This window comes from Cyclopterus lumpus, chromosome 14 (genome assembly GCF_009769545.1).
Source record: "Cyclopterus lumpus isolate fCycLum1 chromosome 14, fCycLum1.pri, whole genome shotgun sequence".
NCBI classification, from domain to species: Eukaryota; Metazoa; Chordata; class Actinopteri; order Perciformes; family Cyclopteridae; genus Cyclopterus; species Cyclopterus lumpus.
This window is the reverse complement of record NC_046979.1, coordinates 3,119,140-3,191,228: the sequence shown is the minus strand read 5'-3', so window position 1 is coordinate 3,191,228 and position 72,089 is coordinate 3,119,140. Positions and strand designations below refer to the sequence as shown.

Below are 72,089 nucleotides of genomic sequence, written 5' to 3'. Positions count from 1 at the left end.
TGAGCTTGTTCTCTGACCCCCCCCCCCCCCCCCCAACGGGTCCCCTGTGGAGTCTTGTCACCACGTTGTCACGACCGGCCGGCGAACACAACACGGCGTCACGCCACCGATCAATAACAGAAGACGGGACGAACGAGGTCAGCGTGAGACAGAGAGAGAGAGAGAGAGAAGATGGATGGAGAGCGGTCGCCTCTCGTTTGTTCTCCTGTTCACTCTCTGGTCTGCATTACCTGGATCACAGAGCACACACTCCCCGAGGGGAACACACACACACACACACACACACACACACACACTCTCAAACACACATCCGTGCACTAACACACACATTTACATACGCGACGCTGCAGCGGGGCAAACAATCAATTTACACCACTTAGTTGGTCGTTTGGAGTTCATCTTTTGTTTTTTCATCTCCGTATTGATTCAGAGACGGAGAGTGATTATATGGACTCGGTGGGGTCGTGTCCATATTCACGTTAATTTAAAATAAATCTGTTCTTAAAGTCCCGTTCGCACACACTTTGGCCGTCACGCATGATGATCACAGTGTTTGATCCCGTGCTTTTAAAATAAAAGGGTTATTTTAAGGGCCGCATGCACACGTGAAGACGTTGTGTGATATCTATTTTCACGAATTCTTGATTTTGCAACGTGAAAGCTTTGAGCGGAGAACACGAACGGCCTGTTGCTCACTGCATTTGTTCTTCAGAGGCCGTCAGCTGACGCCCCTTTCAAGCGTTGTCGAAATATATTACATCGAACATCGAAATCGTAAAGGCTCGCAGAGGATCCCAAATATAATTATCAAGGGCTATGTGGACCTGTGCACCAAGACGTAGGAATTAATTAAAAAATTGAATAAAAAGTGGTTTAAGGGGACTAAAAAGTCCTTTCACGTCAACGTTCTTTGTCTAAAATATGTTTTGCGTGGATATTTAATAAAAAAAGATTTAATTTCCGGTTGCTTCCTGAAACCTCCGCCTCAATACAGGAGTGGATCGATACAGTAAACCACACTTATGTCACGGAGATGAATTACTTTTGTTTTTCTCTGTCTTTAGAAACATTTGTTCATTAAACATCTGGAACAAGTGGAGTCAAAATATGTAAAAGAGAAATCGAACTTTCATTTCATTGTCTTTTATTTATTTTGTCTCACCCCACGACAAAATCTCAGAACACGCAGGGAGTTAAATATTCTGACGGACCTTGATGACGTTTGACCAATGAAATATTGTCTTCCATAAAGAAACATTGCTGTCTTTCTGCATCATAATGAGCTTCTGCTTCTTGGGCAATGGGCCTTCGGTGAAATGGGAGTTTCTTTGGGGTCCAATGGGATCAATGGGCAGTCCCTTTCTTAATTCTCTCACAGTGATGACTGCTACAACCCCATGAAGTTCAATATATGGTTTGAGATGAGCCCCAGCAGCTGGGTTACTAACATGCTAATGTTATATATCGGTCAAAGGACCGCGGCTAGCGGCGACAGCTAACAGTAACATTAGCAACCTGGCTTAAAGTTAATAGATACAGGGCTCCTCTTTTATGTTGTGCATCAGAGGGTGGAGCAGGTGGGTGGTGTTGGTCCTGGGGCCGTTGCCTGATAAACATTATGAATGAACCCCTTTGTTTCCTGCCCTTCGTGCCCCGGCAGCAGGTGAATAATGAGTGGAGTCAAAGCCCCGGGGCCGTGAGTCGGGAGGGCCGTCTGGGTGATCAGGGCTGTAGTCATCTTCTCAAGCCTCGTCTTCTGTGAAGATGAGCCCAGTAATTCAAAGGGTCGGGTATAAAATCCTTCATGGTCAGAAACCACAGTGAGCGTTGAGGACATGTGGCCAGACATTGTTTTAGCCTCTTTTGATTTCACATCTTGCCTTGAAACTCTAATAGGTACAAAACAAAACCCAAAGGACACTTTTGTACTCTTTTCTTTACCAAGGTATACCTTTTCCATTCGACATGCACTGATGCTCCCCTCTAGCCATTCATATATTTGTTTTCTTGATCCATCTCTCAGACATTTTTAGACCTGCCTGCGAAGCACTTATTGACTTTATGGATTGTTGTTCCAACCGGGGAAATGTTGGCGTTGTACGTCGGCATCCGCACGACACAGAACACATTGAATGTTGAAGTTTCATGAGAAAAAATATATTACATGAATACGTTTCATATCAGCCCGATATTACTCACACAATGCTAAGTGGTTAAAGTTGTAAAAGTGTTGCTTAGGTTTAGGCAAGAAAGGGCTTGAAAACAGATGATGGTTTTGTTGAAAATAATATCGTAACAACTCGATTTAATGACTTAATGTATCAGCAGAAGATAACGTAACATAATAACGTAAAGTAACAATGTAAAGTAACAACGTAAAGTAACAATGTAACGTAAAAACGTAGCATATCGGTATATTGTAAGGTAACGGCGTGACGCAATGCCGTGACGTAACACTGTAACATAACATAACGTTAAGTAACAATGTAACGCAACGACAGCGTTACATTGTAAAAACATAGCATATCGGCATATTGTGACCTAACGGGCCCATGACGTAACAGCGTAACGCAACAGCGTAAAGTAACAGCGTAACGTAACAGCGTAACGTAACAGCGTAAAGTAACAGCGTAAAGTAACAGCGTAACGTAACAGCGTAACGTAACAGCGTAACGTAACAGCGTAACGTAACAGCGTAAAGTAACAGCGTAAAGTAACAGCGTAAAGTAACAGCGTAACGTAACAGCGTAACGTAACAGCGTAACGTAACAGCGTAACGTAACAGCGTAAAGTAACAGCGTAACGTAACAGCGTAACGTAACAGCGTAAAGTAACAGCGTAACGTAACAGCGTAACGTAACAGCGTAACGTAACAGCGTAACGTAACAGCGTAAAGTAACAGCGTAACGTAACAGCGTAACAGCGTAAAGTAACAATGTAACGTAACGGCGTGACGTAACAGGCCCGTGACGTAACAGCGTAACGTAACAATGTAACATAACAATGTAACATAACAACGTAACGTAACAACGTAACGTAACAACGTAACGTAACAACGTAACGTAACAACGTAACGTAACAACGTAACGTAACAATGTAACATAACGGCCCATGACATAACAGCCCGTAATGTAACAATGTAACATAAGAACGTAAAGTAACCACGTAAAGTAACACATAACGTAACAACGCATTGTAATATAACGACACGTCGTAACGTAATGTAACTTTAAAGTAAAGTAACAAGGTAGCGTAACAGTTTAGTGCCACCAAACTAGCTCAAATGCATAACTCAGCAGACTGTTTAATACGTAACGTTACGACCCTGTCACCTAGCTGCCGTCCTCGCTTGTTAAAGAAGTAATAAATTGGCGTCCGAGCTGCCTGTCAATGGTCTTTCTTTCTCTCCGCTGCAGACAGACTGCGTTACAGAAGCCACGACGTCGCCCCGCACCGTACACGTGTTTGTGAGTGTTTCTGTGTGACAGCACAATACATCATTCATGGCCGTCATCTTTCTTTCATGGCGGTGGGGAGCGCGTGCGGCTGGCCCCGCGTCCGCTCGGATGTTTGTTCACACGTGTACATTGAGAGCCGGGTGTCGTCGCGTCATCGTCCTGACAACCTGACAACCCCGACACCGGAGAATCCCAGCAGGCCGCGGCTCAGATGACCTCCCTTAATCTCCTGGGAGTGACGCACGACGTCTCGCCGCCCGGCGACGACTGACGGCTGAAACTCCGAGCGCACTTCACTTGTCTGCAGCAAGTGGGGTACGGGACGGGCAAGTCCCCTGGCTCTTCCTCATCTTCTGTGCTCCCGACCTCTGACCTTTTAAAGGCATGACCCTTTGTGGATCAGTTTGCCCAATACGCCGGGTCGGTCAGAGGAGTACAACTTTAATATTTAATCTTTTTTTCTTTACTTTGTGTAATCCACTCGCAGACCTACCTGTTCTATTGCCCCAAGGCAATGAGTGACAGATACATAGCACCGTATGGACATTTTAAGTGAACCAACACACACAGGCTGATGCTGATTGACTGCTTGACATTGTGGGAGGCTTGATGTAGATCAGCCTCCAGACTATGAAATAATGATGCTGTGATCTCTCTACACTCCCCCCACTTCTGTCTGTCCAGTCCTGTATTTCTCCTCTTCATCATTCCTCCCTTTTTCTCCCCCTTTTTTTCCATTTCAAGCTCCTCTTGCTGCCTCTCTCCTTCTCCTTCTCCTTCTTCTTCTTCTTCTTCTTCTTCTTCTTCTTCTTCTTCTTCTTCTTCTTCTTCTTCTTTGTTACACGCCTGCCTCCTCAACATCATCCTCTTAAACCTGGTTTATTCTTTACTTAATGTCTAATAAATCATTTTAAATCCTTTATGACGGAAAGCCCGACGATTTGAAAGCTGCTAATGAAACAAATTAATAAAAAGATGGATGAGCCTCCACAATGTCCTCCACTGAGTGCATGAACATGCTTACACCATGATCATCTACAACGGGCGGAAATAGAAGCGTTATCCATTTTTAAAGTGTAAGGCGAGCGCGTGGAGAAAACTGTACACTGGTACAGAGGCTACCAGCCTGGTCTGCATTGTCAATTATCCTTAAAAATAACTTTTTACGTTACATTTGCTTTTTTTGCTTTTTTCGTATCACAAATTTATTTCAAGGAGGATTGAAGGTTCAGACGGATTGGCTCAAACACACACAGGAATGAACCTTTTGTAACGTAACGCACTTCAACGTGAACATAAGAACATATCGTTTGCAGTAATGATCCGTGATGTGAAAATGTCCCACGATTGATATCTAGATTTATTTATTTATTATTATTTCCTTAATAAAGCATCTTGGTTGGAAAAAGCGTGAAAGTCGAGGCTGAGATGGCAACGAGCGCATCGAACGCTCTTTTTTATTTTAAAAAAGAGACAGTTGGTGAAAAGAGAATATAGCAGAACATGTCCGTTTGCAAGCCTGTGCACACGTGTGTGTGTGTGTGTGTGTGTGTGTTGCGCTTTGCCTATAAGTGTGCGAGTGTCTCGGAGGTGTAGTAAAGGCGGGGGAGTGGTGGTCTGGGGGGGGGGGGAGGCCGAGGCAGACTAATGGATGCGATGCTAATGGGTGGCAGCGCATATACGACTATTAGAACAGGAAAGAGAAGGATTGGTGATGATGGACCCGGAGTGACTGCTCCACCGTTCAGACCCCTGGACCAATGGATGCAGACCGTCATCCACGCTGGACGTGGAGTGAACGGGAGATTCCACTGGCCCTGGATCAGTGGACGCAAACGAAAAAGAAACCAGGAAAAAACAGTTCCGTGGTGATTTTTTTATAAGAAATACAAATTTCTTCTTTTCAGTGTCGCCGACCTATAAAAGGTATTTACTTGGGCCGCTCCTAATAGTTCGAAGCTTCATTCATAACATTGACCATTTTTTGAAAAAACAGTCAAGTCAACAGGAATTGAAAAAATTCAAAAATTCATGTTTTTTATAAAACAAAATACTCTGGATGCCATAAATTACATTTTTGTAACCACAATAACATTTGTTTTGAACCTCAATGAAAGCTTTGATTGTATAAATAACAGACAGTATATCACCTTCACAGCGCTTTATTGTCTTGAGTTAGCTAATGTTTTCCTCCATAGGGATTTTATTAAAGATCTCACAAGAAAGATGGCGACTGGATTATTTTAGTAGCTCATTCCCCATAACGACCATATTTTGAGAACGTAAGTAAATAAAGCAAAAATCACCCCGAAGGAGTGATATCTTAAAGGGCCACTCCACTTGTACATCCAAGCCCGTTTACAGGTGTTATTTGTGCTTTTTAAAAAAGAAAATTATTAATACAATAAAATCTTAATAAAAACTGGAAAAAGCAATGAAGGAAACACCAAAAAAAAACCTACAATGATTGTTTTGTGTTTTTCTTCCCGAGGCGACACTTTGCTGTACGGCGATGCATTCAAAGACAGCTTTCAAGCTCCACGACGCATCTGCAGAAGCCGCGGAAAAACAATATTAATGAATTCTTCCGACCCGCGCGGCGCGTACGGGTCCTCCCCGCGGCGAGCGGCGCCGGCTTTGGTTAACGGGAGAGGTTTTGACACCCAACACTAACTTTCATTACAGCTGGATGCAATTTTAATGAAGCCTTTTCACAAACCTTTATGTTAATGAACCACAGAGTGAGTTAGGGCAGAAACACCGAGGAAGAGTTTGGAAAACATTATATATATCGCAGATATTATTATTATTATTAGCGGCGGCGGCGGGTTCGCTCACACTTCTGTGGTGGAACCATCGGGTTGGATCGGGGGAGGAGGTCCAGATTGAATTCCTCCAGGGTGCCTTTCATAGAGCGCTTTACTCGGGCTTGATTTATCGTGCAGCCGTATCAATATCAAAATGTCGGTCTGCAACGTGTCCTCGTGCATGTGATATCTCACCAAAAGTTTACGTTTTTTTGTGCGTTTTCCTACGAAAGTCCAGCAACACGTGGACGTTCCCGCTCGTTTATTGCACGCGGTCTTTAAAAACGTGACAAACGTACTTTTTTTTTTTTTTTTATCTGTAAACTATTTTCTGGATAAAGCGGAATTATTCGCAGGTGCCCATTTAATTTAAAATCAATTAAAAATAGAATAATTAATATAATATTCATTAAAACTTTTTGTTTTTTGTACAAATAACCACTATAGATGACAATAATTTTTACAAATGTTTTATTTTACACTGACTTTGGGGCGGTTGAAATGATCTCGTATTCCTATAATTAATAATAATAATTATTATTATTATTATTAATATTATTGTCTTAAGAAAAAACAGAAGTCCCTGCAATATTATTGTATGCCATTTAAGCAATAACAAATGTGATTTTCAAAAAGAGAAACCAATTAGTTTGGTTAGTCTTATATACATTTTTTTAAATATTTACCATTACTTCTGGATAAAGTAAAAGTACTCTCTGTCCGATTAATAATTTAATTGATGGGAAAGACCCAAAGCACTTTGAATGAACTGTGCGTTACCTTTGAAGTGAACTTTACCTGGAAAGAAGATGTGGCCGCGTGCCAAGTCAACGTCACCGAGGAAGAAGAAGAAAATAAAATAATCATTTCCCTGTGACAGATTCTCCTCTTAATTTGCTTGATGATGTTTTGATTAGAACAGGTTGTTGAGCTCATTAGTGGGCCCATGTGTGTGTGTGTGTGTGTGCGTGTGTGTGTTTCTGTGTAAACGCTTGCGTCTTAATTACCGGCGAGGTGGTGTCACTCTCTCCGGGCTCCTGCTGTCTGGCTCCGTCTTCGTTAAGTGAACCACAGGTGCCAATTAGCTCAGAATACCTCGTCCCATAATATGAAGAAGAAGGAGAAGAAGAAGAAGGAAATGGCTCTCTGCCAGGTCTGTTGTTGACTGACTGGCAACCAGCGGAGACGGGTGAGGAGCTCTGCCCTCTGCTGCCCCCTGCTGGCCGGTCGGGCCTCTTACACGGGCCCGAGCGCCTCTGCTCTCTGCTGGCAGGTGATCCACATTGAAGCCGACGGTGTAGCCTCAGGTGATGCTGCTCCGCGGCCGGAGGGGAGGCTTGTGAAGGAGTCAGAAAACATCAAGCCAGTTGGTTTCTTTTTCAATACTTTTCCGGCGTGTAACGGGAGAGACGGGCGTACACGTGTAGCGTTCACCTGTCGTCAGGTTCACCTGGTTGCAGAAGACACAGACGTCTTCTTAAAAATCACCATCTCGCCCTTTTTCATCTGAACACTTTCGGGATTTATTTAAACGTTTTGACGGAGATTTAGATCTTTAGTGTTTTCCTTATGAAGTACCGCAATGCGATGAGGTTTTTTTTGTGTCTGTAATATTAATTAAGGTGAAGGTCGTGTGTGTGTTGTTGTCTCGCTACACGCGGTGTTCCATCTACGCAACGACAGTTTGAGAATGCTGCTGGTTTGCATCAGGATTTACCAAATTATGATTGTTATCTTTTGATAATGGATTGATCATTTGAGTCATTTATGGGTCAAAATGTATTTATATGTCACGTAACTTGCGCACTTCAGTGACCCCTAACTAATGTGTTTCCTGTGAAGAAAGAAGCTGAACTTTTTGTATATAAAAAAAAATTAATGATGTTTATTATAGAATAAACATATAGAAGTATATGCTTCATGTCTTAAACCTGCATTCTCTCCACTGACCACCAGGGTGCGACTCCTCTGGTTGTATAGAAGTTTATTCCGTTCAGTGGTTGCAAAAAAAAACAACATGGCGACGGCGAAGTTGACAAAGTCAAAAGCTTCATGACAACAGTCCACAAACCAACAGGTGGCGTCACAATGACTTCAAACAGGCTTTTGAAGGTTTGTCACAAAATAAAGAACAGCCTAAAGAAGTGTCCTCCCTCTGAAGGTCTAAAAAGGTAATTGGTCCTCACAAAGACATATGTACAAGTATGCGCACACACACACACACACACATATTATCCTTTATTGGTAGCCGTGATCTCTATTTAAAGTACTGTTCTAGCTTAATAAGATATATTTAATGTGTACTTCAATAATTCAGCATATAGTTACTTACATGCGCACACACACACACACACACACAGAAAATGCATGTTACGTTGCCTCAAAATATATGTTTTTTTTCTTCTTTTATGCACGTTCGTTGCTATAGCAACTGTTTATGTTATGTATTTTTAATATTTTGAGTCTATTCATATGTTCACCAGATTGCGCTTGCAACATGTGGAACATCCCAATGAGGAACTTGTAGACCTTGTTTCATGTTAAAGTCACATGATAATCAGGCGTCAAGCAGGGATAAATGTGGTGCATTCAAGGACACTCAGAAAAGCAGGAACTTTCATCTGTTAACTTACTGCAGAGGCAAACAAGAGGATATCACGGACAAGGGTCATTTGTAATTGGTTGCGTCTTTCCTTAAATAAATGTAAGCTCTCAAATATCAGATGTCCGTGGGTACTTGAATGCACCACATGAAGGCAATAGAAATATCCACTTCTTTGCTATCAATCGAAGTTTCAGAAAGTATATATTTTTTTTTTCTTCCCAAAAGACCGTCATGAACTGAATTCGCCTTGAAAGGTTAGAAATCAATTAAAAAGCGCACACTTTGAAAAAAAGATCCTCAGAGACGCACACCCCTCGACCCTCATCTCCTCTGAAGCCCCTTTGACCTGCACCATAAACCCCACCCGCCCAGCCCTCACCAGGCCCGAACCAAACGCACCCCCATGAGAGCTCCCTGGAAGTGTGTGTTTGTGTGTGTGTGTGAGTGTGTGTGTGTGTGTGTGTGTGTGTGTGTGTGTGTGTATGAGTCCCAGAGGTGCAGGGGATTAGCTGAGGTCTCTCTGGAGGGGTCATTAGACAGCTCTGATTATCTCAAACACACGCACACACACACACACACACACACACACACACACACACACACACACACACACACATGCATTGATCTATCTCGGTCCACACACATCTGTTTACGGGGAGGAAATCTGACACCTCGTCTCCTCAACCTGTGAGAAGTGTGTACGTGTGAGGGGGCGTGTGTGTGTGTGTGTGTGTGTGTGTGTGTGTGTGTGTGTGTGTGTGTGTGCTGAGATCATCAATATGCATTATAATGGCTTAACAACAATGACAGAATAGAACAAACAGACCAACCCATGGCTGGCGTCATTAAACCACGTCAGCGATGATGATGGTGAGGATGATGATGATGATGATGATGATGATGATGATGATGATGATGATGATGATGATGATGATGATGATTGAGCTTTCCGTAGTGGAGACTTTTACCGTGCAACACGAGGTGCATGATTCAGTTGTTTTTTTATTGCCTTTTAAAAGGTGTCTCTCTCCGTCTATATAAAGTGCTCCAGCAGAGGGCGCTGTGACTCGCTGTTGAGGAGATGAGCGACATGCGTCTCACTGTTTGTGTGTGATGGACCATTTTAAAAGTGACTGAACTCTGATCTCTCGGCTCACGTGTGTGCACAGGCCGTCTGATGGAGGCGATGAGCTCAGGAACCCCGTGAATAATATGCAACGAGACGTCCAAAAAGACTTTTTACTGCGTTGCTCCTTTCATCCTTGACGAAGGCCGCGCAGACCAGATCCACTCTTCTCCCCTTTCACAATAAAAGCCCCGGACAAGTCACTCCACCCAAAGAAAACTCAATCAAATATCTTGCAGCGGGTTTAGGTCACGCAACATTTGACCTCTGGGTCGATAGGATCTCTTCTCATGTTGTCCTCTGCCTGTACATTTTATTTTTTTTAAAGTGTTGCAACTGTCGCATGTCCACATGGTTTGAATCCCCTTTACGGTTTAATCAAGGTGGGTTTTAAATACGGTTGATGTGAGCATTTAAGGCACAAATACCAGTGAAATGTGCTCACGAGTAACAAAAACAAGTCTTGTGTGTGTGTGTGTGTGTGTGTGTGTGTGTGTGTGTGTTTGGACAGTCAGTCCATCCGTCACAGTGTCATACAGTAACTGTCAGAACGGTCAAAGGTCGCTTCATAGCGGAGCTTTTGTTGCTATAATCTCAAGGAAAACACACTAAACTGTGCACACACACATCTCTCTCTCTCTCTCTCTCTCTCTCTCTCCCCCATCTCTCTCTCTCTCTCTCTCTCGCTCTCTCTCTCGCTCTCTCTCTCTCTTCTGTATCAATAAAAAATAATGTTAAAAAATAAAGAAACAAGCTCATCTTTTAGCTGTTTTTGGAGAAGAAGTGCACATTCCTCGATTTAAAAGGTCATCCAAGAGGTCGGCGACTCTTGAGCCCCCCCCCCCCCCCACCCCATGCCATCACAGAGACCTGGATCCATCGTGGTCCAGGATCCAGCTGCACTAGAGCATGATGATGTATGATGTATCTTACATATACGTTTCATGCATATTTATGCATGTTTAAAACACATTTAAAAACTCTACATTCTCTCTTTCTCTCTCTCTCTCTCTCTCCCTCTCTCTCTATATCTCTCCCTCCATCTCTTTCTCTCTCTCATTTCTTCCACATGCGTAACCGCTCCAGATCTGTATAAAGTGCATTGTTTGGAGGCGCGTGTGAGCACGTTTCTGAGTCAGCGAAGTTTTAAAGGCCGCCTCACATCAGAGATGAAGTCAGGCGGACGCCCACGCACGGAGAGGAGAGTGAGAACAAGAGTGAGTGGAAAACTCCTCTCTCTCCTCAAAGGGTGACGCTCCAACTGGTGCTCGACAGACGTTTCCAAACTATACAAACTCAATTTATTTATTTATGTATATATATATATTATATATATATATATATATATATATATATATATATATATATATATATATATATAAATATATATATAAATAAATATATTTATTTATTTATTTATGTATATATTATATATACTTATATATATATATAAATAAATAAATAAATATGTATATATATATTTATTTATATATATAAATAAATAAATAAAATATATTTATTTATTTATATATATATAAATAAATATATATATATATAAATAATTAAATATATTTATTTATTTATTTATTTATACATATATATATATATATATATATATATTTTTTTTATTTTTTTTTAATAAAAACATCGACAGTTTCAGGGTTCTTCCTCAATGCTCTGAACTTTGTTGCGTGCCGAGTTCGGTTTCTGGTTTGCCAGAATGTGTCCCAACATGCAGCTGGGCTGTCGGGCTCTTCCCTCGGGCAGCTGCTACCTTTACATGCAAATGATAATTGAATGAATTACATTAACGTGCAATACGGAGATGTTTGTTTTTACTGTTCTTTTCATTGTCTCCGTTCTGTCAAACAGGATCGGCCGGATGAGAAAGCCACTTTCCCTCCAGTGTTCAACCTCAACTGAACTCTGCGTCCGGATGAAACTGTACAGACGGTCCGTGTCCCTCAATTCCATGACATTGTTCAATGGCTGCCCATTCAATGGCAAACATCATCATTGCAATCCAGGTTTTGTATTTATTTTATTTATTTCCTCTGTGGAGAAGAAGAAGCCCACCACCGTTACCACCAGCAGCGACGCCGGTTTCAGCCAATTGGGAAAAAAAGATTCTGCTTCGCGTCTCGTGGGTCAACGACTGAAACGTGAAAAAAGTTGTTACGCAAACAAAGTAGAACGCGTCTTCTTTGTAAACACGCGGCCCGAGGAGCACCTGAACGCACCGCCGACTGGGGCCCTCCGAAGGTCGCGATACAGTTTTTCTCACAAATTGCTTCCGAATCGTTTCCGCGTCCGAGTGTTTCGAGGCTCAGATTGTTACGCTTCTCTATACTTTCAAATTGTGATGGTTTTGTCGAGGTTTAAACTGGATTTGCAGCTGGGATCTCATCACAACAGGGTCTCTAGTTATTAGTTATCCATCTGCTCCTTAGTTGAAGATCTTCCCTATATATATGAACCTTTTTGGCATTAATTCTGCAATCGGATCCACCATTGTACAAATATTGAAAGGCAGTCTTCCACCTGAAACAGACATACGGTCCAGCATATTCATCTGTTGGGAGTTCAACAGGTTTCCTTACATTCGCCGGTAGATAATCTCGTAAATTAAAGTTTTAAAAAAATGCGTCTCTGCTCTGGGTTTTTCGGGGTAGTCTGGTGTCCGTTTCTCAGCTTCGACGAGGCAGAACGGATTACCTCACCCATTATTAATGGCTGTGAATTCAGCGTGGAGCCAATCGGCTTCCCCACAGATGTGCGTGTCGTGTCTCAAAAGGGAAGCCGACATCGGGACTCGACTGGAGGTCAGAAAAACGTGCTCGTTGGCGGAAACGTCCGGGAATCAACCCCATGACCTTTTTAGCTTCTCCAACCACTGGGTCCAACCACTAGGTCAAAGCACTGGGTCAAACCACTGGGTCCACCCACTGGGTCCAACCATTGGGTCAAACCACTGGTTCCACCCACTGGGTCCAACCACTGGGTCCAACCATTGGGTCAAACCACTGGGTCCACCCACTGGGTCCAACCACTGGGTCCACCCACTGGGTCCAACCATTGGGTCAAACCACTGGGTCCACCCACTGGGTCCAACCACTGGGTCCACCCACTGGGTCCAACCATTGGGTCAAACCACTGGGTCCACCCACTGGGTCAAACCACTGGGTCAAACCACTGGGTCCAACCATTGGGTCAAACCACTGGGTCCACCCACTGGGTCAAACCACTGGGTCAAACCACTGGGTCAAACCACTGGGTCCACCCACTGGGTCAAACCACTGGGTCCACCCACTGGGTCCAACCACTGGGTCCACTTGGTTCATCCACAGAACCACAAAGGAAGTAATTCCACACAGCAATAAAACCAACTCTGTTTCTCATATGGGAGTACTTTGAGGTCCTCTGAGTACTATGAGTACTTTGAGTATTTTGAGGTACTCCGGTCACCTTTGTCTCTTTCTAACACACACACACACACACACACACACACACACACAGGGATTGTCTCGGGTCTCCTGGGATTTGCCTGCCAGCAAGTGAAGCGCTACTTGGCTGTCACCCCCCCCCCCCCCCCCCCCCCCATTCAACAGGCGCATCTGTTTACTGCGGCATTGTGGTCCGCGGTGCTCCTGTCGACACGCCGAGAGTGTCGTGACGGGGGTGAAGTTACGCTGGCGTGACACCCTGAACCAGAGAACCCGATCCGGTGCTCTGTACGGTGTGTGTGTGTGTGTGTGTGTGTGTGTCTGTCTGTCTGTCTGTCTGTGTGCGTGTGTGCGTGTGCGTGTGCGTGTGTGTATGTGTGTGTGTGTGTGTGCTTGCTGCCGTTTGGCTTTGACATTTCATCCATAAAAAAAAAAAAAGTATTTATGGTGTTTGGTTGAAAGTGAATGATTCACGTGCAGCGATGACTCAAATCACTCCACTGCTTCACCTTTATTTACTTTGAGGACCACGGTCGTCCAACATCTTCCCAAACATCCCGCAAAACACGTGGAAAATGAGTAGGGAAAAAAAGATCAAATGAAAGACTCCACTTCCCCAAAAACGCCACGTGGCCGGACGGCGTTCATTCAGGACGTTTAACGCTCTGGACCGGAGGCGTGTCCGTGGACATCCTGCACGTCATCACGTCACGCGGCGTCACGTGCAGGCTGGCAGCTCGAGTGGCCGTCACTCAGAACAATGTAAGATACATAATTATTAAGAGTAATAATAATAATAAGAGATGATTTTTAGCCACAGACTGCACGTCTTTCCAATCGGAGAGAGAAGAGCTCCGCTTGTGTTCACTTACACAACCTTAGTTTTATGAGTTTTATGTGTTTTATGTGTTTTGTCAGTGTAAAAAATCACACAAATCACACAAATCACACGCACACACACACACACACACACACACACACAGTTGTCACAGTTGACATTGTTGCCACAACATGAAAAACAGGTTACGAAAGAGGAGGACAAATTGCACTAAATGAATAGCCCCCCCCCCCCCCCCTCGGTTCGACAGAATTGCGCAATGCGCTGCTTTGGCATCTGTAAAGCGTTCAAAGCGCATGCAAGTATAACTGAAAAAACGGGACTTGGTGGTTAATATTTTACACCCGCAGCAATGCACCCACCTCCGTGCAGGCCACCGCTTTCCCGATGCAGAGTTCACCCTCCGCCCCATTAATCTGGCTTTTCATCACGGCCTCAGGTGAAGTTAATTGTGCAACTTGTGTAGGAGGTGTTGTGACATTAAAAAAGGGCAACTTGTGTAGGAGGTGTTGTGACATTAAAAAAGGGTGACGTGCACACTCACGCTGCCCGGACTCGAGGCCCCCCAAACGCCCACGAAAGAGCAACGTCCCATTAAAATTCAGGTTTAACTTGGAGGTTCCGTGAAAGTGGAAAGATTTAATTCTATGGTTCTTGTCTGTGTTTCATGCACACTCAGATCATTTACAGTGTGTGCAGCTCCCTCCCTTGTTGTTTAAATACCTGGGAGGAGGAGCCTTCCTTGGAATTAAGAGATCTGCACACACCTGAGAGGCAAAGAGTTTACATCGCTGTTGTTTCTATGGATTAGTTGATAGCAGATAACTACTTTCCCTGTGCTCCATATCAAGAGATATTTACACTCTGACTGCACATGCGTGTGCATAACACGCAGCCGAGTGGTCTCCTGATAATAAAGAGCCCATACAGGAAAAAGGGGAATGTATTGTGTATCGCGGGGGCAATGGAGGAGCCAAACAAGCAGGACTTTAACATTACAACGAGCCGGCGGCATCTTATCAGGTCATCTGAGATCACTCACAAGATACGTTTACAACAAAATCACTACACAGGTGAAACATGTTATTAGAGTTAATCAACCAAATAAAGCTGCATTCTCTCTCCTGACCACCAGGGGGCGACTCCTCTGGTTGTATAGAAGTCTATATAAATGACTCTACTCCTCTTGATTTATTCCCTCAGTAAACATTGTAAACATGAGTTTTTGGTCTCAATCTCTAGTTTCAAGTCTTCTTCAATACAGCGTGATGTTCATTTAGTACATTATAGTCCATTTAGAGTGAAACAGACCATAAAGCAGGGTACGCTTTAGGGCGGGGCTACTTTGATTGACAGGTCGCTGCCACTACCAGAGCAGTATACGCCGTCTCTACGTCACTCCTCCGCATTAACTTCCGTGCGTTGGCCATGTTGAAAAAAACAACATGGCCACGGCCGCATTACAAGATGGCGACGCCGAAATCGTGGAAAACAAGTGACGTCGCGATGACTTCGTCCACTTCTTATATACAGTCTACGGTGGTGGTACATTCAACATTAGTGTATTCACTTTAATTATGAAGGTTTTATAAAGGTTGTCAGATTTGTAGCGTGACACTAACCGTGTCACGGTACCCCACACCTGTAAAACCTGTAAATCCCACCTGTACCTAATATGGAATTGGGGCAGACAGCCAGCGTTTACTCAACCCGTCGCACACACTCGTGGTGGTTGAGTGAACCAGGTGGCTGATGGGAAGACGCGGCTGCAAGCGGGACAAAGACGGAGACAAAAGCAGCACATTTTGGAGTCTGTGGGGAGTTTTTTTACACACAAACAATGAAGAGTTAATAATAGTTCAGCCCACCTCCCTGTGAGCCTGGTCGTCTCCCTCACCCCCCCCCCCCCCCCCCTGTTGGTTTCTCCCTCTCAGAGGTGGAGGGGTAACTTGATACGGTGGGACCTTTCTGTCTTCAGGGGTTAAAATACCAAGCGACAATCTGCTGTTTTCTGGAGCAGTACGTCTACGGCTTGGACCCAGAGTAGAAAAAAAAGGATTCCCCGTATTAGAGAAGTTTAAAAGCTGCACTGATATTCTGCTTTATGGATCCAATAATGTCTGTGGAATCAGTGGATCTGTGTCAGTGCATTATTACAGGGCGTCACGGATTCGCAGCTTTTAGTGTCGCACAATGAGGCGGGGATGGTGTGGGTTTCCTTGGCCCTGTTATCGGCAACAGGAAACGAAATAACTCACTGCCCCCCTGATGATGTCACCAACCTCGCTCGTATCTCTCACCTGAAGGAATTCCAGGACTTCCTGGTGCCCAATTATGGTCACACATCCTGCAGAGTTATCGGCAACTTGGGGGGCGGGGGGGGGGTTGCGAAACACATATCTCGCTTTTCTATCTTCCTGCTTCAAGCCATTTAGCCAAAGGGATATGATGATATGCAAATACATAATAAAAACTTTTACTTACAATATTGACGGACCTTCTGTTTGTGGAGTGTTTACTATTCAAACTCCCTTTTGATAGTTATAGTAATATGTGGCCTCAAACTGCCTTAGTTCCCTTCAGTCAAATGTAAAATCACAACACTTTTACAGCGTGTTTAGGCCCTGGAGAAAATGTTGGCGTGGTATGTTTCTGCATACCTTTCCAGCCGTTGACAAAGTACTAAAAAGTGAGAAAGTATGTCAAGCTGGTATTGAAAGGAGTAGAACGCGTGAGAAAGTCCACTGAGGGTGGTTGGAAGGGCCGACAGACGGGTCCAACAATCGCAAGACTTTCACCCAGGAGACCGCTGTTCATGTCGCAAGTGAAACCACAAGAAGACATTGGCTTTACGCTTGCTACGCGACGATACATGAGGAAGTCCGCTGTGGCCGGTTCTACTTATTTACGGGTGTCACATTATTATTTCAACACAAACAATGATCTTTTTTCTAACCTTTACCGAGTATTGTTGTTGGTATTATTGAAACGTTTTTTTGGGTTCAGACATTTAGCTTTTTTTGCGGTTTGCAGAAACGTATAATGGCAAAAAAGATTCTGGCAACTGGGTTGCTATATCGCAATGCCGGCAATATAGTTCAATGTATTGCTGACAAATATGAGTCTCATAGTTACCATATATATGGTCATAAACTTCCTAATAAGACATGTCAGCACATCTGTCTCAAGTCTGCACGTTTACAGTATAACCTTAAAAAGCATAACTCTTTAGTAGTTAAGGGATTAGAGACTTTCTACCCCAAACTATAAACTGTTCCTAAGGAAATCTCCAGGTTGTCATTATAGTAAGATCACCACTTTTCTAAATAATTCACATTTCAGTGTTATAGTTTGTCCTTTTTAGGGTTGTAAATGTTGCTAATTAATCCATATCATAGGCACTGTTTGTGTTTTTTACAGCTGGTGTGTTGAGTTATCAAGCCATAAACTTATATATTTACCTTTCATTTAATTACATTCTCTCGGTATGTATCATTTGTTTGCTCATGTTCATTTCTTGATAGTCCATTTACAGTTGTACCTGTATACGACGATAGCTATGCTAAAGGCTATAAACTGTCTGACATTTTCCTGTTAACACAATCAATAAAAGTATTGCAGCAGTGATAAGTGGGCTGTCGTGTCTGGACGGTAAAGGGCTCTAAAATTAATCATTGTGCGTTGCCGTCACAGGAAGTGAGGCGTCATCAGCATATATGATTACCCGGCAGTGTTTCCTCGTGATACTAATATAATATTGTGATTCACGTTATGTGTTGTAAAATTGTTCAAAGAAATGTACTTTATTTAAACTTCTGGTCCCTCTTTGCTGCTTATAATGCCAATTAAAAAAGGTCTCATTATCAATCTCCTAATCCTGTAACGTTTCAATCTTATGTTTTTTATTGAATATGTTACAGGCCCAGGGGTCAAGCAGCTTCGGGGGCCTGAGGTCAGGAACTCTCTTTAAAGTTAATGTGAACATGACTTTTAGGGAAGTCACACAGAGATAAAAAAAAAAAAACGAATACTACCATAAGGAGATGCAAAACTACCAAAAAGGAGAAACTTTAAATACATGCAAAACGACCAAATAGAGATGCAAAACTTTTTTTTTTAAAAGATGCTAAAACTAACCAAAAAGTGATGCAAAACACAGAACAACTACAAAGAGATGAAAAAAAACATAAGAAGACGCAAAGCAAAAATACTACAAAGAGGTGCTAAACGTTTACAAAGAAATGCAATAAAAGCCCCAAAATGTCTCTTTGAATCTGTGGCTCTTGAATCCAAGGGCCCATTGTTTCCTAATCCATCCCTGTATTAAGGTAGATTTGTGTCTTTATTACGCAAACAAAAAAAACATGTTTTGAGAGCAAATTTCTCATTTGTAAGTAAATTAATTGTTAGTTTTGCTTCTGAAACTAGAATGTGTTGCTGCAAATCAAAAATATTTGCTCTCAAAATAAAAACCTTTGCTACGAATCGAGTTTGGACGTAGTGGGCGGGGCATACGCTGCTGAATGAGCGAGGAGTTTCTATTGGTGGGTTTGACTGGACATGGAGGTAAGTTGACATCATATTGCTCTCTGAGAGCGAAGGTTTTGGATTTACAGTAACACATTCTAGTTTCAGAAGCAAAACTAACAATTAATTTACTTACAAACTAATACACTTAATTTGCTCTCAAAAACATCTTTTTTTTTGTTTGCGTAATAAAGACGCATATCTACCGTCACATATTTGACCTATTTTTAAAAAAAAGTATTGTATGTTCATTTGCTTGTGATTCACATCTTTGCTCTTCTTTTACCTGTGAGAGAAAAAAAGAAAGCCCTCCTCCATCGTCTCACCTCTGAACGTTCTCCTTATACCCGACGTGAGGAAGCAGAGCGGTTCTGAGTTTACTCGGATCAATGCGTAAGCTCTTGAAGAAAGGTAAATCGTATCGGAGGCGTCATTCCTGAGAACAATCAGAGGCTGTTCACGGGTTCCTCCCTTAGTCAATAAGAGGCCTCGGAGTCCAAACTGAAGTTTTTGTTTCATCACACCCACTATTCACTAGAACAGCACAACCACAATGGAGAGAAACCATTCATCCCATTACGATAATCACACAATCATCTTCACCGGCCATTCACTATCACCGTGATTCAGCTTGTGAGTCCGACTCCTCATTTGGGGATCATTTGTATTGTAACATGCTCACAGGTCCTTTTTTAACATGCTCACAGGTCCTTTTTTAACATGCTCACAGGTCCTTTTTTTTGCAAGTCAAGTTTTGTGTGTTTGGTCACGAGTCCAAGTCAAGCCTCAAGTCTTTGAGTTAGGATAAGATAAAATAGAACTTTAGTAATCCTGAAGGAAATTCTTGGTCACAAGTCCAAGTCTAGTCTCAAGTCTGTAGTTACAAGTCCAAGTATCGTCTCAAGTCTTTGGTCACAAGTCTCAAGTCTCAGGTTTCTGAGCTATAGTCCAAGTCAAGTATCACGTCTTTGGTCTCAAGTTCCAGTCAAGTATCAAGTATTTGGTCACAAGTCTAAGTCCAATCTTTAAGCTAGAGTTCAAGTCAAGTCTCAAGTCTTTAAGCTAGAGTCCAAGTCTAGTCTCAAGTCATAGGTCACAAGCCCAAGTCAAACCTAAAGTCTTTAAGCTAGAGTCCAAGTCTAGTCTCAAGTCATAGGTCACGAGCCCAAGTCAAACCTAAAGTCTTTAAGCTAGAGTCCAAGTCTAGTCTCAAGTCTTTGGTCACGAGTCCAAGTCAAACCTAAAGTCTTTAAGCTAGAGTCCAAGTCTAGTCTCAAGTCTTTGGTCACGAGTCCAATTCAAACCTAAAGTCTTTAAGCTAGAGTCCAAGTCTAGTCACAAGTCTTTGGTCACAAGTCCAAGGCAAACCTAAAGTCTTTAAGCTAGAGTCCAAGTCTAGTCACAAGTCTTTGGTCAGGAGTCCCAGTCAAACCTAAAGTCTTTAAGCTAGATTCCAAGTCTAGTCTCAAGTCTTTGGTCACGAGTCCCAGTCAAACCTAAAGTCTTTAAGATAGAGTCCAAGTCTAGTCACAAGTCTTTGGTCACGAGTCCAAGTCAAACCTAAAGTCTTTAAGCTAGAGTCCAAGTCTAGTCACAAGTCTTTGGTCACGAGTCCAAGTCAAACCTAAAGTCTTTAAGCTAGAGTCCAAGTCTAGTCTCAAGTCTTTGGTCACAAGTCCAAGTCAAACCTAAAGTCTTTAAGCTAGAGTCCAAGTCTAGTCTCAAGTCTTTGGTCACGAGTCCAAGTCAAACCTAAAGTCTTTAAGCTAGAGTCCAAGTCTAGTCACAAGTCTTTGGTTACGAGTCCAAGTCAAACCTAAAGTCTTTAAGCTAGAGTCCAAGTCTAGTCACAAGTCTATGGTCACGAGTCCAAGTCAAACCTAAAGTCTTTAAGCTAGAGTCCAAGTCTAGTCTCAAGTCGTTGGTCACGAGTCCCAGTCAAACCTAAAGTCTTTAAGCTGGAGTCCAAGTCTAGTCACAAGTCTTTGGTCACAAGTCCAAGTCAAACCTAAAGTCTTTAAGCTAGATACCAAGTCTAGTCTCAAGTCTTTGGTCACGAGTCCAAGTCAAACCTAAAGTCTTTAAGCTAGAGTCCAAGTCTAGTCTCAAGTCTTTGGTCACGAGTCCAAGTCAAACCTAAAGTCTTTAAGCTAGAGTCCAAGTCTAGTCACAAGTCTTTGGTCACGAGTCCAAATCAAACCTAAAGTCTTTAAGCTAGAGTCCAAGTCTAGTCACAAGTCTATGGTCACGAGTCCAAGTCAAACCTAAAGTCTTTAAGCTAGAGTCCAAGTCTAGTCTCAAGTCGTTGGTCACGAGTCCCAGTCAAACCTAAAGTCTTTAAGCTGGAGTCCAAGTCTAGTCTCAAGTCGTTGGTCACAAGTCCCAGTCAAACCTAAAGTCTTTAAGCTGGAGTCCAAGTCTAGTCACAAGTCTTTGGTCACGAGTCCAAGTCAAACCTAAAGTCTTTAAGCTAGAGTCCAAGTCTAGTCTCAAGTCTTTGGTCACGAGTCCAAGTCAAACCTAAAGTCTTTAAGCTAGAGTCCAAGTCTAGTCACAAGTCTTTGGTCACGAGTCCAAGTCAAACCTAAAGTCTTTAAGCTAGAGTCCAAGTCTAGTCTCAAGTCGTTGGTCACGAGTCCCAGTCAAACCTAAAGTCTTTAAGCTGGAGTCCAAGTCTAGTCTCAAGTCGTTGGTCACAAGTCCCAGTCAAACCTAAAGTCTTTAAGCTGGAGTCCAAGTCTAGTCACAAGTCTTTGGTCACGAGTCCAAGTCAAACCTAAAGTCTTTAAGCTAGAGTCCAAGTCTAGTCTCAAGTCTTTGGTCACGAGTCCAAGGCAAACCTAAAGTCTTTAAGCTAGAGTCCAAGTCTAGTCACAAGTCTTTGGTCACGAGTCCAAGTCAAACCTAAAGTCTTTAAGCTAGAGTCCAAGTCTAGTCTCAAGTCTTTGGTCACGAGTCCAAGTCAAACCTAAAGTCTTTAAGCTAGAGTCCAAGTCTAGTCTCAAGTCTTTGGTCACGAGTCCAAGTCAAACCTAAAGTCTTTAAGCTAGAGTCCAAGTCTAGTCACAAGTCTTTGGTCACGAGTCCAAGTCAAACCTAAAGTCTTTAAGCTAGAGTCCAAGTCTAGTCTCAAGTCGTTGGTCACGAGTCCCAGTCAAACCTAAAGTCTTTAAGCTGGAGTCCAAGTCTAGTCTCAAGTCGTTGGTCACGAGTCCCAGTCAAACCTAAAGTCTTTAAGCTGGAGTCCAAGTCTAGTCACAAGTCTTTGGTCACGAGTCCAAGTCAAACCTAAAGTCTTTAAGCTAGAGTCCAAGTCTAGTCTCAAGTCTTTGGTCACGAGTCCAAGGCAAACCTAAAGTCTTTAAGCTAGAGTCCAAGTCTAGTCTCAAGTCTTTGGTCACGAGTCCAAGTCAAACCTAAAGTCTTTAAGCTAGAGTCCAAGTCTAGTCACAAGTCTTTGGTCACGAGTCCAAGTCAAACCTAAAGTCTTTAAGCTAGAGTCCAAGTCTAGTCTCAAGTCTTTGGTCACGAGTCCAAGTCAAACCTAAAGTCTTTAAGCTAGAGTCCAAGTCTAGTCTCAAGTCTTTGGTCAGGAGTCCAAGTCAAACCTAAAGAAGTAAGAAAGAGGTTGCGGTGGTAATTCAAACCCGTGGGACTTTCACCCAGCGCTTCTTTTTCTTTTCTTTTTTTTTAAGTAAACCTACGCGAGACTCGTGCCACACGGTGTGTCACGGCGACTCACCGGCTGATCAGTAGAGATCACATCATGTCATATTGGAGTCACAATGGTTACGCTGTTGAGGTACAATGAAGCTGCTTTAACGGATTAAACTCTCCAAAGCACCACACCTCAGTTAATTCCTTTAATAACGTCCCCGACACGCCGACCGAATTCCATGACCACAAAAGAAATTCTGACGTTGTCTTGTCACACACTGACGGCTCACAACCGTCATGTGGAAGCCCACAACCCGGCTTTGAGGCTACACCACCATGCACGGTAGCTAATATAACACAATATATAATATCGGCACATTTTGAGATAGTTTCCATCTAACGAGCTGCAACATCGGGATGGCTCGAATACATTTAGCATCAGAAATCTAGTCGAATAAAGTTACGTAACATATACAGGGGCCACTCTGGGTACCCTCTCCAAACATATTGTGCATTCAGGACAAAACCAACTCATTAAGCACATCTCCAGGCACTTAGAGAGTAGTTGTATAACACTTACTGCTGATATCTGAGGTGTTAATCATGTGTTCGACATGTGAGGTCACTGAGTTTGTATTTCCTCGTGCAGTTCATGGTGTCGGCCCTATTGCATGGGCTCCCGTGGCTGTTTTTAATGTGTTCAAAACATGTCATAATAAAATATTGCCTAATGAAATGCAGGTCGGTGTCCAGCATCCAAATGTGGCCTCACCAGAATATGTGAAATGAACTCTTTACGGCGCAATGCGTTGCGGTTGCATGCTCACATTAATTGAAGGTTATTTGTAGTTTTTTAATTAAAAACGACCCTGTTGGGACACGGACACTGGTCTCCGGGTGAAAGTCGTGTGTTCGTCCCCTTCCGTCCAACCACGAGTACTCTTTTTTTTTTTTTATGCTCTTCGTAATTCACGCACATTTTTTCAAGGACATTTTCGTGGTCGTTTTACATTTTTCTGTGAGATTACGGGCGCGGCATCCGTCGGCGAAGCCGAGAACAATGCGCTCCCGCTCGATCCTGCAGAGCCCTGAAGCTCCGTCCACTTTTGTTGCACATAATTCCAGTTCACTTGTTTATTTAAAAGATCATTAATATGAAATATGTCACCTGTCAACACCGCATTAGACAAAGCACTCGACGATTAAGTTTTACATTACATTACATGTCATTTCATTTAGCTGACGCTTTTATCCAAAGCGACTTACAACCATACACTGTAGAACAGCTACAGGGAGCAATTCAGGGTTAAGTGTCTTGCTCAAGGACACAACGACTAGTGCGGGGATTGAACTGCCAACCCCCTGATTGAAAGACGGACCTGCTAACCACTGACCCACAGTTATGGTTTGATGTGTTCATACTTCCATCTGAATTTAAGTGTATTTTTAGATGTTATTGCTGTCGTGCTGTTGCAACAGCACAAAAAAATAACAATCTGCATGCGGTTGACATGGAAACACGAGGCCTCCATCCTTATATCGGCAAGTCCTCCATCTTTCTCCTGTTTGTCCTCCGATTGTGGCCCAGAAAGGGAGATCTGAAACCCCCTTTTCCCCCTCCCCCACCCCCCCCAAAAAAATAAATCTCAGTGTAGATGTCCTATTTGGAGTAGTGGGCGGGGCTAACGCTAAACGTGTTTCCTCTGAACGCAGCAGAGACGAGGGCGTTAGCCGCGTTAGCCGCGTCCTCGCGTGGCCTCGGTCGAAATACAGAAGAATGCAGCGTGTCCAGTCCCTCCATTGAAGTGCTCCTCCCACCTTTCTGTCGTTTTTTTATTTCTATTTTTATTTGTTTGTGGGGGCATATCCTCATATATTACAACAAAAAGTTACACTGTATTTGACTGTAAATTGGACCATAATTTCTGTGCAGGTTTTTTATCGTGCGTGCACATTTAATGCGTTACACTTCTACCATGTTAAGTGAAATATGACTCTTGTGTGTCTGCATCTTATTTGCATTTCACGTACATTCAAATACAAACTGACTAGATGGCTCAATATATTTGATATCTCCGGAAAAACTCTGGAAAGTCCTGGGAATTTAAACACCCTCAGTCATCAGCCCCCCGTCGTCTCTTCAATGGGAACCAAATGTTCGAATGTTGACGCGTGAAGGCCGCCCCAAAAAAATATAAAACCTGTTTCAAAGATCTTTAAATCAATACAAGTAATTACATAGAAAACACCTGTAATCTTTTGTAATACGCCAAACTGCCACAATAGTTTGACTTTAGTCAATTATAAACCTCGATGTTGGAAGTACCAATTAAAACCCGTGTCAGCCCGGAGTCATAGTACACGCTGTTCACGTTTGAGCTGATGATAATGATGATGATGATGATGATGATGATGATGACTGGACTTGAGCCAAGTGGGGAGTCGACTTGTGTGCAGCAGCAGAACGCACATCGGCCCATAAAAAAGGGAAAAAGACACAAGTCAGCTCGAGGCTGTTTTTCATCTATTATTGAAAACTGAAACTGTGTCGAGCAATATTCAACAAAAAACCAGGAAACAATTGGAATGGACGGAGCTTAAATTATTGCGCTTGAGTTTTTATTAACGAGCAAACCCCCAAAACTCCACATGTGAAGCCTTTTTTTGAGGGGAGTGGGTGGAGAATCATTTTTAAAGTCTTCTTTTTTTTCCCGTGGTATGATCGTTTGCTTAATTGAAGCGCGAATAAAATGCCGTGGGCCCATTTTTGGAAGACGTGTAATTAAAACTCAATCGTTTGAAACTTCTGTGGCGCCAGTCTGTCGAACAAACGGACCAAATTATTGCGTAAATCTAACAGCAACAAAAAAAAACTTCTTGGTGGACAAAATAATAGAGTTACTACAGAGCCTATAAAATACAAAATGTTGCTTTTTAAAAAAAAAGAGATTTTACTGTTTATTCCTGTTGTTCCTCGGCTGTTTTAGCCTTTTTAGCTCTGCAGGTAGCATCTTCTTTAAGATTGCAACGCCAGTCGGTCCATTGTTCCACAACGTTGGTCTATTGGATGGATGGCCATGCATTGGGGGTGCAGGTCTGGGTCTTGGTGCCCAGATGATGAACCCTTAATGACTTTTCCTTTGGCGCCAACAGGAAGTTGGAAATGTAACCAAATACCTGCAAAACCGATGGCGTTGCCCTCATACGGTGACCATATTGCCTAACCGCCATCAGATGCCTAAGTGTATCGCGTGTGCGCGTGTTTGGCCCTCGTGCGCACACACATTAGGTGTTTTTATTAGATCGGGGGATGACGTACATGTGACCTTCGCTGTGTTTTCATTGCAGGACGCTTTAAGAAGGAAGTTAGCTTTTCTTTTCTACGAGATAAATCAGTGTTGACTTCAGATGGGTTCGGTAACAATGAGTGGACAGGATGGACTAAGACGTTTTCATTGGATTTGTGAATTAAAAAAAACCCTGAGCTGAGCTGAACTTCCTGCTATCTTATTGCGCAACTGGTCTCCCGTTGACAGTCGTTGGAGCCGCACAGGGAATCGTACCAGCGTCTTTTATCACAGCGCGCATGTTACGCCGTGGCGTAAATATGCAGGTCGACCGGTGAGAAGCACTAGACCGGATTGTTTTGTTATTATATTCATTATCATCAGAATCCACAACCGTCCTGTATTTTCTCACGGTTTATAATCTTGGGTTTGACGGCAGTAAACTGAGGCCGTCAGACGATAACGCCCCACTGGTATGTTTCTGCTGAGGTGGTGACACATGTCCCAATCAGGTTTGACAAGTGCACCTGTCAAGGCAATGTTCCCCGTTATGTGGAGACACGATGTGCTGACGAAACGGTTGGCAAGGTAAACAAAGCAAAGATTCACTTAAACTTCGAGAAGAGGCAAAAATAACTCAAAGAGACCCAAAATGACCACATATATACACAAAGCAGCTACAAAGCAACCACAAAGACACGCAAAACGGCTTCAAAGAGACACAAAGTGACCACAAATATACACAAAGTCACTAAAAAGAGAAAACGCGACTACAAAAAGAGGCAACAATACCTCAAAGAGACACAAATATACAGAAAGCAGCTACAAAGACACTCAAAACGGCTTCAAAGAGACACAAAGTGACCACAAATATACTCAAAGCAGCTACAAAGCAACCACAAAGACACGCAAAACGGCTTCAAAGAGACACAAAATGACTTCCAAGAGGTAGAAAAACAAAACAACTATATAGTGTCTCTGATATGTGTTGGTGGGGGCCTCGTGCATGTCTGTGACCAGGGGGGGGGGGGGGGGGGGGGCTGCTGTCTGCTTCCAGACTGCATTCACACACGTCCGCCCTCGTCGGTGCGCGTTGGCGTGTCATCCGTCAGCGCTGACTGACAGGGGGGGGGGGGGCGTTGCGTCACCAGGTGTATCTGTCGCTCGCGGCTGCTTTAATAAACGGCGTCATCGCCGCGAGGATCCCTCAGCTATGCCGAGCACGTGGTTCAACCTTTAAGTGGATAATAGAAGTTATGTGCGTTTTGAGATGAATGGGCCACGTTCGTTGTTTCTGGAGGACAATGAAAAGGCCGAACACGGAGGCATTAGTCAGGTCGCCGTGTTACCACGACGACCGCTCCTCGCCCCCGCTCGACCTGCCGCGACCTGCAATGAAACGCACCAACGTCGTGAAGACCGATTTACACCAATTCATGTAAAAGTAAAAATTAAAAACAAAATTAGCTGCTTATGATTATTTATTGCGTGTGTAGGCGTGTGTGTGTGTGTGTCACTTGTGTGTGTGTGTGTGTGTGTGTGTGTGTGTGTGTGTCACTTGTGTGTGTGTCACTTTAATTTTCTTCATCAAAGTTAAACTACTTTTCTAAATCATTATAGTACTTTTCTTTTCCTTTAGACCGGAGTATCACAAAGTTCTCTCTGTGTGTGTACATGTGTGTGTACGTGTGTGCGTGTGTGTGTGTACGTGTGTGTGTACGTGTGTATGTACGTGTGTGTCTGTGTGTATCTGTGTACGTGTGTGTCTGTGTGTGTGTGTGTGTACATGTGTGTGTATGTGTGTGTGTGTGTACGTGTGTGTACGTGTGTGTGCGTGTATGTGTGTATGTGTGTGTGTGTGTACGTGTGTGTACGTGTGTGTGTGTACGTGTGTGTGTGTGTTTGTGTGTATATGTGTGTGTGCATGTACGTGTGTGTGTGTGTACTGTGTACGTGTGTATGTACGCGTGTGTCTGTGTGTACCTGTGTGCGTGTGTGTCTGTGTGTGTGTACATGTGTGTGTACGTGTGTGCGTGTACGTGTGTGTATGTGTGTACAGTGTACGTGTGTATGTACGTGTGTGTGTGTACGCGTGTACGTGTGTGTGCGTATACGTGTGTATGTGTGTGTGTACGTGTGTGTGCGTGTATGTGTACGCGTGTACGTGTGTACGTGTGTCTGTGTGTACGTGTGTGTGTACGTGTGTGTGTGTACATGTGTGTGTACGTGTGTGTGCGTGTATGTGTGTATGTGTGTGTGTGTGTACGTGTGTGTACGTGTGTGAGTGTGTACGTGTGTGTGTGTGTTTGTGTGTTTACGTGTGTGCGTGTACGTGTATGTGTGTGTACAGTGTACGTGTGTGTGTACGTGTGTGTGTGTGCGTGCGTACATGTGTGTGTACGTGTGTATGTACGTGTGTGTGTACGCGTGTACGTGTGTGTATGTGTGTGTGTACATGTGTGTGTGTGTTTATGTGTGTGTGCGTGTACGTGTGTGTGTGTGTACAGTGTACGTGTGTGCGTACATGTGTGTGTACGTGTGTATGTATGTGTGTGTGTGTGTGTACGCGTGTACGTGTGTGTACGTGTGTGTGTACGTGTGTGTATGTGTTTGTGTACATGTGTATGTATGTGTGTACGTGTGTATGTACGTGTGTGTGTATACGTGTGTATGTGTGTGTTTACGTGTGTGTGCGTGTACGTGTGTGTACGCATGTACGTGTGTGTGTGTGTGTGTGTGTGTGTGTGTGTGTGTGTGTGTGGAGACAATACTCTGCCTGACTTCCTCCAGTTGGTTTTTCCTCCTTTCTCTCAGGTCTCTCAGGTGAGTCCCGCCTCCCTGCACGCAGCCGATTGGACCCCGAGACTCGCGCCGCGCCCCCATTGGCTGCCCGTCGCCGCGGGGTCCATACTTGAGCTCAGGTAAAACCCACCTGCGGCTCCAGAGCAGAAGGGGAGGGCCGTGGAGTAACGACGTAGCTTCTGTTTCAGCCGTCCTTAAGGCGCATTTTAAACCAGCGACGCGCACCTTTAATGTGCTTCATCGTCGCCGACATTCCCCGAGAAGAGAAGCGAACCGTCCCGATGGCAGCGAGGGTTGGACTGGCCATGAATCCGCCGCACACCACCGACGAGAGGGCGGTGTTCACGCAGCTGAAGCCCGTGAGGATGCCCGGAGCCGACGGCGCCGAGGACGCGTCCGTGTTCGAGGACGTCAAACCCGGGGTGAGAGTCGACTGAGCTTTGTGTCGCTGGGGGTGGAGGGTGGTGTGTGTGTGTGTGTGTGTGTGTGTGTGTGTGGGGGGGGGGGGTCTGTTTCTGTATGTCAGAACAGGCCATTTAAAAAAAGGTCGTTTTGATGACAGCGGCGCTTCTCATGACCGTTTAATGAGCCGCGGAGCCGCGTGCGGCTGTTACCTGTGAGAGGAGGCAGCTCACCTGGATCAGCCCAGAGGGTTAAAGTCCTCCACAGACACCTGAAGGAGCAGGTAAAGGTCACCTGGAAGCTGCGGAGCAACACTTGTGTTCCTGTGGTGCAGGTTGGACTGTAGGAGGGAGATTTAAGACTTACACATCTTTTTATTCTAAATATTTAGTGTAATCAGGCCGACTGTTGTGCATACAGCACGTGTATGGGAAAGCAGGCTTATTGTGCACCTGTTGTTATAACCGCTTTAAATTAGGGATTTTTCTTCATATTTTCCTTTTTATTACACACATTTAAGCTTCTTCAGAGGTTTATTCATAGCGCCGACACCTCAAAGGGCTTCAGGTGAAAACATCACAAGCATGGAGAGTGCAAAGTGCAAAAGAAACTCATTATACAGAAGGACTTGCAATTACAGTTAAAATCAGCAATGCAGACGCCGCGAGGTCATCGGACGCGATCACGTGGCGCGGCAGCAGGTTGAGTTTTAGACAACGTCTGCACGGTGGCCTCTTCTCCCGCACGCCGTCTCGGCATATCTGCAGAAGACGATCGGCGAAACGCTCCGATGCCAGACGCGTATGTGGCCGAGCAACTCGGGGTCGCAGAGACAATAGAAGAAAAAGTGACACGACGGTCACAAAAAGAGACGGAAGAAGACTTGAGACTAGAGATTGAGACCATAAACTCATGTTTACAATGTTTACTGAGGGAATACATCAAGAGAAGTAGAGTCATTTATATAGACTTCTATACAACCAGAGGAGTCGCCCCCTGGTGGTCAGGAGAGAGAACGCAGCTTTAACGCATGAAGCATAGACTTCTATACAACCAGAGGAGTCGCCCCCTGGTGGTCAGGAGAGAGAACGCAGCTTTAACGCATGAAGCATAGACTTCTATACAACCAGAGGAGTCGCCCCCTGGTGGTCAGGAGAGAGAACGCAGCTTTAACGCGTGAAGCATAGACTTCTATACAACCAGAGGAGTCGCCCCCTGGTGGTCAGGAGAGAGAACGCAGCTTTAACGCATGAAGCATAGACTTCTATACAACCAGAGGAGTCGCCCCCTGGTGGTCAGGAGAGAGAATGCAGCTTTAACGCATGAAGCATAGACTTCTATACAACCAGAGGAGTCGCCCCCTGGTGGTCAGGAGAGAGAATGCAGCTTTAACGCATGAAGCATAGACTTTTATACAACCAGAGGAGTCGCCCCCTGGTGGTCAGGAGAGAGAATGCAGCTTTAACGCATGAAGCATAGACTTCTATACAACCAGAGGAGTCGCCCCCTGGTGGTCAGGAGAGAGAACGCAGGTCACATGGACAGGTGTGATCATTAGAATCTAACCGCAGCAGTCGAACCTCATTGCGTGTTATTACTCAGTTATTACAATACTTTTCACGTGCACAGGAGCTCGCGTTTTGCATTCATCCTGATTTGTGAAACGCACAACGACACTGATTTGTATAAAATCTTTATTTTTCGGTTGTTGGTTCAAGACTCTCTTTGTTTTCTTTCCTTCGTGCTCCATGAATTAAAACACAAATAAAAAAGGGTCGAGGCCGAAGCTGCAGCTTCTTTTTTTTTTACGGCCCGGAATGACACGTCGTAAAACGGAGAGAGGTACTTTACAGCCGAGATGAACTGCATTGTGGGACTCAACGGAAAAAAAACCTGAACGCAGCTTCTTTTTTTTTTGTCGTCAATCATTCACTCGAGCGTCGTGAGGCGGTCCTCTGATTTTATTCCTGCGACCGCTCACGAGGACACGTTCTAACACGAAAGCATCGACGGCGACGACAACAAACAAACAAACAAAAGACGACATTTCGGCCGTGTTCTCTTCCCCTCTCCGAGTCGCTCGGCGCTTTATGCAAAGCGCGACTCTGTCGGGAACAAAGGAGTCGGCTTAAGTTGAATAGTCGCCCCCCTCAGGCAAATTTAAAGCCGGAGAGGGTTCACCTTACGCTCTCCGTTCGCCGCGAATGTGCAGAGGAAGAACGCATTCCTCACGAGGTCCTCGGGGTCGCTCTCAGTTTGACTCGTTTCTCTCGTCAAGCAGAGTTCTGCCTAAACGCTTTCTCTCTTTTTCTTGTTTTTGTCTTCGTGTCATTGTGTGTGTTTTTCTTTCTTTTCGACCCAGCCGGTGCCGTGACAGCAGTATGTTGCCCGACCTGTCTGAGCACGGCCCGCATATCCGCAGGCCGCCTCCGGGCTGAAAGCCGGGGTGATAAAAGGCCGACCTCGTGAGAAAAGTGAGCGGCTGCCGAGGCCTCGCCGAACAAGCCGGTCTCTGGCTCGCTGGAGTCCGTCTTTTATCCCCCGTTTGTGTGTCAAAAGGTTTTCTCTTTTCTTTTTTTTTTTTCCTGACGAGTGAGTTGTCGGAGAGAGAACTCAATGTTCTATTTTTTTGTGTGTGTGTTGTTGACGTCTGCTGCACACGGGAAAACGTTTTCCAACACTTGTTTATACGTGAGGAGCGTAACAGTGAAGTTGCTTTCGCATTTTTTCCATTAAAGTGGTTTTCTTTAAAAGAGAAAAACCTGCGAGTGTCGATGTTTTGGGTAAACTCGCCTTCTTTTAGCTCCGGTTTTGGTCTCCACCAGCAAATATCTGACACTTAAATGTCCCGGTGAGACCACCGTGATGATTTAAAAGAGGTCAACGTTGAGGGTTTATGTTTCTACATTCACCTGCACTGGATTTTGATGATAACATTATTCACCAGCCTCCATTTCATGAAGGGACGTTGAGTATTTTAGTGTATGAAGAAAACAGTAACACGGTGCACTTTACATCTTCCCAGTGAGACGTCTTAAAAGTCAAAAGCTTAAGATGTTCCTATTTCCTATAGTAAAAATAAATAGTGGCATTGCTTTATGTAGACAATACAGCAATAATAACACAATTATCAACGTTCTGTCAGACTGAAGCGCGTCTGCTCATCAAAACAAGCGTCTCGAGTCTTTTCGACTTTTTTCTTCTCAAGCAGTCGGCGTGTTTTTATTCTGGAATCAATCCTCGGCAGCGATGTCGGAATGAGTAACTGATATGAAACCGACTTCCAGATTCTTTTGTTGTGAACTCACCGACGGGCTTCCTGCGAGACCGAGCGCAGACGGGGGAAGTTACAGAGTAACTTTGCAGGACGTACAGATCCAGAGTGTGTGTGTGTGTGTGTGTGTGTGTGTGTGTGTGTGTGTTGGCGGTCACGCCTAATGATTCCTGAAGATCAATACCACCGATATGGTTTTCAGATTGCATGTTATTTTAACGTCCTGGGATTGTACAGGAGGGGGGGATGGGGCTGGGGGGGGGGGGCTCGGACCAGACCGACCCTGTTCCTCGTCCCGTCTCTGAAACCCTCGGAGGTCTTTTTTTTTCTTTCTTTTTTTTTTTTAAAGGACCTCGTTGACGACGGACATTTTTCATGCCCGCCGAAGGCCGGAATGTTTTTTTTTTTGTTGGTTTGACTAATGATTTGACTTCCCCCGGAGCGCCGCACGCAGCTGCTTTACATGCGAGCGAGCGGCTGCCGGCGGCGAGTCTCAGCTCGCACGCCGATCCTTCACGTGAGGAAGCGTGATTCATTTTGTTTGGCCTCTTCTTTTCGGGGGCTAAACATTTAGAATGAGTGTCTTTTTACTTTTTGGACATCTCTTTTTCTGCTAGTTTGGCATCAATAAACGGGACAAAAAGTATTGCTTCATGATGACTCGAGACATTAAAATGCACATTCCCTCATATCCTTCCTTTCGGGAACGTGGATATTTTAAAGGTCGTAAAATCTCTCTCTTTTTTTTTTTATTGCCTTTTTTGCACAGATGCATCTTAAATGCAGAAAAATGAAAAATAAATTGCATTTCTGGCTCATAAAGAAGCATTTCACATCATCACATATAAACCAGATTCTCCTGCAAGAGCGTCAGTTCCTGAGCAGATCTATCAGAAACCCTCATGACCATCATGACCATCATGACCATCATGCCCACCATGCCCATCATGATCATCATGACCATCATGACCATCATGCCCATCATGCCCATCATGCCCATCATGACCATCATGACCATCATGCCCACCATGCCCATCATGATCATCATGACCATCATGACCATCATGCCCATCATGCCCATCATGCCCATCATGACCATCATGACCATCATGACCACCATGACCATCATGACCATCATGCCCACCATGACCATCATGACCATCATGCCCATTATAACCATCATGCCCATCATGCCCACCATGACCACCATGACCATCATGCCCACCATGACCATCATGCCCACCATGACCATCATGCCCACCATGACCATCATGCCCACCATGCCCACCATGACCATCATGCCCACCATGACCATCATGACCACCATGACCATCATGACCATCATGACCATCATGCCCATTATAACCATCATGCCCATCATGACCACCATGACCATCATGCCCATCATGACCATCCGTCTGGTTAGAAAAACGACTAAAAAAAAAAAGTGAAATCATTTTGCGGTGATCCAAGAAGAAGATAACAATAAAAGAACAAAGAGCGAAGAAATGTGACGACGCCACGAGAGTCGTTACTGACCTCGATAGGAGGAAGTCTGAAAGATGATCTGTGTTGTAGGATTTATGGAGAACAAGAGTTTTAAAGTGACTTTTTTTTTTTGGGTCATGGAGAACTGTTCCCACACATTCATCACATACAGTACGCGTACATATACGTGGGATTTATGAGCACGCAGTATGTTGGGATATATATATCTATATAGATAGATCTATATAGATATCTACGTTTATGGACACTTGTGCGTAAATCATACATTTTGCATAGAAGCATAAAACTCGTATGTTCCAACGACGGTGACTTCAAAGACAAATGCCTCATTTATGTAAAGTGTTTGACTTCTGCACTCACGCGTAATACCAGCATATGTGTTATATATATATATATATATATATATATATATATATATATATATCAATACTCTGTGGATTTTGTCCAGTTAGTGCTCGTCTTTACTCCGTATCTCTCCCTCTATCAGCGGCCATAAAACGTCTCAAAGGTTTTGTTTTCAGTCCGATGACCCCGTCCTGAAGGGGGGGGGGGGGGGGGGGGGGTGGCACGCTGCTATCAGCTATCAGCTCTTGTCTTTTATTTTATGGAGATCCAAAGGCGACTGGACGCCGTTCCTCTGCATTCCTCTGAGCCGTAAAGACAAACTGGCAGACGCCGCCATTTGTTTAGCAATTATCAGGGAGGAGGGGGGAGGGGCCTAATGAAGATGGCCGACCTGGTATCTCGGAGGCCTTTGAAGAAGAGGAGAGGGGTGTTGATATTTATTATTATTTCTATCTATTATTATAAGATGTGTTCGGGCTTCAGTGTGAGTCCTGGCGTACGTGGACGACTTCACAGACGTCCCAATAAGCCGCATTTTGAGATGAAGAGACATTTTGTGTTTCATACTTGGGGGGGAACCCCAACACGTTAAAACACCGATAACGTTTACGGGGGTCGGAGGTTCTCCGTGCAATAAACAAGAAAAAGGGTTCTGTTGGAATGGATGTCAGATTGACTCCATCCCATAAACCAATGAACCTGAAACTGATAAGAGGCTGTTTTGTTACCGGGCAGAAAAAGGGATTCATAGTTGTTCACCGACTATTAACCCGAGTCGCAGCCCGGAGACGTTCGACTTGAAAATCCGACAGACGTTTTTATATATTTATATATTTATATTTAAATATATTTATATGTTCGCCGACTCGCTTCCTGTTGAGGTCGTGAACGTGACTCCCCGGGACGCTTTGTGAAGTTCTTGTAGGACAAACTCTGAATAAACACCCACGTCTTGTTGGCAGGGTTTCACTTTAGCTGTCAGAAATTAAACATAATAATAATAATAATATAATAAATAGGTTTATTTGATTTGAAATGGGGGAGTCATACTGTTCTTTATTGCCCTTTTGTCGCTCTGAAAAGGGAGGAAGAGGAGAGATTTATGGTCTAATTTAGTTTTTAAAACTATTTTTTTATTATTAATTAAAACATTTTTGGGGAAAAAATTACTTGGTGCATTTTCTCTTATTTTGAGAACCTCACAGACAAATGTTTGTGGCAAAGCTGTGAGGGATCGACCTCTCTCTCTCTCTCTCTCTCTCTCTCTCTCTCTCTCTCTCTCTTGAGGTTGAGGGCGAGCGGGATGGACAGCGGGTGACCGAGGGCACCCGAGGGTGACGAGGGCACCCGAGGGTGACGGGGGCACCCGAGGGTGACGGGGGCCGCTCTGTGTCCACGGTGGGGCTCTCGGGAGGGAAGAGGGGAGGAGACAGAGAGCCTGTTGTTTGTTTTCCTCGGTAAATAACCCGGACCTTAATTTACAACCTGACGCACACAAACACACAAACACACACACACAAACACACACACACACACAAACACACACACACACACACACACTCATTCTCTCCTCATCCTCCTCTCCTCCTCCTCCTCTGCTCTCCTCACACTCTCCTCCTCCTCCTCCTCCTCTGCTCTCCTCACACTCTCCTCCTCCTCCTCTGCTCTCCTCCTCCTCCTCTGCTCTCCTCACACTCTCCTCCTCCTCTGCTCTCCTCATCCTCTCCTCCTCCTCTCCTCCTCTTCTCCTCACACTCTTCTCCTCCTCTCCTCACACTCCTCTCCTCCTCTCCTCCTCCTCTCCTCACACTCCTCCTCCTCTTCTCCTCACACTCCTCACACTCCTCTCCTCACTCTTCTCCTCCTCTCCTCCTCCTCTCCTCCTCCTCCTATCTGTCGTCACTGTGACCATCAGATTGTTTTTGTCTGCCACGTCTATTTTTAAGTTTCCTTCAGACTTTGTTTTGGTTTTGTTCGCTTTTATTTTCGAACTGCTTCCATCGGCCACACCCTGTGTGTGTGTGTGTGTGTGTGTGTGTGTGTGTGTGTGTGTGTGTGTGTGTGTGTGTGTGTGTGTGTGTGTGTGTGTGTGTGTGTGTGTGTGTGTGTGTGTGTGTGTGTGTGTGTGTGTGTGTGTGTGTGTGTGTGTTGTGTGTGTGTGTGTGTGTGTGTGTGTGTGTGTGTGTGTGTGTGTTTGTGTGTGGTGTGTGTGTGTGTGTGTGTGTGTGTGTGTGTGTGTGTGTGTGTGTTGTGTGTGTGTGTGTCTCTAAAAGGAGCGACTCTCTGCATCACAGACTCTGAATGACACACACACACCTGTTTTTGTGCAGAATCACCGACTCATCATTTATAATCTAAAGATAAAATAAATAATAAATGCTTCTGTCTGTATAAACAATCGTCGTCAGTGTAAATACTCTCACCTGTTTGATTGTTGACCTCTGATGAATCACATCTGCTGTGACTTCAAATCTGTGTGTGTGTTTATTTTAACACTTCTGTCTTGTGGCTTGACTGCATCTTCATATCTTTTTCCCAAAATAAATAGAAAATGGAGCTCACTTCTTGTGTCCCGAGTGGATTTTTAATCCGGTGGGACGGTGTCGGGCTGGCGATTTATTTATATTTATTTATTTTGTGATTTTTAAAATACTTTTGGCTGCTTGTCGGGGGCAGCGAGCTCCACTGGGAAGCAGGAATGTGAGGTATGAAGGAGGAGGAGGAGGAGGAGGAGGAGGTCCTGGTACCAACTTCTCTAAAACCCCTTTTTCTTTTATCCTCTTCTCCATCGTCGTCCCCGACATGCGGTGCCTATCTCTCTATCAGCTGGTGGCACGCGGCCACGTCACCTCCGCCTTATCGCCGCCTGCAGCCGCACGTTAATCTCACTAAATAATAATTCCAGCGGTTAAACAAATATTCAATCTGCGTCGAACAAATACGGAAACAGTCGCCGGGCCGCCGAGGATGTTTTCAGTGTTTTACCGAAAAAGCTTAAAAAATACGAGTCACGGGATTTTTTTTTTTTTAAGATGCACAGCTGAGATTTTTTTGCTCCGAAAAACAGGAAGAGCTCATTTCTGTCGTTTTGCAACAAAAAAAAGACCCGACATTAAATAATTCACGTCTGTGGAACAAGAAATATTAATTTACTTATTTATTCCCTCACGTATGTAAACATGAGTTTATGGCCTCAAGTCTTCTTCAACACAGCGTGATGTTCATTTAGTAAATTATGGTCCATTTAAGAGAATAAATAGAGCATAAAGCAGGGGACGCTTTAGGGCGGGGCTTACTGTGATTGACAGTTCAGTCCAAATATGGTCACCTCTATTCGACGACCGTAATTAAAATGCACGTAATTATTAGATTTTTGTTTTGGCTCTCCTCCTCCTCCTCCTCCTCCTCTCTTCTTCCTCCAGTCTATGATTGAATAAAAACTATTTTCACTCTTTTACAACAATGGCGGGTCGTCGTGAATGGCTTCCTCTAACTCCGCCCCTCCTCTGTTCCTCTGCAGGTCCGATTGGAGTTGGACAAATACCTCCCGCCGGTCAACAGCCCTCTCCTGAGCAACCTGATCGATTCCGTGGACAGGAAGTACCGACGGGACAGCGCCTCCGTGGTCGACGACTTCTTCTCCGAGGACAAGGGCGCCGCGCCCTACAGCCTCAACATCAACTTCATCCTGCCCAACACCACCCACCTGCGCACGGGCCTCTACCGGTCCAACGCCAGGACTCTCACGCCGCAGCAGATCAAGACGGAGCCCGGGCTGGAGGTGCCCTGCTCCGGCACCCAGGCCCTGCCGGACTTCACCTCCGTCTTCAGCGTGCCGCCCGTCGTCAACAACGTGTTCATCAAGCCGGACATGAGCTCCGGCGCGGCGTCCGGTGTCCCCGCGGCATCCCATAATCAGCAGCATCAGCAGCAGCAGCAGCAGCAGCAGTCAAATCTGGACACGGAGCTCCACATCGGACCCCCGGCCCCCCAGTCGCAGGTCTACCACATGCCCGTCACCGGCTGCGCCGACCTCACCATGACTCTGTCGCACGCCAGCCCGTCGGCGCACGCCTCCACGAGCGGCAGGACCATGCTGAACCTGTGCAACGTTGCGTCGCCACCGGCGACCAACGCCAACTACATGATGGCGGAGCACCAGCTGGCGCAGCAGCACCACCACCACCACGGTTACTACCAGGCCTCGCCGGCCAACTCGTCCCAGCACGCGGCGCCCCACAGCCTGCCGCCCTCGCCGCCAAACTCCCAGCCGGGGAGCCCGGACGGCCAGGCGGAGCTGCTCAGGTTGGCGCCGCCGCAGCTCCCGCCGCCGTACCAGCACCGCCTGGACGGGATAAAGGTCACGGGCTTGTCTCCGCACGCCATGCTGATGACGCACGGACAGGGAGTCCTGACGGGTCCCAAGTACAACAGGCGGAACAACCCGGAGCTGGAGAAGAGGAGGATCCACTTCTGCGATTACCCAGGTCTGTGTTTCACAGTAAAGCCAGACGGGGCCCCGGGGGTTCGATTCCCGCGCTAGGCGGGCCTTCCTGTGTGGTTCTGTGCATGTTCTCCCCTCGCGGGTTCTCTCCGGCTTCCGGACATGCAGCTTAGTGTTAGTTTACGGCCCCGCAGGTGTAGATGTGAGCGTAGACGTTGGGTCTACTGCGATGGTCCGGCAACCAGTCCAGGGTTAGGGGGGGGGGGGGGGGGGGGGGGGGGGGGGGGGGGGGGGGGGGGGGGGGGGGGGGGGGGGGGGGGGGGGGGGGGGGGGGGGGGGCTCCACAACTGACCCACTGGTTCAGGTTGGAACCGGTTTGCTGATGACATCGCCTGAAATGGAGGAAAAGGAGGCGTTTCCGTGCACACAAACTGTCGGGTTCTTACCTCTTACCGGGGGAACTTGTGCTAAACTTTAATACTTCACAATCTCAAAATGGATCCCTTTTATTAACAGTCTCTCTCTCTCTCTCTCTCTCTCTCTCTCTCTCTCAGGCTGCTGCAAAGTGTACACCAAGAGCTCTCATCTGAAGGCGCACCAGCGGACGCACACAGGTAGGAGAACAGGTCTCCGGGGGCTTTCATTTGAAGTGGCGTTCATCTCTCTGCTATCGGCCTTCTGGAGCCCCAGGTAGTCCCAGGTGGGAGGTAGTACTTCCCTAAAGGGATGTAGTTCCTTGGACTAAAAAGGTTTAATATTGCATTTAAAAGACTGACTTTGAGCACATGTTGTATGATTTGATGCTCTGGGCTCCGATCAGTTAATGCAAGCTGGCTGATTTTAATTATTTATTATATTGCAACAGGTGGCTGGATTGTGTGATTGGAGGTTCAGTCCCTAACTGATAGCTATGGGATTGAAAATGGTAAATAAAAACCTTTTTATATGCTGTAATGTGTAAAACTCGTCTCTCTCAGGCGCCATCTTTTACTCTGAGGTGATGGTACTTTTACTCGATTTTAATAAATCATTTATTCTTAACTTAAATGTGTAAAAGAAAACGTTTTTTTTTTTTAAAAATCCCATTTTAAGTTCTGAGAATCTGGTTCTTTTTCTGTCGACAACGACGAGGATTTTGGAAGAAGTTGCACAAAAAGCCCTCTTGTGAAATCACATTTATCTCAACTAATCCCGCGGATTGAGCTCCGGCTTATTCATTATTCATTTGTACTTTTTTTCCCCCATATTTTGTCACATTGCCGGTTTCGATGCAGCCCGGTGACTAAGAGCAAAGACAACACAGGAGCCAAAGAGCTCTCACATGCTCGTACCTGTACCTGGAACAAAGAGGGCGGAGGGGGAGGAAAGGGGGGGAGGAGGGGAGGGAAGACGTGCTGTTAGAACGAAGGCCAAACCAGTTACTCTAGCTTTTCAGTCCTCTTCTTGAGGGGGGGGGGGTTGTGTTTCCCTTCTGTAAGATGAAACCTGTGGACTCCCGGCAGCGTCAGACCTGGATTTTGGAGATTTACTCATGCGATTTAAAAAAAAAAAAGCGCGAGAGAGAGAGAGAGAGAGAGAGAGAAACCGGTCTTGCTATTGTCCCGAAATAGATAAGATGAAACTTTATGACGGGGAAGTCGGGCCGTGGCAGCGGGACACGAATATGAGAAGAGTAAACAAAACTGGGAGGTTTCTGTTTAATGGCCACGCAGGGTTGAGTTACACTCATTCAGACCACTCTGTCGTTGACACACCGCCATAGTTGACTCTTCTTCTTAATGCACGGCTGCACCTGGAGGAGGTTTTTTTTTGTATTAACATGATATCAAATTAATCAAATTGCCCAGCTGTTCCGTGTTGTTTCTTTATGCACGATGTGACCATTTAATATTTCTTACTGACCGACACATTCATATCAGTATATGTGCTACACAGTTTGACGGAGATCTAATGTGTTATTAGTGACCAACTTTTTGGGCTTTTGATCCCCCACCCCCTGTTATTTTACTACAAAATCCATGATCTAAGGGCGTACTTTGCAGCGCTGTACATTTGCGATTGTAAACCGCACAAAGGAATCTATTTTAAGCGTACAATGAGGAGCACGATCGCCGACTGGAACGCGACACGGCGAGAACAAAACGCGGGAATCCGAACCGGCGACCGAGCGAAAAACCGGACTCGTCTTGTTTTTATTTCATTCGGGTGACGACGACTCGTTTGATTTCAGTCGTATTCTGCCTCTTCTCCCTGTAAAGCGGTGATCTGGATGTTTTCCCCCCGTCGCTGTCGCTCCTGAACCGGTTCATCTCGTGTCTTCCGGTAACGGACGAGGTTTTATTCTGCATCCTCTGAACTGCGGAGTGCCTCAGGGCTCCGTCCTCGGTCTCCTTGTTATTTTCAATCCGTGTGCTTCCTCCAGAACAAATCTCAAAGGTGAATAATATTTGAACTCGCATTACATTCATGACTGTGACTTGTCAAGTCGGCCGCTTCTGCGTGTTTTCTTTCTTTCTTTCTTTTTGTTCTCCGCTTTTGTCTTTTCCAGAGTTGATTAATGAAGTTCTCTGTTTGCCCACTCGAGTGGTACAGCCTGCTCACACCTTCAGCTCACACCGTCGACTATCCAGCAAAGAGACGACAAACCGTAACATAACATCAGAGAAGGAAATGCAAAATATAAAAGAAAAAGGAAAACGTCGACGTTTGAGAGGCTGAAACCAGTAAATCTTAGCAGGAAAGAGGAAGTGTGTGGCCGTGGATCCACTGATGGGTAATGCTTTCCACTCTAGTGTGTCTGTGTTGGCATGGATGTGCAGCCAGAAGAAGCTTTTCTACAGTTTATTCACGCCGTCGCTATAGTTATAGTTATCGACATGTTGCAGCAACGTTCTGTCATCGGCCCATTTCTGTTGGTTACGACTCACTGGGAGTGAGGTATTACTGTTCTTTCCTTAAGGCCGTAGTATGAGGAAGTTCTCTGTCTGTGTGTGTGTGTGTGTGTGTGTGTGTGTGTGTGTGTGTGTGTGTGTGTGTGTGTGTGTGTGTGTGTGTGTGTGTGTGTGTGTGTGTGTGTGTGTGTGTGTGTGTGTGTGTGTGTGTGTGTGTGTGTGTGTGTGTGTGTGTGTGTGTGTGTGTGTGTGTGTGTGTGTGTGTGTGTGTGTCATCAAAGTTAACCTACTTTTCTAAATCAGTTTTCTTTTCACAAGAAAGTCAACTATTTACTTAAAAGTGCACCGTTTTGGAAGTACTACTTTACTAATGTATATTAACTGTATGCTAATTTGTACTTCACTTTTTTTATGTATACTTTTTAAAGTTCAAATGTACTTTTCAGATTAAGATTTTACATAGAAAATTATAAAATATGACTCATTGCTTTACCCTTAAAATAACCAGTCGTGTTTAAGCAAATTTAACCGTTATTAATGCGATATTATTAATGGGAAGAGCATCTTTTACCGCGGTGCCTTTTGATTGTCGTTTAACGGTACGGCCGCTCTCTCTCCAGCGTCATATCCACACCGCCTCGTTTCAACTTCATAAATCATAATAATAAATATTATCACAATAGTAAATAATACAAGTTAAGCTCAAAGCGGTCGCTCATTCGTCGACAAAATGCACAAAAATAGATTCTTGAATAGTTTGAACTCAAATGTGTATTTTATAATGGTCATATTTAAACGTCATATTTGTGTTAGTGTTCTGCGTTGCTAACGGCTAAACGTCTACGGGGGGGGGTGCGGAGCTTCGCTCTCGTGTTGTTGTTGTTGTTTTTTTTCCGCTCGACGACGGTTGGGCCGCGAATACAGGAAACGGCTTCGAGGCGTGAACCACCTGTCGAGGTGGGAGCCCATCGCTACCTGTGGCCATTGACTGCTCATTAGGCCCCTCCCACCTGTACGGAGGAGGGGGGGGGGGGAGGGGGGCAACCTTGACTGTGGACTCAGCAGCTATTTGAGCTCTGCACGTCGACTTTTGTGATTTTGTGTGTGTGTGTGTGTGTGTGTGTGAGTGTGTGTGTGAGTCTGTGTGTGTGTGTAAAGAACAGAGTGCTATCGGCCTGATTAGGGAACCCTCCAGCCCTCTTCACAAACACTAACGGAGCTGATAAAGCCGAGAGGCCCACAAAGAGTTTATGGGCGAGCCGGAGCGTGTTTGCTCTTTGACTCAAAACAGATGATTGTAAAAATGTTAATATCATACTGCTCGATGTTTTAAAGGAGCCTGCGAGCGGTCAAAGAAATACGTTAGCGTGCAGTTTTCGAAGATCTGGGTATTTTATCATTTAGGAAACTGAATAAAGTTGAATGTTGTCAGTCTGAGTGACGACGTGAATTGATTTGAAGGTAATCTGACGATTCGGTACGTATCCTGACGAAGTTACGATACAATACGTCGCAATATAATAAAAAAATTAGCGGATTTGAGGAAATGGTATAAAGAACAAGCCACCGTAGTATTATAATCAGAACATTCATCAATCAGGAAGCTACTTATAATAATATATATATGTATATAATCTGAGTAAAGGAATAAACGTTTACCTCTATCAGGATTCTTTCGGTAAACAAATCAAGTAAATACAAACGCGTAATTGTGCGTATTTCATAGCTATTGATTCACGGTTCACAATCGATCGTCGCAAAACATAACATTATGATGCTCGAGTGTATCCATATTTTTTCCGACACCACTGAACAAATACAGTGAAAGAATAAAGGGAAACAGCACTCCCATTTTATTTATTTTAGTTTGATTCAAACCTCATTTTGTCTTTTATTTTAAAGAAATAATTCTTCAATTATCAGAAGAGAAGTGTATAAGAAGTATGTGTGTGTGTGTGTATATATATATATATATATATATATATATATATATATATATATATATATATATATATATATATATATATACTTACAAAAGTCACGTCAACGTTTAACAAAAGCTTTTTTTGTCCCACAGTGATGAATGTAAAAGTGTGTGTGTGTGTGTGAGACTCTGTGTTTGTCCATTATGGGTCACGACGTATTCAATAACTCATTAGTGTTCATGTGCCTTTGTGTTTGAGAGAGAGAGAAATAATAGTTGATCAAACAGCTGCTGTCTGTCTTTTTAAAGGCTTCCGAGCACCCAAATAATTCATCCATAAGAGAAGAAGAGAAACGTTCAAAACCAACCAATCACGGCCGCCAGCTGAGACCAGAGACGAGCCGCGTTGGATGGACGGGTTGTTTTCACCTGACCTTCTGGCAGCTTGTTTAGGAATATATACCACTCAAGTGTGTTTGTTCTGTGCGTGTGTGTGTGTGTGTGTGTGTGTGTGTGTCGTGTTTCACCAGCCCTCCAGGATAATAGTCTGTGCTTTTGACCCCGACAGCGCAGCTATAGAGCAAAGCCAAACACACCTGCTGCTGCAGAGCCTCAGCCTTTTTATATGGAGACATTTGTACTGCACCTCTACACACACACACACACACACACACACACACACACACACACACACACACACACACACACACACGGAGAGCGATTAACTGTAGAAACAGGATATCGCCCTGGTGGGGGTCTGGAGTGCCTCTGATGTTTGCGGTTGAGCAGCTTGTTGGATTTTGGCGTGTTTAGAATACATTTAAAATGTTTGTTGGAGTATTCAGTTTTAGAAATAATTGTTTTCTCCCACCCCCCCCCCCCCCCCACCTCTGTGCTCTTTGGACCCCCATTGCTCCGCTAATGGCTGTCACCGGGTGATTGATGGCCAATAGCAGAGGTTATCTAATCAGCACTAACGAGGTCCACGCCGCTAACGAGCGCCTGATGACCCAAACGGCCAAACTCCCTCAACGCCGGCTGATTAAAAAAAAAAAAAAAAGAGTTTCCTTCTGGGACGTTTTTCAACCATTTGGAGATTTTTTTGTGGCATTAATGTGAGGGAACTCCATGGAAAATACAAAAAAAGACGCATGAAGCGATCAATTAAAAGATGAACACATACTTCACGACTCTGGAGATTTCTACTATTCACCAAAAGTTTTCATTAGAATATGGCTCATTTGCATATTCAAACGTGACATTTCAGAAAACTTGTAATACAAAAAAGAAGTGCGTTGATGTCAATAATCAACCTGTGAAGTTTAATGGTGATATGTGCTAGTTTTTTTTACCCCATCCACCAAAATGTGTGTAATATAACTTTAATCTCTTTTAAAGGAAGTTTTCTCTAAATCAGTTTTCTCCACTTCAGCAGCTCTCACACCCACCAAACTTTACACTTTCAATCCTACATATATGCTGAATGATTTCACAGAGCGGTTTGTTCGTATATTATTCACAGCCAGATGTATACAACATTTATTACTAAAAACATGGAGAAAATCCATGTTTTTTTGTCTGTTTTTACAGTATTTTCTGATTTCTGGAGTGAAACAAAGAGACATCCAAAACCAAACTTCAAGACGTTATAAAAAACATTCTCTGTGACACATGAAAGTGTTGACGTTGAGTCGTGTTGTTTCTGCTCATTCCTTTCATTGATTCTCTTGACATTCATTTTCACCTCTCGCTATGAAAGATGACTTTTCTTCCCCCGCCGTGTGCACGCCCACCTATTCAACGGAGCTTTTTATTCTCTTTGTTGATGATTAGCTCACTGTGTGGCAACACAAATGTCAACGACTGGGTGGGGTGGGATAAGTGTTGTGTTAAGACCTTGGCTCGTTGTTCCGGGTTCTTATTTTTATCCACAGCTATTCCTTATAACTACAACGTAGCGCTCCCGTCCGTCGCTGCATCTCAGTGGTTTTTAAAATGACGTACGTTCATTGTTTTACGTGCGTGTTTGAGATTAAAACTCGTTAAAACACTCTGAAACCCCTAAAGCACACTTTACTCTTTGTGGCCTTGAGTTTCACAATAAAAGTCCTGCATCTCTATGGAAGCAGCAGTAACCCAATTACAGTGCCGGGAATCATAAACAATTAAAAATACAAAATAAAGGCGATTTTATATGAGACATAGTATAAGAGTTTGTTGTGCTTTTCTGATGTTCGTCACACGCGATGTGTCCAAGGAACGTTGAAAAGATGAAAGATCTGACAATAATGACGTGGTTTTTTTACAGCTTTACACACAGTTTATTTTTGGTTTAAAGAAAACGTATTTGGGGTCGAGAGTATAAAAAAGTAAGAAGCAAAAATATCTAAGTTTATAAAAAAATACTTATGTGTTTATCCACTGTGATACAAATATACGTGTGTGTATGTGTATGTATATGTATATATATATATATATATATATATACACATATATATATATACACATATATATATATACATATACGGTCCAACTGTTGAAATTTGTTAATCGATATATGAATGTTTTTTTTATGCACAGCCCTTTCAGCTACAAAGTATGAAATGCGTCATACAAATAAACATGATTATTTTTATTATTATTATCCAAACAGGCAGGGTGCATTGAAGTGTGGACACATAATTATAGACGTCACTTAAAAGAGAATAAAACCGCAGACAGGCAGGAAACAAGGTTTTTCTTTAATTTCCCACATAAATAAACACACACACACATTGGTTGTTCAAAAGGTGTGTCGTAACAACAAAGATGTAATGACACAAACACGCACAGCGGTTGCAGCTGTCAGCTCCTCGCCAACTGCACTACGCACAAATTTAATAACGAGCCTTCATTATATTAATTGATCGTGTTTATGCCTGCAACAGTGTATCTTTTTTAATTCGTGAATGAAGCAACAAAGTCCTCTTTTGAATCGAGTAAAGACATGAGGAGCATGATTTATTGCTGCTATTAGTGTGTTCGTGTGTGTGTGTGTTCGTGTGTGTTCGTGTTCTCTGACGGTAGTTGAGCCCCTCCGTGTGATTGTCATCTCTCCGTTCAGCTTCATGGAGATAAGCCGAGTGTTTACAAGTTAAAAAAAACACAAACTAAAAGCTCTCGCCCACGCCGCCAACTGCCATTCACCCTGTTTAGAGACGCACTTTATTGTGAAAGGACGTTTTCGTCAAAAAGTCATTGAGCAATTTAACTGTTATTTGGTTGTTTTTCTTGCATCACCGTGGTTACTGTTCTCAAAGCTTACGGATCAACGTGCATTTACCGCCTCACGAAATGTGTTAGACGGTTATGTTACGTGTGACGGGTACATGCTCGGGTGTTTTTAAATAAACTTCCAACGAAGGTTTTTAGGTTTACTTACATGAAAGTAAACCAAAGTACTTGGTTTACACAATGAAAGTACTTGGTTTACTCAATAAAAGTACTTGGTTTAGGCAATGAAAGTACTTGGTTTACACAATAAAAGTACTTGGTTTAGGCAATGAAAGTACTTGGTTTACTCAATGAAAGTACTTGGTTTACACAATGAAAGTACTTGATTTACTCAATGAAAGTACTTGGTTTAGGCAATGAAAGTACTTGGTTTACACAATGAAAGTACTTGGTTTACTCAATGAAAGTACTTGGTTTAGGCAATGAAAGTACTTGGTTTACTCAATGAAAGTACTTGGTTTACTCAATGAAAGTACTTGATTTACTCAATAAAAGTACTTGGTTTACACAATGAAAGTACTTGGTTTAGACAATGAAAGTACTTGATTTACTCAATGAAAGTACTTGGTTTAGACAATGAAAGTACTTGGTTTACTCAATAAAAGTACTTGGTTTACACAATGAAAGTACTTGGTTTAGACAATGAAAGTACTTGATTTACTCAATGAAAGTACCTGATTTACTCAATGAAAGTACTTGGTTGAGGCAATGAAAGTACTTGGTTTAGACAACGAAAGTTCTTAGTTTACACAATGAAAGTACTTGGTTGAGGCAATGAAAGTACTTGGTTTACTCAACGAAAGTACTTGGTTTACACAATGAAAGTACTTAGTTTAGGCAATGAAAGTACTTGGTTTACTCAATGAAAGTACTTGGTTGAGGCAACGAAAGTACTTGGTTGAGACAATGAAAGTACTTGGTTTACACAATGAAAGTACTTGGTTTACACAATGAAAGTACTTGGTTTAGACAACGAAAGTTCTTAGTTTACACAATGAAAGTACTTGGTTGAGGCAATGAAAGTACTTGGTTTACTCAACGAAAGTACTTGGTTTAGACAACGAAAGTACTTAGTTTAGGCAATGAAAGTACTTGGTTTACTCAATGAAAGTACTTGGTTTAGACAACGAAAGTACTTGGTTTAGACAATGAAAGTACTTGGTTTAGACAATGAAAGTACTTGGTTTAGACAATGAAAGTACTTGGTTTAGACAATGAAAGTACTTGGTTGAGGCAATGAAAGTACTTGGTTGAGGCAATGAAAGTACTTGGTTTACACAATGAAAGTACTTGATTTACACAATGAAAGAACACTGGTTTCCTGGGTGAAAGTCTGTGTTTGTCGTGCTTGTAAATTGCCAACACCCTCTCCTCTCTCTCCCTCTCTCTCTCTCTCTCTCTCTCTCTCTTGCAGGCGAGAAGCCGTACCGTTGTACGTGGGAGAGCTGCGACTGGCGCTTCGCCCGATCGGACGAGCTCACCCGACACTACCGGAAACACACCGGAGCCAAACCCTTCAAGTGCATCGCCTGCAGCCGCTGCTTCTCGCGCATCCGACCACCTGGCGCTGCACATGAAGCGCCACCAGAAATTAACCGACGTCCAGACGTGACGGGCCACCTGAACGTAACCCACGCGGTAACCGGAATCATCCCTGTGCACACCACACACACCACACAGACAGAGACACACACTCTGATGCTCCATGCTAATGCTAGTAGACGGCTAACGGTGTCCTGAGTAAAAGAGAAGTGCAAGAAAAAACGATTTGAAACATCAGTTGTGGACATTTCAGGCAAACTTGTCTTAACTCTCTGAACGCCCAAACACTCAGTTCCGTGCCATAAATCATATAAAAAGTGAATTCAAATTTTTTTTTTACACAACGATGTATTCAAGGAACGTCAGAATGTGCACCCCTTTGATAAATGGTGTAATTTCTTTATTTTTCTTTAAGAAAAACAACGTGCTTTTTCAGAAACTGCCGGCTGGTTTTTGGTTTCAGAGTGTTCGTTTGTTTTTCGTGCGGCTGCGAACAAAACTATTAATTACTGAGACGATACCGGCCGCCTGCTGTCAGTCAACACGGTGTGAGCTGGAGTCTTAACACCAGAGCTAATGATCCACCGGGGGCTCAGAGATGATTTGGGTGTCATCACTAAACAGTTGAAAACATGCACTGGTCCAACTGGTACAAACACACGTTCACACACACTGACACTCACACACACACTCGACATGCATTACCTTCTGCAAAATATGGGTCATCGGACTGCGGCGTCAGCCTCCTTCTGATTACATCGTGGAAACACTTTCTTCTCTTGTAACAACATCAACATGAACTGTTGAGTTCCCATAAATCTGCCACCATCATCATCATCATCATCATCATCATCACTGCCCACCATCTTTTATCACGACGTATGAACTTTCCAGGAGCGGTGGAGATGTACGTCCCTCCGTCCTGCCGTTGTAAATACCTGTTTATATACGTGTGCATATGTGTGTGTCGGAGAATACAAAGAATGTTAATGAGGATTTATACTTGACAACTTTTTCATTTTTTACATCAAATGTTAATATGAGTAATATTTCCATGTTGAAATTCCTTTTAAGGGTCTTAAGTAAACAAATAATCGACGCCAATCCGAGAACCTCTCCATGGAAAAGTTAATGATCACCTAGCCTGTTTCAGCACAGGTAATACCTGTCGAGTTCGAGAGAGAGCGGAGGGATTCGTCAATGTTTGTATCCGTGACACTTCCCGTTGCCACGGCGACCGAGCTCCTCTGACGGCAGTTGCTGTTTTGCTCGCCGTTTCTTTTTTTTTTTCGCGCCGGGGTTTTTCTTTTCTTTCCTTTTTCTTTTTCTCCTGTCTTTGTTCAACACTTCAACTGGATGGAGACCGCCGGGCTGATCGGCCCGTTACGTAATCATGATTGATGACGGATCGCCTGTAGGCCGGTCGGGCCGGCAGATTTAACGATCACCTCGTTGCATGACAGCCAGCTGCATTCTTCTAGGGGGGGGGGGGGGGGTTAAAAGGTTTTAAAGTCACTGCATTTCTTTGCGGTGGCATAGCTTGAATGTTTGCCAACAACAGGAATTACAAGAGGAACAAATCGAGAGTGGACGTCTCCATTGTTGTTCTCCATCGGACGCCTTTTTTTCTCTTTTAGCTCGATTTACATGAAACGATGTAAGCGTGACGATCTTCTGGCAACTTTAAAGGTCTTCCCGGCGGAGCTCGAAACGATCGTCAATGAACAAAAAAAAATCCAGAACGAAGCAGAGAAATACCTGAATTATAGTTTCAGGTATTTTATTCACTGTTTCTATCACTTTGTAAGAATGTGTGTGTGTGTGAGAGTGTGTTTAATGTTTTCTTCCCAAAGAAACAAGTTCTCCCGTCTCTCTCTCAAAGGAGCGAGCGCTGACCACCCACTGTGTACATAACTGTAGTTTTCAGACTTTGTAAATATTGTTGTTGTTTTTTTATTCCCTATTATAATATTAATATTTCTTTTTTTTTTTTTTTTTTTTAAACTAATGGGATTTTAGATCGGTTGGACGTGAATGCTCGTTTTAATTTAGTTTTGATACTCGTGTGTAAGAGAATTTATCAGTTTTATGTACAAACTGTTAAGAACAACGGTGCTTTTCTTTTCCCGTTTGTGCAAAACGCTGCAATGAAATAATAAAAAGGATTCATAAAATAACAGCACGTTGTTTTCTCGTTTCGTTGGACTTTGAGCATGAAGCTATCGCTTCAGATTTACGGAGCGTTTCAGCGTCTTCCAGCCCGCAAATGTTCTGTTCTGATTCACTGTCGTCAACCCAGGAACACGAGGAACACGAGGAACACAGGAGAACCTGAGGAACCCGAATATGGCTTCGCCTTCTAACCAGCTAATGGAGAGAGTTATTCACCAATTTGTTTTAACGGGAAAAGTAAAATAATGTCTTTCTTTCCAGCTAACGTCAACGCCAAGTAATCTCCGTGTCACGTAAATGTTCGTCAGAACAAAACCGCATCCCAGTTAGCCGCCAAAGAAACATCTCAAACGAGCACCAAAAGCGTCTTTTTAAATCAGTAAATGAGAATTTAGTCGTACGGAAATCACAGCTACTGTCTGCCGTGTGTTAGAATCCGCGGCTTTGCTTTTACTGCTGTAAATCGTTGTTAATCGTGTCGGATGAGTCACACGTTGGCTCATCTTCCAAACAATTTGATTGTCTTAAGCACACGTGGTTTTTTTATTAGATTGGATTAGATTTTTTATTTTTTTTTGCATGACTGCGGTAACATCCTGAATAGTGGGGGAGATAATAGATTGGGGTCAAAACATTAAAAAAAGAGGATATTGACAATAAAGACAGAGAGGAAGCAGTCTATAAGCATGCATTGACTGTTTTAACCCTTCATGGTCAGAGGCACCTGAATATGTTTGACAGCAAAAGAACATGGCGGTCTGACGGATGGGGGAAGAGTAAGACGGAGTATGAAAGGTATGAAAGGCATAAAGGGCGGTGAGGGTGGAATCCACCGCTTTATGGAGCTGGCAGCGAAAGTAATCTTCGTGTTTGTGCTAAGACGTGTTCATCAGATGTTCCTCATTCTCTGGGTCAACGCCCTCAGCGTTTACACGTAATGTTCTCAGGAGTGTGAGTTTCCTTTCTCGGCATGTCATGAAGCACTTGGATCCAAACGGCGGTGAATCCACAGTTCGGCTTGTGTTTTCTTTAAAAGGCTCATGACGACGAGATATTGATTGTTCCACCTCTTGTTTTAACCTCAACATCCTAAACCCAGCCATCATTACAAATATAGGTTTTACCTTGTGCTCTATTTCCTCACTGAATGCACTTTTGAGAATTTTCAGAGAAATCAACTTTGTTAAGATTTCCAATATTGGCAGTTTTATGGAAATGTGTGGCAAATGAAAAATGTTCTCCGACATTTTAGATGAGAGTTTTTTATTCTCCGTTAACGGATGGCTTGTTTAGATACCAAGACAATGTCGAGACAAATAACAAACACAAACATCAACTTGGTGCATTGGCACAAACTGTATGGTTCCCAGACGATGAATACGAATGACCTTTCCTCTAGAAAAGTGATGGACATTTCTGCTTCTGGGTGAACTTCAGGGTGCTTTGCAATGAAAACTCTGTACAGACTGCCAACGTTACCTTTTTATTTTTAAAGCGTTGAAAAGAACTGACCAAAGTTGTTGTGCACATCCTGTCCTGATGTTTTCCACAGATGTGAGGTTGGCAGCAGCAGTGTTACATGCCGTTCCCTTGCAGGTACCCAGATGACTCACCGGTTCATCACCAGTCCCTTTTCATTTGCTGCTCAGGTACATTTCTTTGGCCTCCGTCTCCTGAGCACTCACCTGAGGGCCTCTTGAAGCTCGCTGCTCATTCCACAGCAGCGGCAGTAAAACTCCTGTCAAAACATGTCTGGAGGATTCTGCAGCGCTGCCTGAAATCCTCTCTGTGGACCTAAATACCTCTCTGGGAAACGGGCGCTGACGAAGACAAAAAGGCTTCCGCGTGGATCGTGTAGTTGAATATTTGATACAAAGGTTATATATACATCTTTTTTTGTTTTTAAACCACTTGAAGTTGTCCAGAAATGTTACCTGCATCTTTTTAGAGCTGTAAGATTCCATTTCACATGTCATGACCTTAGAAAAAGAATATTAAGAGTTTGGATCGGCGGGTCGATCCCCGGCTCAGCTAGCCCATGTCGATGTGTCCTTGGGCAAGACACTTCACCCTAAATTGCTCCCGTAGCTGTGCCTACGGTGTATGAATGTGTGTGTGTGTGTGTGAATGCTAGCTACTCCTGATGGGCTAGCTTGTCCTTCTTCAGAGCGGTGGGGAGTAACGCGGAGGCACCGCTGGTAACAAGCCCACTGTTACGCCTCATTTTCTGTAACCGGTGCAGCATTAAAGCACGAGGGAGTTAGAAAGCCAGCTAGCTCGCCTGCTGTCCGCTAGTTAGCTTGCTAGCTTGCTAACTCCACCATGCTTGAATGCTGCACCGGTGACAGAAAATGGGCCAAGCTAAGTTGTTACTCGTCTGTAGATAGCAATGATCTCTCTCACGCTGTGATAAGAGGGTTACTCCTGCACATATTCATATTGATATTCAAGAGGATATTTAAAATTACCTTCTATCCATCTGGAGTCCCTCATCTCTTGAGCCAGTTTTACACGAAAGTGAACAGAAGTTTCAACCCCAAACTGTTCATGTTGTCTTCTGTGGATGCCTCTTTGTCTGTACACTCACACACTATCTGAGTCTATTGACCTCCTTTGCTGATGCACAGACTATTGAATTGTTTAGTTGCGCATATCAACGTTTAACTTGTATCTCAATTGTTTTTTACCTGATGAAAAAGAGGTTGAATTGTGTCATGTGACCTGTTTGGCGAAGCAACAGTGCAGTGAGAGTTAGTGTTATTTAAAAGATTAGCCGAGGCCAAGTATTTGGATAATTTTAACAATGTCTAGTGAGAATTTCTATTTCTATCCCTCTGCACGGCTCTTTCCGTGATGTTGTCAGACACTTATCATAACAATCTGAGGCCAATAACTTTTACTGGGCGAACGTTGACGGGAGAGCAGTTGCCCCGAGCGATCGCATTCCAGCCTGTTCAGCTGCCCGCAGAGTTCTCCCTCAATACCGGATCCTTTAAAAGGAAGTCAGGAAACAGGGTTCAGGTTGGAGTCACCTTGTTTACGTGTCTTCCCAACTTGATCCTGGAGCATTTGTGACATGTCGGGAAACGTTTTTCAATTTCTGGTGACACTTTTATTTTTTTTTACGGTATTTTACTGTAATTCCCGAATTATTATTTCGTAAAACGTTTCCTTAATAAAAGAAGTGCTAATAAAAAGGTAAATAGAGGCAGTGTTTGGTTGGTACAGCTTGATTTAGTTTAATGTAACCCAGTGAGCCTTTTCTTTTTTCATGAAGCCTTTATTACAGTAAACAGGTTTTTCCTGTTGAGATCAAAGAAACAAAAACAATGAACATAAAAACATGAAGAAACATTTTGCACACAGACATCCTGTTCTTTTACCATAGTTAAACCAATAATGTAATATATTATGATTTGAAGCTTAAGATCAGCTTGTAGTTTGTTTTGTGCAGAAAATATATATATTTTTAAATGTATAAATACATATAAAAATGCATTGTCATTACATCCAGGGACAATACAAATATAAAAAAAGAGACATGGTGCATTTTCAAAGTATCTTGTAAGTGCAGTAAATCTGAAAGCTTTTCTTTCCCGGTTCAGTTTCGGAGTTCGGGCACAAAATGCAAAACGTCACGTGAACAGAGATTGTAATTTCCATAATTTAAATTTAAAGAAAATAAGTAGGTTGGAATTTGACCTACATTACGTGGGGATAAAGTTTCCAAAAACCTTCTTTAAATGTAGAGTTTGTTAACTGTAGTTATACTGGTTTCATTGAACGTACTGGTTTCATATTGAATATACTGGTGAGCATACTGGTTTCATTGAACATACCGGTGAGCATACTGGTTTCATATTGAACATACTGGTTTCATTGAACATACTGGTTTCATATTAAACATACTGGTTTCATTGAACATACTGGTTTCATATTGAACATACTGGTTTCATATTGAACATACTGGTTTCATACCTCCTCATCTATTCGTGGTTTTCAAGGAGCATAGTCATCAGAAGCAGGAAGTAGAAACAATGAACAACGAGAGGTCATTCAAGGTGAGGATCGACGCGGTCGGACCGGTACGTTTACGCGTTGTTTTTTATTTATTTTTAAATTGTTTTTCCAACCGTTTACATTCACAACCGCGCTGCCGCTGACACAAGCGGCCCAGAAACATGTCCGGCTGACACGTGAGGAGATGCAAAAAGGGCAAGCAGCCAACAGAGCTGTCTAAACAACGCGACGCTCAAAGAGACCGACCAAGATATCGAACACCCGGTGCGTTTTATTTCCCTTTCTGTACTGATAAGATTGTTTTTCCTTCAATAACAGAAAAGTCGTTGCACTCGTTCGATGTGTTTTTTTAGTTCCTCAACGAATAATTTTCGCCAACATTTTAACTCACGTGGCCCGATCAGATTTTTTGAGGCCTTTCATGAACCCTTTACGTCAGCCGGCATTTCTGCAGACCTTTGCCCAGAGGGAATTACCCACAATTCATAGGGTCACGAAGTGGAAAGCGTGGAGACCCAAACGAGGGAGAACGGCTCTAATTAATTCAAATGTACACAGAAACATTAAGGATTAAAGAGTAAAAGATATATAATACATAGCCACAATTGTACTAAAGAGTTCAGAGTAGCCTCTCAAGTCCCTGAGGGTTCAGGGTTCGAGGCCTTCGGGGGGACTTTGGGATTGGGCCTTCTTCTTCTTCTTCTTCTCCTGTGTTTACTGCTGCGTTACAGCCACGCGATGGCCCAGTTCCCACCTCTTTCTTTGGTGACACGTGCTTTAGAGTCTGCTTGACTAACCTGTCTGGAGCCCGCGGGGCGAGTTCACCGAGTCACGGCGAGTGGGGCCGGAGAGCCGGCGTTGGCGATGGCGCAATCGTTCATCAACCTAGATCTTTGGTTGCTGATGCAACGTGAACGTCCATGAGCATCCAACCGGGTTTATTCAGTCACATCCTGCTCTTAAACCCTGCACACAGACTTCTGATGAGTCACGGCGTGGTCTGACGCACACGCCGCGTTTTTGCTTTTCGATTTGGGATTATAAGTCCATCTGCGTCTGCGTGACCCACGACGTGCGTTAATAATTGGCCTGATCGTGAGAGAGATATGTTTATGACTCTGTTCATGCACTTTATTCCGTCTGCTTTTTATTCATTAACCCAGTTTGGAGCTCCGTGTTCTCCTCCTGCAAATAAAGGATGTTTTCTTTGTGTCAGTAAACTTTTTTATGGAATAAATTGCATTTTAAATGAGCTGGTTATTGTTATTGTTTTAATATTTCTAGCACTGCTGCTTGAGTTGGATGCGTTGGTCTTCCTGCCCTCACTGGTGGGATCCCAGTCGTCCTGTTCTCTGTCCCAGTGCTCCCTCTTCTGGACAACCTTCAAGCCCAGAAGGTGGTACGATAAATGTGATGAGAAGTGAGGGTTTTTTTTGTGGAGGGGGGAATAAATAAGGGTAATTGTGCAATGGAAATATAATACCTAAACAAAAACAGGGTATTGAATAATTATTAAATGAAATTAAAATACATTTTCAGTAAATGAATAAATAAATTTGATCTTAAAGTTAATACAAATAAATACATACATAAAGTTGACACATACAGGAATTGATTTTAAATCAAATTAAATCAGATATATAAATTTGTCACATTTTATCAATTCATTATTTTATATTTTTCTTACATTTAATGGTATTTTCTTTACTGCGTATTTATTTTTTAAATGTTGTGCTTTTTCCTGGGCGCCGGCAAATATATAATAATAATAATAATAATAATAATAATAATAATAAACAGAGACAACGGGCGTTAAATTGCACCAAAAACATGTTTTATTCTATAAAAGAAGGAGGGAGGAAGGGTCAAATAATCACAACTGTACAGGGAGAAACTGACTTTGAAACACTATGAGTCACAGTATCAAAAAGCTCACGTCTTCCTCGCTGATCTTTACACATTTGTTCTGTACAAATACAAAAGAAACAAAGAAAAAAAAAAAAAAAAAAAATATTATTAATAATTGTATTATTATAATAACTGCATTGCACTGAGTAAATATAGTACTGGCCCATAAGTTACTGCATTCAATAGAAAATACCTAAAGTTTCTGATTTGCAGAGGCGGGTCGAGGCCCTCGAACGCCTCACCGGGTGTCCACATCCACATTCTCTCTTTGCACGCAAACAAAAATATTTAGAAGAATACCGAGGAGAAAAAAACAAGCTTGCACAAACCGCAAAAAACAACAACAACAAAGAAATAAAACAACAACAAAAAAACAACAGGAAGCGAGGGGAAATAAAACCAAAACACATGCATCAGTCTCCCGGCAACGACGGCAGCTGTAATAACTCTCAGTGTCTCTGGGTAGAAAATACCTAATTTCTGCTGATCAGTGTGCTTTTATTAAAGCGATTATCGATACCGGGTTCACGAGGACCCGAGCGTGTGCTGCGTGGGGTCAACAAAGGGGATTAAAAACATGGCGCAACATTCGGTGTCAAACTTTTACTTCCTTCAGTGTCTGAATATCAAACCGAGTTGTTTTATTCTGGAGTATAGTGGGTTTGTTTCCTGTGAGGCGACAATAGAGGTGCTGCAAGGGGACCAGAACCACATATATATATATATTTATTTATATATATATATATATATATATATATATATATATATATATATATATATATAAATATAAATATATATACATAAATATATAACTATATATATATAAATAAATATATATACATAAATATATATATATATATAAACATTTATACATAAATATATATATATAAACATTTATATATAAATATTTATATATATATATATATGAATATTTATATATAACCAAATATATATACAAATATAACTATATATATCTAGATATATATATATAAATATAAATATGTATATACATATTTATATTATGAATAAATATATATATATATATATATAAATATATATATATATATAAATGCTGACTCTCCTGGTTTTAGGACTCGTCCCTGCAGCACTCTACTAACAGGTTGGATTATGTTTATAAAATAAATATGAGTTTAAAACCTGCAATCAAATCTAAAAATAACCACAAACATATATATCTCTTCTGCAGCTTGAGTGTAAAACATTATATTTTTTTTTAACCAACTAAATCTCACATTTCATTGCCTTTTTTTTTTTGTGGTGATATTTTAATTGGAGGACAAGTGCAGAAACATCAAGCTCTGTTTTGAATAATAAACGGGTCCTTAATTCATCATTTCCAATGCGTTTGTTCGGGGAAGCCTCAAACACACCGCATGCTCACCAACGTCACGACAGGAAACAAGAAGGCTCACGCTCCATGCAACAAGTGGGACCAACTCTTCTTTTTGTCTTTTTCTTTTTAAAGAAACTACCAAAAAACAAACGTCTCATTAGATTTTGAAAAACAACACGTGACGGAGCACATTTCATCAAACCAACAGAAGAAGAAGAATTAGAGGAAGAAAGAAAGATCTTTTCACATTATCTAGTCAGTGTTAAAAATAGAAATTCACCCGTTACATTTACTCTGCACTTTTTGATTATATACATTTATGTACATGGATTTATCTTAATTATTTGTCATTGTCCTTAATGTCTTTTATCAACAGTTTACAAAAGAAAGAAAAACATTGCAATCAAATGCATATACTCTTCTAGAAAGATGTGCTTAGTAACGATGTTTTTTGTTTTTGTGTTTTTTATTTGAAGCGGTGGTGGGGGGGTGGGGGGGAGGGGCTCTGTCACTGAATTTAGGACTTTTTTCTGTGTCTTTATATTTATTTATTAATTTTTCTTGCAGGGTCCAAAGCTCACGTCGTGCTCTCAGCTCTAACTTTTTGGAAATGACGACAATAACAACAACAACAACAACGGTGACGCCGAAAAGGGTTGACGAGAAGTCCTAAAGAAAAAGGTATCAGGTTTGTGGACCCCCCCCCCCCCCCCCCCAGACCCTCCCTTGGTTTAGATCTCTGAGGCCGCGTTATGTTGCATAATCGAGTCCAGCCAAGAAGAGGAGCTGGAGGGAACGAAAAGCTGGCCCACGATTGGGTTAGAGGCTTAAGGGGGAGGGGCTTAACTTCTGAAAGACAGGCTGAGAGACATGGCCGCCTGTCGGTGGTTCTGGGAGAAACCAGGCGGTTTCTCCCAGAACCACCGACAGGCCATGACACAGGCGGCCATGACAGGCGGCCATGAGACAGGCGGCCATGACACAGGCGGCCATGTTGGCTCCTCGCGGTGCAAATACGGCTGAAGGGGCGTTCGCTGTGCTTTCTGCTGCTCCGACTTCTCAACGCCACATCGTCTTCCTTCACTTTCTCAACAATCCAAAAGCTGTAAATCTGCCCTCTTCCTGTTTTTTTGTGCCTGAGACGGCGACGACTTTCGTCTCCAAATTCTTTAAATGTGCCAACGCTGAGCCCTTTTTTTTTTTATACTTAGTTTTTTACTTCCTGGTTTTGGTTTTGAGACACAAAAGTTCAAGTAATGCTACGTCCTTTTCTCCCTGGAGAACAAGGAGCTCCAAAGAGACCAGGAGACCAGGTCCTCCAAAGAGACCAGGTGCTCCAAAGAGACCAGGTGCTCCAAAGAGACCAGGTCCTCCAAAGAGACCAGGTGCTCCAAAGAGACCAGGTGCTCCAAAGAGACCAGGAGACCAGGTCCTCCAAAGAGACCAGGTGCTCCAAAGAGACCAGGAGCTCCAAAGAGACCAGGTCCTCCAAAGAGACCAGGTGCTCCAAAGAGACCAGGAGACCAGGTCCTCCAAAGAGACCAGGTGCTCCAAAGAGACCAGGTGCTCCAAAGAGACCAGGAGCTCCAAAGAGACCAGGTGCTCCAAAGAGACCAGGTGCTCCAAAGAGACCAGGTCCTCCAAAGAGACCAGGTGCTCCAAAGAGACCAGGAGACCAGGTCCTCCAAAGAGACCAGGTGCTCCAAAGAGACCAGGTGCTCCAAAGAGACCAGGAGCTCCAAAGAGACCAGGTGCTCCAAAGAGACCAGGTGCTCCAAAGAGACCAGGTCCTCCAAATAGACCAGGTGCTCCAAAGAGACCAGGAGACCAGGTCCTCCAAAGAGACCAGGTGCTCCAAAGAGACCAGGTCCTCCAAAGAGACCAGGTGCTCCAAAGAGACCAGGTGCTCCAAAGAGACCAGGAGACCAGGTCCTCCAAAGAGACCAGGTGCTCCAAAGAGACCAGGAGCTCCAAAGAGACCAGGTCCTCCAAAGAGACCAGGTGCTCCAAAGAGACCAGGAGAACCAGGTCCTCCAAAGAGACCAGGTGCTCCAAAGAGACCAGGTGCTCCAAAGAGACCAGGAGCTCCAAAGAGACCAGGTGCTCCAAAGAGACCAGGTGCTCCAAAGAGACCAGGTCCTCCAAAGAGACCAGGTGCTCCAAAGAGACCAGGAGACCAGGTCCTCCAAAGAGACCAGGTGCTCCAAAGAGACCAGGTGCTCCAAAGAGACCAGGTGCTCCAAAGAGACCAGGAGCTCCAAAGAGACCAGGTGCTCCAAAGAGACCAGGTCCTCCAAATAGACCAGGTGCTCCAAAGAGACCAGGAGACCAGGTCCTCCAAAGAGACCAGGTGCTCCAAAGAGACCAGGAGCTCCAAAGAGACCAGGAGCTCCAAAGAGACCAGGTGCTCCAAAGAGACCAGGTCCTCCAAAGAGACCAGGAGACCAGGTCCTCCAAAGAGACCAGGAGTTCCAAAGAGACCAGGTCCTCCGGTTCTGGTTCGGCCCTCACAGGTTGACTTCAGTTATTAAGGCTCAACGGGCCACACACTCGTAAAAATCTTAAATTCTGATGTTTTTTCTCTAGACATGCACACACACACACACACACACGCAGACACGCAGACACGCGCACACACACACAGACACACACACACACACACACACAGACACACACACACCACTCAGAAAAGCTCCCCTGATCCCTGCGTGAGAGTTTTTACTTGTAATCTCGACACTACTTGTGTCTCTTTGTCTTTTTCAGCGAGGGATTGATTTTAATATTTTTTTTTTTTTTAAAGATGCCGTTATGTTACGAGAAGGAAGGAGAAAAATAAAATAAAGACTGAAGGCCATATTTATATAAAAAAACGACAGCAACGACGACTCACACAAAGCAAAATACTGTTATCGAGGATCAGGGGGGGGGGGGGGGGGGGGGGGGGGGGGGGGGGTGGGGGTGCACGCAAACGACAATAATCTGATCGATACAATAAAAACTAAATTAATCTTTATAAAGTTCACAGTCTTGTAGCTCCCTGTACCAGGAGAGGGAGGGGGGGGAGGGGTGTGGGGGGGGGGTGTATCCGTTTGACGTCACTTCAGGAAAATTGATATCAAGCCAAGATTTTGGTTGTTTTTAGACCCTTTTTTAAAAAATATAAAACGGTTTCAGGAACTGAGAGAATCTTTTTGCACGTCTTTGCATCTGTAAAACTCGTTGATGTGTTTTGCACGTGCTGCATGTTGGTTCCTTATTACTGCTGCACACACACACACACACACACACACAGCTGGAGGATTAGTGCTGGGACTTTAAATGGTAACACTTGTCGTGTCCGAAACACCGGCCGCGTGTCGAACCTTTTGTCTCTTCTTTGATCAGATGGCTCCCGATTTAGATCTTCGTGCCACCGTTCCTCGAGTGAGCGAAGAGGCAACGTTCTCGTCCCTAAAAAAAGGTTCCTGGAGGAGGTTCTGGTGCTGAGTCGGGGCTTTTTGAGGAGTTTTCTGGAGTCACCAAAAAGAATCCATCAAAATGTGACATTTTGGCTCGGAGTTCGCTCCGGATACGAACAGAAGGAAGTTTGGGCAGCTGAAGGGACGCCACCCCCCCCACCTCCCCTGTCACTCCTCCTCTTTCTCCTCTTCCTCCTCTGCTTCGGATGGATGCATGTGATGAGGGATGGAAGGAGGGACCTTCAGTCCAACCTTCTCTGTCTGGGGAGGAGACGTCTTGTGTTGACAGCTGGAGTTGAGGGTGGGAGGGAAGGGGGGGAGGGGGGTTGGACGGACGGTGGTGATGATGTGTTGGAACACACACAGTAAAAATCCCCAAACCTCTACACACACACACACACATTCCTGATATGGCTGTGATTTCAAGATGAAGAGGAGGATGAGGATGAAGGAGGGACTCTTTTTTTTAAGCGGCTGCAGAGGTGAGGTTCATTGAGAGGGGGGGGGGGGGGGGGGGGGGGGGGGGGGGGGGGCACTGGTACAAGATGTGCTGTGAGGGTTTTTTGTAGGGGAGGTTGATGGGGGGGGGGGGGGGGCAGAGTTCACATCATGACGTGGCGGCGGCGGTGCAGAGACAGGTGGTCGGACCGGGAGAAGGAGCGGTCGCACTCGGTGCAGCGGAACGGTTTGATCCCCGTGTGCTTGCGGAAGTGCCGGGTCAGCTCGTCGGAGCGGGCGAAGCGCCAGGTGCAGCCCTCCCACGTGCAGTGGTAGGGTTTCTCTCCTGGAGGAGGCAAGGAGACAAGGAGAAGAGTTAAGGGAGAGAGTGATTCTCTCGACCCGCGGAATTCCCACTTGAGTTGGATATTTACTACATTTCCCAGAATGCCCAACTGTCTCTGCTTCTTCTGAAAATACACCAAAACTGAATATACTCATGAGAATATTCTGCAAAGCTCACATGTTTATTACTAAAGAACTCATTTTGTGTATACTGATGACGTCTTTTTTTGTGTTGACGATCAAAAAAAAAAAAACTTTCTGGGTTTCAAAAACTTCTAAAATAAAATCAGACCTTTCCAGGTTTTGTCACTCCTTTAAAACCCTTTTTTTTTTAAACCCGGGGGGTCTCACCTGTGTGTATCCTCCTGTGGGCTTTGAGGTGGGAACTCTTGGTGTAAACTTTTTTACAGCCTTCGTAGTCGCACATGTGGATCCGCCTCCTCTTGATGTCTGGAGAATCCGGGTCCACGGGCTCCAGGTCCATGACCGACCTGAAGGGAAGGGAACAAGGACAAAAGGAGTCAGTGAAGGAGACAGAAACCATCTCTTTGACCTTTTGGGGAAATCACACTTTTAATACTTTAATGTATACAGACGTCGGCTGAAATAGCAGCGCAGGAAACACTTGTAGATGTTTATTAATTACTAATAAATACATTTAGAAACTGTATTTTTGTTTTCTCAATGTTGTAAAATGTCCTTTAGTTATATTTACGTTATTATTTACTGTTTATTAATATGCATCATGATGTGATTATTATTAATATGACTCATCAGGTTTATTTAAAAGTGATGCTGGACGCCACTGGGGGGCGCCAGAGAGTTACGTTCAACTTCTCCTCCTCCTCTTCTTCTTCGCTCACTCACTCTCTCTCTCTCTCTCTCTCTCTCTCCATTCCTTCATACCTCACATTAGTTCTTGTTAGTTTGTTATTCATTTGATGGTGTAAATAAAGTTGGTTAAAAATAATAAAAAATTCCTCTCTTGTTTCTTCCTGGAGTGTAACTGCGTTACAAAATCATGTTTACGCCCCAGGACAGCCCTGCCCAGCAACACATACACACACACACACAAACACAAAAGACCAAATACGCACAAACACTTTGTTCCTTGTCACACGCTCTCTCTCTGAGTGTGTCCCACACACACACACACACACACACACACACACACACACACACACACACGCACACACAAAAGATTACAGCACTCGTCTAACCGTCTATGTCCACGCCCTGAACTTCAGCCACACCCGGGAGGCCTCGCCTACTGGGCGTGGCAGCAGCTCTGTCCTGATTTACTAATAAAACACACTGGACACACACACGCACACACACACACACACACACACACACACACACACACACACACACAGGGTTACATACGGTTAAGTGTCCAGTCATGGTGGCGCTGCAGTCATGTCAGTGGGTCCACACAAAGAACGCATTTCTAGACACACACCGAGGGGCCCAACATGACACTTAAAGAGACAATTAATTACCAACCAGGAAGAAACACAAGACAACAAAGAGTCACACAACAAAGAGACACAAGACAACTACAAAGAGACACGAAACAACGACAAAGAGACACAAGACAACTACAAAGAGACACAAGACAACTACAAAGAGACACATAACAACGACAAAGAGACACGAAACAACGACAAAGAGACACAAGACAACGACAAAGAGACATGAAACAACGACAAAGAGACACAAGACAACGACAAAGAGACACAAGACAACGACAAAGAGACATGAAACAACGACAAAGAGACATGAAACAACGACAAAGAGACACAAGACAACGACAAAGAGACACAAGTAAACTACAAAGAGACACAAGACAACGACAAAGAGACACAAGACAACTACAAAGAGACACGAAACAACGACAAAGAGACACAAGACAACGACAAAGAGACATGAAACAACGACAAAGAGACACAAGACAACGACAAAGAGACACAAGACAACGACAAAGAGACACAAGTAAACTACAAAGAGACACAAGACAACGACAAAGAGACACAAGACAACTACAATAAGACACAAGACAACTACAAAGAGACACACAACAACTACAAAGAGATTCACAAGACAACTACAAAGAGACCAGAAACAACAACAAAGAGATACAAAACAACTACAAAGAGACACATAACAACAAAGAGACACAAGACAACTACAAAGAGACACAAAGCACTACAAAGAGACACAAAAAAACTACAAAAAGAGGCTGAACAACTATAAAGTCTGTGGGCTCTCGTGCAGGAGAGGTAGTTGTCCCATTAGCTTAGCTTAGCATAAACTCTGGAAACAGGGGGAAGCAGCTGGCCTGGCTCTTTCCAAAAAATCCAGCAACACCTCTGAAACTCCCCATCTAACATGTCGTTATACCCGTGTAGAAACAGAAATGTAACGACATCAACATCTGGTTTTAAAGAGACCAACAGCTGGTCGACGTGTCATCGCAGTGAGGAACAAAGACGTGGTAGATCTGTCATTGGTGGAACATCTCTTCTTATTCTTGGAACGACAGCAATTAAGCGCATTTCCCAAAATGCTTCCTGTTGAATCCGCACCCTGCAAAGCTGCCTGTTCTCAAACGACGTCTTCTTCTTCTTTTAATGATCTACTGCCGCTGTGTACTGCACATTACTGCCAACTTCTGGCCCACGTGTGAAACTGCACGAATGTTGTCTGTCATTTGGTAGATATGACCTTTGAGCAAAGGCCGAAGCAGCAGTTTGATTTAGCAAACAGAAACCTGAAGAAATTAGCCTCAAACCGGACTGAACCAATGAATGTGTTGACGTCAAAACACACGAAACAAGGAAAACGGTGTTAATCAACCAACTGCACCTTTTTCGGGGCGTTTTTTCCAACCCACGTGCACAGATACGACCTGCAGAGAAGCTTACAGATGTTCTGAGACGGCTGGGGGAAAAAAAATGCTTATTGAAATGGTGTCCGCGTTTGCTTCTGGCCTCAGACCGAATATCAGGCGCGCGCGAGACCGTCCAACACGCCTCAAACAACCTCCACCTTTGTGCAGCAACGCAAACAAAAGGCCACCGTCGGTTTAGAATAAGTCGCTCTGGCGGGCATCACTCACCCGGCGTCGAGGCTCTGGGCGCTGAGGGAGGCCGAGCCGGACTCCGTGCCGCTCTCTGCGTCGCTGTCGCTCTGGTACTCCACCGGGGACGTCGAACCCGGCTTGATGCGAACTGCGCAGAAAAAGGGAAGGAGGGGGGTGGTAAACAATGAGTCGAATATTAAGAGAGTAAAAATAATTGAAAGCCGGGAGATGGGATGGGAAGGGATTGAGGAAAGAGTGAATGGAATTAGGAAATGGAAGAAGTGAGAGAATGGAGGGAGGGGAGGAAACAACAGGGGGTTAATAACTTCTTCACAGGGGTGCCTGGAAACCAGCAATTTAGCAAGACAAAGCTCCGTGTGTGTGTGTGTGTGTGTGTGTGTGTGTGTGTGTGCACGAGGCCCCCCCCCCCCGCTCAGGATGATCAGCCGACTCTGCCGCAGTGTCTTGCGCTGCTTCTTCATGACATCACACCTGTGGTGACGGCGAGTAGCGGATAGTTTATCTATTGATTGTTCACGAAGACGAAAACATCTACGTCGTGAAAAGAGAACGAGGCCGTGCGGGCGAGTCAAAGTCAACCGTCTTTGAACGAAATCGACGTATTCCGACAACGGCGGACGGGACCGCCACGACCGCTTCAGAGCAACAGGTGTTTCAGTGGAAGGGGCGACCGTGTTACGTGGTGACGCAAACGAACACAGATGATCGATTGAAGGCTTTTTACGAGATTTTTATTATTGTTATTGTTGTTATTTTTAGTCACATGTCAGGCAGTTTTAGTCCTCATTTGTTTAGTTGGTCAGACAGCAGCTACATGTCTGTCTGTCTGTCTGTCTGTCTGTCTGTCTGTCTGTCAGAGTCTCTCGCTCCTCCATCGCTCCCACTGAATGAATTCTCCCTCCTCCTCTTCCTCTCGGTCTCTCTGCAGGAATGTGGCAGCCACGCTGTTCAAAGTCCACACAACATGCAGAGAGCGAGCAGGGGAGGGTATGGGGGGGGGGGGGGGGGGGGGGGGGAGGTGATGCAAGGAATTTGGGTGGAGTTGGTAACACGGAGAGGGTCACACGGCAAAATAAGTGGTCTTTGGACAATTAGTGCTCCCCCGACCCCCCCCCCCCCCCCCCCCCCCCCCCCCACCACCACGACTGCAGCTAGCTTTTCAAATGCAAAACAGCCCATCTCCTCCCCTCCTCTCCTTCCTCACCCCAGTCTCCCTCCTTCCCTTCCTCCCTCCTTCCCTTCCTCCCCTACCTGCAGCTCCACCTTGCTCCTCAGACACAACTCCACATGAACGGCGAATGTCAGCGTGGCATTTACTCTTTAAAGAGCCTGTTGCAGTGGATGAAGATCTTGTGTGTGTGTGTGTGTGTGTGTGTGTGTGTGTGTGTGTGTGTGTAAGGTGTGGTGGGTGTGGTTAAAGGTGCCACGCGGTGAGACACGCTGCTATGAGTCCAGCGCCACAGAGATCACGGTTGGATCTCTGGAGCTCCGCTTTAAAAAAAAAAAATCCCCTTCAATAAAGTCGTAAATGACAGAACTATAAAGGAACAACGAGGTGCAATAAACCAACCGTCTCTCCTGATAATGCTTTGAAAACGCCCCGAGGATTGTACATCTACACCTGTACTAGTAGTAGTACTAGTAGTAGTAGTAGTAGTAGTAGTAGTAGTACTAGTAGTAGTAGTACTAGTAGACTACTACTACTACTACTAGGTAGTAATAGTAGTAGTAGTAGTAGAAGTAGTAGTAGTAGTAGTAGTGGCAGTAGTACTAGTAGACTACTACTACTACTACTACTAGGTAGTAATAGTAGTAGTATTAGTAGCAGTACTAGTAGCAGTAGCAGTAGTATTAGGAGTAGTAGTAGCAGTACTAGTAGCAGTAGCAGTAGTATTAGGAGTAACAGTAGTAGTAGTAGTAATAGTAGTAGTAGCAGTACTAGTATTAGTAGTAGCAGTACTAGTAGTAGCAGTACTAGTATTAGTAGCAGTAGTATTAGTAGTAGCAGTACTAGTATTAGTAGCAGTAGTATTAGGAGTAGCAGTACTAGTATTAGTAGCAGTAGTATTAGGAGTAGCAGTACTAGTATTAGTAGCAGTAGTATTAGGAGTAGCAGTACTAGTATACATGGACCTTAAAACGCCCATTCTCCCAGCGCTCATTCTCCCCGATGAGGAATCTAACTGGTGGCTCCCTACTGGTTTCCATGGCGCCACTCACCAGATCCTTCCGAGCGCCCGTCGCTGCCTATGAGCGGCACCGTGATGGCCGCCGTGGCGACGCCGTCAGTAGACATGGTGGTGTAGACGACGGGCAGCGACTGCACCACCACGGGGATGGTCTGGAGCTGGCCCACCTTGCTGGGCATGCTGACGGAGGGGATGGTGTGGATGACGTGGAGGATCTGCTGGCCCCCGGCGCCCTGAGTGGCCAAGATGGAGCCCGGAGAGAGGACCTGGAGGGCAAGAGGACAGAGGATTAGTGGCCTTGACACTCTCAAAGGTTCGGCGTACCAACGGAGGTCATCGGTCGCTACCATGGAGCCTATCGTCTGCAGCGTGGTGGACATCGGGGTAACCGACAGGCCGGGCTGGGTCATGAGCCCGCTGGGCGCCGGGTTGACCGTGATGCTGGTCGTGAAGGCGGGGGGTTTGGAGGAGGAGCGGGGCCTGTGGAGCGACAGGTCCACGGGCTCCGTCTGGTCCTCGGCCGGGCTCGGCTCCGGCGAGGAGGGCTCCGTCTTGCAAACCGGCTCCGTCTTCACCTTGAGGTCCGTCGGCTGCGAGCAGTCGTCGGCGACGTCCGCCCGCTGGAGGAGGAGGAGGAGGAGAAGAAAAAGGAGGACGACATATTAAAAAGAGCCACTACGTCACGGCGACGCTCTGGAACCCAACCGGTCTGCAAACCGGTCTCGTCCACCTGTTGCTTGACTTTTGTTGGTTGCAGGAACCGGTTGCCGACTCCTCATTCTCCTTCTTAAAAGGACGGCGTTTCCTTTTTCTTTTCTTTATTAACGAGACCGATGTAATTACGGTTGAGAAGCCACCAAAACACACCTCATTTCATTATTCTTGTCTCGTGCGCTGAGAATCGAGGAGAACAAAAAGGCGGTGATGGATATTTATATAGAGGCGCAAAGTATCGAGATACTTCAGGTGGCCAGAAGACCAACAAAAACCTCTCCTGGTTGAACCATCAGTTTGATTAGATCCTTTTAATCTCGCAACTCGGGCGCTTCCCAGTTCAGAAAGCTGAAGATCAATATGACGTCGTGAATGTGCTACGGCTCTGCATCTCACTCCCCGTGCAGAGTAGCTGCCGATGCTCATGGGTAATGTAGTATCTAGAAGCCGCCAAATTACAATTTGAGTCCTGCTGCGTTTCTGTGTTTCTCCGTTGAGGAATGAAAAAAAGGTTTGCAAAGTTTTTGCTTTCATGCAACTTGCGTCGGCCTCTTCACCCGCACAACCCCCCCGGTTCCCTGACGCCTCGGTTCCCTGACGCCCCGGTTCCCTGACGCCCCGGTTCCCTGACGCCTCGGTTCCCTGACGCCTCGGAGGGGGAACGCAGCCACCCGGGGCTCAGTTGCCATGTAGCACCGGGAACAATGGCTGCTGTGTGGGACTCCGGAGGGAGGGGGGAGGAGGGGGGGGGGGGCCTGGACCGGTATGGAGAGAGACTGGTACTGATTAAGAGAGAGAGAGTAAAGGAAAAAGAGACGGTAGAAATGGAGTGAGAGAGAGAGAGAGGGAGGGAGCGAGGGAGATCCAGGAGTTGGAGTCCATCCAGCTCTGGGTGGTGAGGAGGAGGAGGGAGGAAGGGAGGAAGGGAGGGAGGGAGGGAGGGAGGGAGGCTCCGCTACGCCCTTTTTTTCTATCGGGTCACACAGTTCAGCTGGAGGCCCGGTTGGTCAACACCATCCTGCCATCATTACACATGCAAACCCCCCCCCCATTAAAAAGGGGGCTCGGAGCAGGAAGTGGGTGTTTTTAGGACGATGGATCGAGAAGACGAGACTGAGCCCCTTTTATTCTGACGACGTCGACACTTTTTAAAGTCCAACGGCACCCTGACACACAAACAAACAAACAAACAAACAAACAATATATACAACCTGCACAACTTGGAGGAGTAAGGAGTTTAAGGAAAGGAGGGAGGGAGGGTAAGGAGTTTAAGGAAAGGAGGGAGGGAAGGTAAGGAGTTTAAGGAAAGGAGAGAGGGAAGGTAAGGAGTTTAAGGAAAGGAGAGAGGGAGGGTAAGGAGTTTAAGGAAAGGAGAGAGGGAGGGTAAGGAGTTTAAGGAAAGGAGAGAGGGAGGGTAAGGAGTTTAAGGAAAGGAGAGAGGGAAGGTAAGGAGTTTAAGGAAAGGAGAGAGGGAGGGTAAGGAGTTTAAGGAAAGGAGAGAGGGAGGGTAAGGAGTTTAAGGAAAGGAGAGAGGGAGGGTAAGGAGTTTAAGGAAAGGAGAGAGGGAGGGTAAGGAGTTTAAGGAAAGGAGGGAGGGAAGTTAAGGAGTTTAAGGAAAGGAGGGAGGGAAGTTAAGGAGTTTAAGGAAAGGAGAGAGGGAGGGTAAGGAGTTTAAGGAAAGGAGAGAGGGAGGGTAAGGAGTTTAAGGAAAGGAGGGAGGGAAGGTAAGGAGTTTAAGGAAAGGAGAGAGGGAGGGTAAGGAGTTTAAGGAAAGGAGGGAGGGAAGGTAAGGAGTTTAAGGAAAGGAGAGAGGGAGGGTAAGGAGTTTAAGGAAAGGAGAGAGGGAGGGTAAGGAGTTTAAGGAAAGGAGAGAGGGAAGGTAAGGAGTTTAAGGAAAGGAGGGAGGGAAGGAGCCGTTGACGACACATAGCAAACAGACGCACACAGAACCCGGTAAAGGAGGAATTTCAGGAGCTCGACAAATGGGTGAGGAAAGGAGAGAAGGGGGAGCTAGCGGGAGGGGACGAGGGAAGAGAACGAGGGGAGGGAGGGAGGGAGAGAAAGGAGGGAGGGAGGGAGAGAAAGGAGGATCAGGAGGCGAAAAAGGAAGCAGGGCCGTAACGTGATTATAGAGACAGCCACAAAAAAAAGAGAAAGAAAATGAAGTGTGAAAGAAGTGAGGAAGCGGATGAGAGAGAAAGAGAGAGAGAGAGAGAGAGACGACAGTGTGGGTGGGAAAGGCCTAGCGTTGCCATGGAAACTGGGAGCCATCAGCTGACTCCATGTTTTTTCAACTTGTTCCCCACCCACCACCAACTCCCTTCCCCTCCCAGTCCGTTCATCTTTCCATCACCCTCCTCTTCCTCCCTTTATTCTCTCTCTCTCTCTCTCTCCTTTCTCTCTCCCCCCCCCTCCAGCATCTCTCTCTCTCCTCCTCATCAGCCACGCCCTCGTTGTCTTCCCACCTCGCCCTCTCCTCCCTCGTCGGCTTTCGTTTTTTTCCACCCACTGCCTCTCTCGTTTGTTCCACCCTTCTCTCCGTTTCTCTCCTCGCCCTCTTTTCACGGCTTCGCTCAGATTAAACTCTTTGCAAAAAAAATCCCCAAAAGTAGAAGAAGAAGAAGAGGAGAGGATGTAAAAAAATAAAAAATAAATAAAGCTTCTGAATAATAAAGATTGAATTCCTTGACACTCTTCTTCCTATAGACAGGTGATTTTACACTTTCATGATGTTACGGGTGAATAGGTCACACACATATATATAAATAAATAATATACATCACCATGGAATTTCTCTTTACACTCTCAAAAATAGACCAAAATAATCTAAACTGACCGGTGCATGAAAACCGAATGCCTTCGAGATGCGTTTTCAAGACCCCGGCCACAAAAAAAAAGAAAAAGGTTAAAAAAACTTTAAGATTGAAGCGACGCGTATTCGCCGATGAGCTTTGATCACGAGACAATGGAGCTCTTTGTCTTGATTTGAATATCGGCACAGAGACTCTAGAAGCCCAACTCCCCCCCCCCCCAAACACACACCTTAAAACCAGTAAAGTCGACGTGTCTGGATGCAACACGAAGGATCTGTAGACGTGTTGCAGAGCCCCCCCCCCCCCCCACCCCACCCCCCCACCCCCTCAGTTCAACTGCTACCGCCATAAAATGGGTCACCCAGTCTTCGCCTCGCAATTAATTCATGTGATCTCCAACTTGAATGGAAGCGGCGAGCAAGATGAGGAGGGACTGAACAGCTACGCCATGAGCGACCTTGTGTGGCCCCTAGAGGAATGTTTACATGCACCGTTATGGCACTACATACACACACACACACATATATATATATATATATATATATACACACACACACACACACACATATATATATATATATATATATACACACACACACACACACACACACACACACACGCATGTCCACACACTGGGAATGGAGCGTTTTCATTCTTTCATGCAGATGTTTTCCTCCTTCCCGTTTTCTCTCGTCGTGGTGTGAAACACACACACACACACACACACACACACACACACAGACCCTGGCCACCGAGTGTGTGTGTGTGTGTGTTTGTGTGTGTTTGGGTTCTTTACAGCCGACGCAGGAAGCCAGGACCAATTATCGCGTCAGCAGCGACACGACCGACACGTCGACAGCCACAAACCAAAGAGACCACAGAACTTACAGAAACGCCGTGTTTACGTATGCAAATGAGGCGTTATCTTGTGAAATGTGAACATTGGTGTCAAATGTTTTTTACAGAGAGAATTATAGAAGTCTCTTTGGCTCCATGAATCAGAAAATACTGTCAACAGCCATAAAAAAACGATAATCAATGTTTATAGTAATAGAATCTTGTATAAATCAGGTTATGAATGATGTGTGAACAAACCCCTCTGTAGAATCCTTCATAATATATTTATGAATGAACATGTACAGTTTGGTGGATGTGAGAGCTTCTGAAGTGGAGATTTATGGATCAGAGTGAGAAAACGTCCTTTAAAAAGAGATTAAAGTTACATTTCACACTCTACAGGTGAATATGGTAAACGATTTCACTAACAAATATCACCATGAAACTTCACAGGTTGATTATTGACATTAAGACAATTGTCTTTTGTATTACAAGTTCTCTGAAATGTGCAAATGAGGCTTTCTGATTGGTGGGGGGGGGGGGGGGTAAAAGTGACTGACCAGATGGCGCCAGAGGAAACC

At 44.4% G+C, this 72,089-nt stretch overlaps 2 protein-coding genes across 2 annotated transcripts in view; one reads left to right on the top strand and one right to left on the bottom strand.

Moving 5' to 3' along the window:
* The first annotated feature begins 28,702 nt into the window (after nucleotides 1–28,702).
* On the top strand, nucleotides 28,703–48,318 carry klf5l (Kruppel-like factor 5 like). The gene is given in 5 exon segments (XM_034551131.1): nucleotides 28,703–28,972; nucleotides 37,601–38,567; nucleotides 39,079–39,138; nucleotides 48,027–48,163; nucleotides 48,165–48,318. Coding segments are annotated over 5 exon segments (1,416 nt in total). The 5' UTR covers nucleotides 28,703–28,780; the 3' UTR covers nucleotides 48,225–48,318.
* A 13,319-nt stretch (nucleotides 48,319–61,637) lies between these two features.
* Nucleotides 61,638–72,089, bottom strand: part of klf8 (Kruppel-like factor 8) — a 46,040-nt gene continuing 35,588 nt past the window's right edge. The window contains exons 3-7 of the mRNA XM_034551132.1: nucleotides 67,492–67,764; nucleotides 67,176–67,410; nucleotides 64,971–65,082; nucleotides 62,201–62,340; nucleotides 61,638–61,850 (exon numbers count right to left, since the gene is read on the bottom strand). Coding sequence (XP_034407023.1) covers nucleotides 61,669–61,850; nucleotides 62,201–62,340; nucleotides 64,971–65,082; nucleotides 67,176–67,410; nucleotides 67,492–67,764 — 942 coding nt within the window. The 3' untranslated portion in view covers nucleotides 61,638–61,668. The remainder of the gene's footprint in view (nucleotides 61,851–62,200; nucleotides 62,341–64,970; nucleotides 65,083–67,175; nucleotides 67,411–67,491; nucleotides 67,765–72,089) is intronic.